Source organism: Nicrophorus vespilloides, unplaced genomic scaffold (assembly GCF_001412225.1).
Source record: "Nicrophorus vespilloides isolate i.1.1-1 unplaced genomic scaffold, Nicve_v1.0, whole genome shotgun sequence".
Classification (NCBI taxonomy): Eukaryota; Metazoa; Arthropoda; class Insecta; order Coleoptera; family Silphidae; genus Nicrophorus; species Nicrophorus vespilloides.
Genome location: NW_017096864.1, coordinates 1 through 67,382, shown reverse-complemented (window position 1 = coordinate 67,382; position 67,382 = coordinate 1). Strand labels below are relative to the sequence as shown.

Genomic DNA, 67,382 nt, shown 5'->3' with positions numbered 1-67,382 from the left:
ATTGGTTTAAAACAAGTTTATTATAATTGGTACTCTTGGGGTCCCTTTCCAAGACAATGTAGTTTAATCGACAGATTAACTAAGACTATCAATCTGAAGGTTTTACTGAGACTATGCTCATCATTTAAACGTTTTACTGAGACTAATTCTAAATAGTTATTCTACTTACAAAGTTAATTCTTATTAATACGGGGTGGGAGTTGTGATCGGGAGCAGTGGTTTTGTTTATATTGATGATTAAGCGTTTCCATGGAAATCGGGCTGTTTATTGTCAAATCACTTGCATTTGTTTATATGAAAAAAAATAATCGATCCTACTGAATTCGGCCTGGGAGGTTTTCTTTAATACGAGTCTGTTCAAAATCTTTTGCATTTGTTTATATGAAAATGGGATCGATTTTTATAAGACAAATTCCTATGCATTTGTTTATATGAAAAAGATGATCGATTACGATTGTACATGTAACGATTTTATGTGTTTATAATAAGGACTTGAATTCGTGACTAAAGGTATAGGAGTATCGATGGGAATGTTTACGCTTGGTCCCCTTTGTTTATATTAAAGTGTATCGAACTGGAATCACGTAGAGATTCCTTTATGCTATGTTTATATAATAATGCGACTAAGATGACGCCGTGGATGCCTAGTTGTTAACCGTATGTTTATATAATAATGCGACTAAGAGACGTTTTGGATGTCTCTAGTTCGTTAATACACTATACTAATAATAACAATTACAATAATAATGGTTGGACACAACACTAGACTATTACCATTTCTCGTTGTAAGAATCTTACAAAAATTACCAACATAAAAAATTATGAAGTATTGATTGTCATAAGGAAGTTAGATAAATGAGAATATATTAGTACCATTTACTTTTCAAGAAATACTTTTTAAGTAGTTAATTTTAGTTTAAATTGAGTTGATCACCAAATTTAAATTTCAACATACATTAAATATTGAGCGGAAATACCTAGGATCAAGTTTTTTTGTAATTATATATTTAATAATAATACTTTACTGGCCAAAAATATAAAGAAAAATAAAAAAACTGGCCGAAGACATATGATTTTTGCAGTAAATGAAGTTATTATTTCATACAATTTCGTATTAAAGTTATTTGCGCAAAGACGAAGTGCGGGTGTTATGATTCGTGGAAACCTTAGGTAACATAATTGCACGGTACTCGCATTACAATAACAATTGGTAAATCGAATTTCCTCGAAGCGATCGAATCCCGATTCACTATTCGAGTGTCATCATCATCAACATCATTGAGTTGTAACAAAAACTGCTGAAAACTTTGATCAGCCGTTTTCTATCGGCGATTGCAATTTGAATTGCAATTGAATATACAAAATAAAATGAAAAATATGCGATATAAAAATGAACTGTAAATCTCAGACGCGGAAATGGGTTTCATTGTGTTAAATGCGCGCCATATGCCATACGGGGAACACATAAAGTTATTATAGGCGACGAGGTGAATAATTCTCTCCTCGAGTCTGCCAGATTTGATTTCATTTTATTATTTCAAAGATGATTTCCAAGTTAATGTATCGAATAGAAAAAGAGGGGATCTGAAAAAAGTCGATTGCCTTGTAATATAGATCGGGCGTTTCTTGTAACTAAAATGTATTCGAACGATGCGATTAATTTTAATTCATCATTATTTATGTCTGCCTCTTCTTGTGCATGTCCGCTTTACTAAAATTGCTACTAGATTAAAGTTACAGTCATTGCCTTCGCTATACGCATTTATAATTGTTCGGAGAGAAGTTTTCGTTGATAAAATGTGGAGCAATTAGCACCGTTCTTTTGGATGAATGGCTTTTTTAAACTGTATTTTATTTATTACGAAGCTCAACCTGCTCGTTGTTCTCGTGAGAACTAAGTGGCAATAAAAAATATTATAATGTTGCACAATATCGTGGAAACCGACCAAAACTAAAAAAAAAGAAAAGATATATATATATATATAAATGAACCTGTTTTCTCCGGAAAGTCAGCCAACCGTTTTTCTCGTTTCCACTGCTTTCATTAATTTGTCGTTGTTCGTTTTCTTAAAGAAGGGGACCCCTGAAAATCACCTGTGTGCGTTTTTTAAATACGTTTTCACTTTATTTCACTATCTTTTTATTCTTCGGTTGTCTTTTTTAATGAGATTGTATAGATTAGTCGGTCTGCTGGCAGTGCGTATAGAAAGAGAGTGCAGAGTAGATTGGTATCGGAGCAAAAGGAGAAGAAGAGGCAGCAATAAGGCCAAGAGCATTGCTCCTCACAGACCACTAGAGCGTATCTCCCCTCGCTACCTCATTACTCGTGACAATTGCACTCTATTTCCTATTTCACTGTGTACATCTCTGCAAACCACCTAGATCGTACCTATTCATATCAAAAGGAATTTATATCATAAATAACATATCTTTGTACGACATTAAAAAAAAAAACTACTAAATCGAGGATATATTTTCGTTAGAAAAATAAAATATTGATTATAATTTAAAAGTTTGTTTCATTCACATAGCATTGGTCCCATAGCATTGGTAACATTGAATAGGATTTACAAAGACACGGATGTAACGGATTTTAGAATTCGCCTGCACATTATCCTAGGTCTACGTTGTCAACTTTTATAAATATATATTGGTTTTAAAAATATATTCTTTTAACTAATTAATTTAAGAAAATAAAGGTATTGTAGATATCATTATTTTTTCAAAAGTTCTGTAGCTTTTAACATAATTTATATGTATTGGTTAAAATAATGGATTAATGACCGAAGCCTTTCTGCCAATTGTTCTAATTAATAATAAAATTACACTCACAATAGTTGTAACAATTTATACATATATTTTCTGTTCAACATGTCAGTGAATTAATTTATTTGAAATAAAATTAATTTTAATTTTATAAAAAAACATATAATTATTCTCTTAAGCGGAATAGTTGGCAATTGCTATTAATAAAAACTAATTATTAACAGAGTGTTATACAACTGGGTATCAATCTTATAGGTGATTGAGTGTTTTGATTCATTATGCATTATTCAAATAGAAAGGCTTGACATTAATATTTTTTAAATTTTTATTTCTGTCTTTATTTTGCATTTGAAACTTATATTAGCGAACGTTTATGTGGCTAAAATTATTGAAATAATTATTTAATATAAGATTAATGAGAAGCAGACGTCAAATATATAAAACTATTTATGCATTAATAATATCTGCAGCTGCCAATCTTTTTTGTTTTCTTATTATCTATAAACTAGATTAAATTTAATTTAATAAAAACTTCACAATAAATGAATAACGTAATCAGTGAATTTCTGTTAAAAATTAAATATATTTGACGGGAAATAAATTAGGTTCAAGATCCAAAAAGTCTCGATTAACGTTACTTCTGATAAATAACTTTTAATATACCGAAGTCTTCAATTTTTGTTGCAGGGATTACTAAGAACATTAAGACAAAATTAATGAAGTTCTTATTGAAAAAATGTTAACAACCAAATATTTCAAAAGGTTTGTAAATTACATTGAAATTAATGCAATTAACAAAGATGATTTTTTGATTAAGGTACATTATCTTTATTGATAAAATTCTTATTAAATTATGCAATGATACATGTTATAAATGTGACATTTTATAGGACACATCATGGGGTTTCTAAATTATGCGCTGCGGCGTCACGGGACGCCTTGCTGTATTACAGTTATGATAAAATTCACCCTGAGATAGTTCAATGTTTTGACTTGGGGCGCCGCAGAAAAAAAATGATATATTAATGGCGCCGCAAACAGAAAAAGTTTGGGAACCCCCGGGATAGATTCGCCAAGAATGAGCGTTGTGTAAGATTAAGTCGTAGTTTAAGTTAGAAGAACATTACGAAGCACTACATATTGTCCTTGTCGTTGAAAATTAGCATATTAATTGACACTAGAAAATGCGTTGAAAAAATTTAACAACTGAAAAGCTTTCATCATTTTTAAAGCGTTAAAGTACCTCAAACTATATTCTGTTATTCACTTCAAATGAAAAAAAATAAATATAATTGAATTTTCCAATAGTTTCTTTTCTAAGCAATTAGAATCAGTGTTTCAATAAGAGTACACGTTTTTGTGCGTGTGGTGAACCAAAAGAGAACAGAGGCAGGAGAGCGCATTCACTTGTTGCTTCCCAGTTCTTCATCGTTTTTTTTTTGTATTGTTGTCATTATTGTGATTTTGTTATGTCACTGAGCATGAAGCATGAACAAAAAGAGCGGAGCACATAGAGGCACCATCGAGTGAACACGAGGTTTCTTTCTAATTAGCCCCACGCACCAGTAGCTTATAGCTCTGAGAAAAGAAAGAAACGAACAACAAAGATACAGCGAACAAGAGCATGAACTCTCCGTAATAATAATGGCAAGAAAGTTGCACGCAGAGGAATTTGCGACTAAATTGAATGTTAATATATGCATATCTAGCATATCTTTATTAATTATTTTTTTTAAAACATGCAAGGTAAAATATTAATTATGCAAATTATGAACAAGAGAGCCAACAAATGATTCAGAAGTTCATCGTTGTTTATATAACAGTGAACACTTATATAAGATAACAGAATGCCGTATTTTAGTGTAATTCGATAATATGTAAAATTAATATATGCCTATTATCATTTTTGAACTAACTTCTTGATTAAATATTTTAAGAAATGTAATGAGATTATATTAATTACTACTATTTTCAAGTTTTTATATTTACTTATTTTATTTTTAATTATAAAAATGAATGTATCTGTAATTGCAATTAATTAAAATCAATATTAGTAATATAAATCAGAAGGTGCATTATCATAATTTTAATAATTTTTTGCATACATAAAAGCCTATATCAATGTATAATGTAAAAGTATTATCCTGGAAATGGCCGCAAAGAAATAATAATTTGACAAATATAAATATGACGAATTTTATGTTCATTTACTTATATTTTATAAAAGAATGTATACGAAAATCGGCTGGTTATCATTATTATCTTTATCTACTTAATAATATTTATTGGCCCATTTAGGACCAAATGACATTTTTCTTAATAATAATAATAATTTATTGGCCAAACATCGATACATAAGATGAAGAGAAAAATATAACGAGCATTTCGCTTAAGGAACAAAATAAATTGTAAGAAAAATTATCCAAAATGGAACGCATTATCATATATAACATTAGTTTACATGGGGAAAATTGTTTCAGTATACGAGTAAAGTCCGGAAATTTTGGTACGGATTATGCTCGTTAAGCGAGGTTCCACTGTACAGCAGTGAGCGGAATGAATTCCCATGGAAAATCTTCCTACAAAAAAACATAAATTTAACTAAAAAAATAATTCAATAACAGGAATACCTGTATTGTGTAAAAAGTAATTTCTAGTATGTGTCGTTAACTGTATGTTTTTGAATCAATCTTTAGTTAATATCTTGCTACAAGTGTTTTTGTAACAATGTTAAGAAGTTTTTATATGGCAACAATTGCCAATGGAGCAAATGAAGATGCCGTGTGTAATATTGGTTAACGAAATTTAGGGCTGGTGAGTTAAACTGTTGTTGATTGATGACGATCAGATTTAAACGGTAATTAAAGATAACCTAAGTTGTACGACAAGTAAGATAATCAACGTATCTCAAAAGACATGGTAAAAAAATTGCATCATGATTAGAGTGAACAAAATTCTATCATACGGAGATGAAATGAAAATGTTCCATTTTTAGAATAGGAGATGAAACGTGGATTGTATAATTACTAATGTAATGTTGTTTATTTATGCTTTTCTCTCTATTTCATTGCCTATACTTGTTTATTTTAATTAACACTTATAAAAAATAAGAAATCTTCATAAATCAAAATATTTAATGAGAATATTTAAAACGTCTAATGTTAATCAAGCATCACTAATAAGTTTTTCTAAATCTTACACAGAAAAAATCAATATATCAAATGTCAAGTATGCATATCAAATGTAAATTATTTGTAACATCAAAGAAACAATACTATCATGATTTTGAAATAAAATAGATATGAAAAACTACATTTTAAAATTAATATTACATTTTTTCATCAAATCAAATTTATAATGTTAATTCATATAGTATAGTGCAGGGGTAGCCAACTTTCGTGTACATAAGATGTACCTTTTATTTTAAAAATATGTCGCGTTCAACATATTGTCATAGGCTTAGTCTAAGTGGGGGGATGTTGTGTGAAATACATGCTATGTTAATATATTTACCTACATAAAAAAAAAACATAATTATTTAGTATAGACCTCACGATCGACCAAAATTGGCATCGCAATCGATCGACTTGTTGGCTGCCCCTGGTATAGTGGATATTTTTATAAATGAATATTGAATAATTTTAAATATTTTATGCATTAAAAATAATGTTAATCACTAACAACAAAAAACAAACAATCATTTATCAATTCTAAAATTAACTGTCAAAAAGGTATCCCACTTGTTTACACTGTGAATTGACCATTTCCTCTTGACTTTCTCCAATTCTTTTACTTCTCTATCAATTTTGTCATTGCTATCCCTTAAATTAATAATTATATTTATAGTTAATACCATTATTACTCGAGTAGCGTAAGAGCGCGAGGCGTTGTTGATTTTTCGGTGATGTCGATTAAAATGTCATTACCGGTGGATTCAGAAAGGAGGATAAAAAGATTAAAATAAAACTGAAATCATGGGAGAGAGGAAGAGGTTCAGTGTTTTTCACCCATTCTCGTTTAAAAACTTCCTCGATACGGTACTAGCTAGATAATGTGACTTTCATTGTGTTTTGTTGCTTCGTATTTCGTTTCGCGTTGTTTGTTTTCGTTTCTTTCGATCATTCTCTCCTCTTCTTCCAACGACCACAGAAGACAAACCTAACTGATTCGTTTCTTTGGTTTCCTATTTCATGTTTTATATTTTATTTTCAAAATGTATTATTTTCAGTAAATAATTAATTGCAATAATTAAATTTGTGATTCTGGATAATAATATGTTATCATTATATGAAAAATATACAACTTAATCAATTAATATAAAGAAGAACTAAATACCAAAATAAACCATACAATTAATATTTTGGTGTATAGTAAATCCATACTGATAGAAGCTGCAGTATGCGAGGTATTAATCTATATCTAATAAATATAAATATTTTCACTAACATAATATATAATTTGTTATTTTTATAATTTAATGAAGAAACTATTTATATTCTTCCTCGATACGATAGTAGCTAGATAATGTGACTTTCAGTGTGTTACTTCGTATTTAATTTCGCATTGTCTGTTTTCTTTTCTTTCGATAATTCACTATACGAAATAAGTATATATGATAATAATATGATCACTTAGCAGTATTAGTAACTGTTAGGATTTCGTCGCAACTAGCCAAACACATTCAAAAGCATTAATGTAGTTTATCGTCTTTATTTTACTAAAGTGACATTTTAATTATGGGTACGCAACAACTCGGCGACTGACAATAATAATAATAATTTTTTAGCCATATAATAGAACATAAAATAAATTTGATGTATATAAAAAATAAAATGAAAATAATTATAAAAATTCCATAATAAAACAAAATATCTAAAGATTCTTCATATTTGAGTTTATTTTTAATTTTTTATAGAAAATTGAATTTTGTTTTTTATATATATCAAATATATGTTATGTTCTATTATTTGGCTCTTAAATTATTGTTATTATCATAAGCGAATATGTTAAAATTTTATTTTAAAGTGTCAATCGCCGAGTTATACAGAGAGACAAATAAAACATTATTGATTAGTATTCAAAGAACTATTGCACCAAACGTTTAATTAAGTAAACTTATTTACTTATATTCTGTCAATGTCGTAAATAGACAGTAACTTCATATATATTAATAAACATCAAACAATTCTAGAGTTGATTTGTATGTAGTAATGTAAAGTGATTCTTGCAAAGGTTCCTTTAAAAATTATACAGTTGACGAATACGAGATCCCTCATTTCTATAGTATTAAAAACTTGTCTTCAGTTAGAGTGTCAATTGTGAAGGAAGAAATCAATATATTAAGTATATACAACAATAAATAGTTCTAAACTTTAACAAGTGTACAAATATTATAAGTTGACTTTTTAAATAAAAGGTTGGCGTTTGGAAACGTGATTTTATTATTTTCATGTAACAAACTAAGAATGGTAATGTGGTAATGGTATTTCATGGCGGAGGTTTTTAAATATACATTAGATGTGGAGCCCGAGATGATTATTGCATTGTATTGGAAGTTATTTTCTCATGATTGTGTTGGGAGTTAACAGCAATAGCAGCAGCAACAGCAGGAGAGGAAGAGGCAAGCGAGGATGATGGGAGATGTATCTGGTGCAAATCCCATCATTGTTGTAGTATGCAAGGGAACGACATACGGCAGATATGGATTTGAGTAATTGGCTCGGATAAAATAAATAGAGATGCTTTGAATGAACGGTTTGAGCAGTCGATGATTGCGATTGTATTTATTGATTGTTTTTGTTTTGGATCTGGAGAGAAAGTGTTTGTATTACCAAATTTGAGTTATGGGTATATGGGTATGGGTTTGGGTTTGTAGTGACTGTGTAGTGGCCGGAGTGGCGAGTGTTATTAGTCATCAAGCACAGGTGCAACGTCCGCTCGTTTGAACAACAGGTGAGGGAAGGGGAGTTGCCGTTCGTTCTACCTGTTGTGGTGTGCCGACCATCAGCTCGAAGTTAGTCAGTTCTCGAGTGTCTTTCAGTGCAGTCCATCGTCCAGCGAAACAAAAAAAGTATATTCAATATATATATACAGACACACACACCGCACTCCAATACCAACAAAAAGAACTCGTCCATTTAAACCTCAGTACCGGATGATTCGCTCACCTGCGAATGGCACTGGAAGAATTCACGGGTTCCACATTTACTAATCCCGTGGTCTTTGAGTGCCATCCCCAGAGTCGAGTCCAGAACCACACATCCGATTGCCGCTGGTGACGTCGCAGAAACAAATCAAATCATAAGAAATAGAGAGACAGAGAGGAGAAAACATTCAGAATTTTTCCAATCGTCTTAACTGAGTGAGTGATCAGGAGGACTAAAAGCATGGATGGAGGAGGACCATAGCAAACAGTAATGTAACCAATAGAAACATAATCCCAAGGTAGTAATATTTGCCAGCTACTCCAGAGTGGTGTGCTGAATTGTTCCTTCGGTTCGTCGAACGTAACTGTACAAACACATTCACACTTACAAAACAGAAAGCCATCTAGCACTAACTCCTTTTACCAACTCTCCGTTGTACATTCTCTTCTAACCCGAACCGGGTGCCAGCGTGCACGAACAATGCGAAAATTAGAAACGCGCCTTTGACCACTCTTTTTCCCAATATTATATACTATTATTATTATTGTTGTTGATATGTTCATTATTATCATTGTTCATGTGTATGTGTTGTTGTTGCCTATCTTCCCCACCGACAATAACAATTACCAAACACGCGATTGCCAACCTTCAAACGCCTTTCAGTTTTGAAACAAAAGGGTACCCAGCTCAAGGTAAACCCAAAAATAACTAGGTTCAGGTGATAAAGCAATGCTGCTGCTATTTCGTATCTTTTTCCTGTTCATTGTGTGCGTGTCCGTGGCGAACGTAGATTTCCTCGCGCGTTTCACGGCTGATCATCCAACCGGTGTGTATCATAGATCTGGCTAAGTTTTGCCGGTCCTTTGTTCGACAAAGGCAGTGGCGGCAGCGACGGAGGCGGTGGCAGTGGCAGCAGCGGCAACGGCGGCGGTCAAATGTGCACTCGTGCGCGTCAATAGAACACCGCGCTCTTCGTCACATTCCATCCGCGACAAAGCAGCGCAACAGCTATAGCCACGGAAAAATAGCATTAAATATCAGCAGAAAAACAACATTGAATTATTATATAACATTCAGGAACTGGAGACGAGAATAGATGGAATGGGAAAAAATGCTTATAGTACACGGACTTCAATTATTACAATTACATAATAAATATATTTTTTTCGTTCTTACCGCTTCGTACTTGCGTTACATTCTAATTATTAATTTAGGATAGAGAGGAAAAAAAAAATCGTTTAGAAAGTTTCGAATTAAAACGTGACATGCAATTTTTTTCTGAAATTACACTGATCGCAAGAGATAGATGGCGACGTAAAGGAGAGGCAATTTAGATTCATGGATTAATTGAATCCTCCGCACGGGAATCGATCCTCGTGTCCGTGTGTACGTATACATCTATATATGTATGTATGACACCACCGCACCTGCGATGCATACCACCCGTATACAGGGTGTGTTCTAAAATGTCAAATGACAATAACAGCTGCCGAGGGGCAGATCATTGATTACCCACTTGTCACTCAATGCAGCCAGTCTGCACAACGTCTAATTCATTCTTTAGGTTTCCATATTAACAACATTCCAATTAATTGTATCCTCTAACATGCTTTAGTTTAGTAGGAGTCGGGTCAATTTATTATTACAAATATTACATTTTTTAAATTGCTTAATTCTTTGTTAATATCTTAATTATCAATAACACATTAATATTGCCGTCCTTCGTACACTTCTTAATTATTTTACAGAAATTTAATATAGTATTTTAATGGATCGCCGATGATACCGTTTGTCATACTGTATTATAATAATAAGATGACTTGCTAGATTAATAAGTATAAGTAATATTGTTGAAATATATTCTCAAAATATATAGCTACAACACAGTTTTATAAATTTAATAAAGTAATTAACTATTTACATTCACTAACTGATTTACATTTGAAATTATTTCACTATAAAATAATATATACTACATATTTATTTTAAGTTTTAATTTGATTCCAATATCCTTTTAATACAATTGACTACATTATATATTCAATACGTTTGCTAATAAAAGTATTGAATATAAAATAGATCTAATTTTGTATATTATACAATGAATGAATTTTGATACATTATTGAATAATAAATATGCACCGATTTGGTCTAACCTATAATTGTATCAATTAAATATCTACTAATTAAGCCAGCTCTAATTAAAAAAATAAACTCAACATGAGCTGAGTATCTGTAAAATCAACCATCAACGAACCGAAAATATGTAATTATTTCCCCATTTATTGATCAATCTGGATGCTAGAAAAGGCGTATATCCATAGAAATAATCAAATCGGAGGCATTAATTTAAATAATTACATCCACTTCCGCCGAAACCAAATTTTAAATGCCGAAACATGATAATCTGCTATTTTATTACGATAACATTTCCGTTTCCACCTGTGATTCTTTGTGTACATTGTTGCCAGTTTGACGTAGTATGACGTAGTTATAATGTTATAATTGGGGTAACTTCTTGCTTCGAATTATATTCGTGCGAATAAAAGAGAATAAGTGCTGATCTCAATCGCACATTAGGTAAACATGCAACGAATAAATAAATAACACTGATTATGAAAGAATGAATTAATATGTGTATATATATATATAACAGTTTAAATGTCATACCTCTATTATGATAACCGAAATTGCTTTTGCTAGGTTGCCGTTCGAGTGTATTTTGTTGTATTTTTTCGTCCTGTAAATATATATATATAATCTGTTTTGTAATATAGAACGAGTTCTGATTGATGTTCTTGGCATTGGAGTGTAATGTTCCGCTTGGGTCAGCATGTCCGGGAAGTCATGACCGGTTCCGCATGGTTGCGGCGCTCAGTTCGCTCTCACTTCAACTCATACAGGTACCAAAGTAAGTATATCAAAGCAGGTACAGGTCGCACACAGGTACGCCACTGACCGTATCATCATGTCATTACGGTCACATACCAAACATCTCTATTATTATCATCATCAATTCACAATTTCATACATTTATTGCGCTCTCCGATCCATAATCGGACAAAAATTCCACTTTATTTGTTTCCAATTCACAAACAAATATATTATAATATACATACATACACATATATTGTAACCCTAAATGTATTTTGTATGATTAATGAAATGAATTCTATTATATTAGGTTTTCCTTTGCTTCAATGCTGGCAATATTATCAAGATTGTCCTGAGGTAGTGCGATGTAATGGCATTCTTCTTCCCTACGGACGACCATCTCGGATTTGTGGACCTCTCCACCCATCTGTGCTAGCATCGTTTCACTCCAGCGATACGGAACTGCTTTTGTCTTCACGGCAAAACAGGAAATCGATCGTAAACATTGTCAATTTCAATCAAATTGTACTTACCTGACAGTATACACTCTCGAAGTATTTCTTTTTCCTGGACCCTAGCTTAACAATCACCGTCTCTGAATATTTGATTGGGATTGCCTTTGATTGGAAATAGCACTTAGATATATAACTACAAACAGAACATTAATAGTTTAAATATGACAAGTATTATCTGTTATCATAGTAAAGAATTTTTTTCTAAATGTTTACTGCCTTTTTTTTTCTAGGATTATTTCGTAGAAAAAAAAATGAGGGTGGTTTACGTCTTTTTACACAAGCGGTAACAAACTTTCAAATAACATTGATCTTAAGCAATGTAAAAAAAAGTAAAGTTTTCAAATTTAGAGTTTTTATTTCCTTTATTTAAAAATACGAATGTAAATATTAATTAAGTCTAACGAAGCTAATTGTAATTAATAATTTTCTAACTATGGATATTATAATTAACCAAATAGACATATAATCTTCTATGGATCGGCGAAAATGAGAGAAATATTTCTCGGACCGGTTAACGTTTAAGATAATAAATAAAAAGCAATGTAGACAGTATTATTAAATTGATTCAATAATTTTATAACAATAAATTATAAAAAAAATCATTTTTCGAAAAATTGGACCTAAATCACATTCGAAAAAGAAATTGAAGTATACTGGTTTAAACTTCTAGCACTAACAAGTGACAGAAGCAAAGTTTTCCAAAACGATAATTTCATGCATATTCAATCTAAACATAAAGAAGATTTTACTACATTTTTTCAGACGATAGGTCGTACTGAAAATAACCAAAATTGGTGAAAACAATATAAGAATATTCGTAATATCATTTATCATTATTATAATAATTATAAGTAGATTTGACTACGCATTTAGCTCTTGAAATAAAATCTATGCAATATGTTTAGGAATTGAAAATAATATTTTCTAAATTAAAATATGGACAGAATCAAGAAATATGAAGTATGAAGTTTTTATTATTAATAAGATTTAGACAATATTATTTTTGTTTTGTGAATATGTTAGTTAAAATTTATTATTTCCTTCTTTAATCTGTCTGACTAATTGCGGCAAACTTAATTTGGATTATCATATTTTTTTAAATTATTATGATTCATTTATATCATATTATATTGTAAATATCCGTAAAATAAAATTAAAAGAATTTTGTTGTACCCGTATCCAATATTTATTTTCTGATATTTCCATATATTTTTTATCTAGACGAATTTATATTTTTAGTATCGAAAATGTTATTGTTTTTGATATTGATTGCTTTGCGATATTTCATATTTTACAATGCAATTTTTTTCTAATAACGTAAAATGAATTAAATAATTATTCAATATAAATATTATACTTTTCTTCAAGCAATGATCAAATAAAGTGGTTAATTGTTAAAATGATATTATCTAATGTCTGATGTCGTGATTTTTCAATACATTTACTATTTTATTATTCTGAAGTGAAATTGTTAAAACTCGTAAACTATTTATAAAGTAGAGACTTCGACTATGCATTATTTATTTCATGAATCATCGTTTAGTGTATGTATTTATAAATATTAGCAACAATTTTTGCTTACGTTTTGGATCCGATCGGAAGAACGGAATTTCCATTTTGATCTTGCCCCATAGTTCCACCGGCAAAATTCCTCCTAAAATTAAGAATAATCAAACTTTGTCATACAATAATGAGAGATCTATAAACATGTACACTCGGACAGGCCTATCGATAGTCTCGATAGAAAAATTCTCCGAGATTTTACGAATTTTCGCTGGTAAATATTTTTCGCACATTTTGCAAAACAGAAATGATTGACTAAGGGTATAATACTAAATTTTAATAAGATATGAAGACACTTACTCGTTTTTTTTACTTTTTTGTATGTATGTATTATGAATTTTTTTTGATACCGTTAGTTTGTCGAAGAGTAGACAAAGGCGCGCATTCAAAAACTGTACGTGCTGTGAGTTAGTGCTTCGTAGCTTCGTACTCAGACGCGTCGAACGTTCGCTTCATTAGCAATTCCACAAGTAAACGATTCGTAATGAAATGAACTCATATGAGTAATCTTATCAATAGGAGGAAGGTCATATAATAATCTTGCATACATAATGTTTACATTTTAAATAATATTTAATATTTAAGTTGTATGCAATACAACACACTCATACAAGTTTATTTTCCTTGTGTGAAGTACGAACAGTTGCATACTACAATATGTTATAATGTAATTTATTATAATAATATCCATGCTTCCCCCCCTGACCAAAGTAACGTAAGCCAGTGTAACGAAATCTCAAATTAATAAAGACAATGGCTGGCGAAATTGTGCAAGACGCGCAAGCCAAGTGAAGTGTGGAGAAAAAAAGAAGAAGATATTAATATCATTTTATATTATCAGCATATATGTATGTGGTCTAGATTATATTGTGGTAAATTCAATTCGACTGAAATGAAAACACACTTTGCATTCACAATTTATTGTCTTAAAAGAAATATCTAATACTTACTCAGTAGTGTCTATGTAGTCTCAGTAGTGTCATTCGTAGCATCACACAAGTATTAGAAAGTATAAATAATCTATTTAATAACAGCCATTCATAAAGTTATTTTTATTGATAATATTTAAATGTAACAGTTTAGAAATATTGAATGTAATAGTTTTTATATATCATAGATAAATTGAAATTCTAATGCTACCTGGAAGTTTCACTTATTTAAAACAAACACAGAGGAGACTGGTTATAAAGCCTACAAGGCGTTTGGTCGACCTTTTCTTAAGCATAAACTTATTTGACCGACCATCAAAAATACAACCACAAGGACATCTGAAGAAATCGTAATATTATTCTACGTTCCTGTGACTAACCTCGACTTTACATATCTTAGCTAACACGTCTATATTTTAGTTTACTAATCTTTCATTGAAAATTGTGAATCAGCGGATATATGTAAAACATTTATTATAATTTAAAAAAAATACTCAAAAAAATATATATAACATTATATATTAACGGAATCTTTGCGGAGGTCTGTTTTATATTGTTGTTAATAAACAAAAAGCGTATATAGTTTGTTTATATGCTTTTGCATAAACAAAGATGACAAAAAATCGAAGATCTAAAGATAATCAAGGTCTAAAGATAAAATATACATAATATATACACAAGTTTGGAAAATGATGTAGCAGGCGAACAATCCATTATTTCTATTCTCATCACTCGTTGTGCGAAATGTCGCTCGTTAAAAGAGTATTTTTTGTTACAATTTGTTGTGTTTGTTAAGCGAAATTATCGTTATGCGAGGTTCTACTGTATTATAACCAGAAAAGTTTACGGTTATGTTACAAGTAAATGTTAATCGTTCCAGATTCGATTTCGGTTCGTCAAAAAATCAGTTCAGTTCCGGTTCAGTTACGGTCAAAATTAAAATTTAAAATCAAAAAAATATAATAGTTAAAGTTAAAATCGAGTTGACCATCAAATACACCGGTATAAATATTAGCACCGGCATACTACCATCAAAGTTTTTTTAATCGCAAAACAAAAATTTGAAAAACTTCCGAATGATACTGTTATGTATAACCGTTATTGTTTATATTATGTTAGCCCTTATTATTTTATACATGTTTATTTATGTAAGTCATTAAGACTTAGAACAAATACCACTTAAGAAGATCCCATAACTAATCATTGTGTAACGACTATTCTTAATCACCATTGTTAGTCAACATGTTGTGCACAAACTCAAAGGTCCAATCAATAATGACCTTTAATATGTACATCTGCCTAATGACTTAATTAGTTAGGTACTATCTTCCCTTACCAAATATTGTACTCCCACTATGTTAATTCCCTACTATAAAATAGGATGTTTATGTTATACCAAGTCAGTTTGAGAGTAAGTCTTAGAAGGGCAACCCAAGCTACGAGTTATTAGCTGGAAGCTAGTTTAAGAACTTATATTTACAGTGTTAAAATATATTAATTGTGTTCATTGACTTTTGTCTAAGCCTTTCACTAAAACCCTCTACAGACTCCACAACTACAGAAATATAAGAAGATCCACTGTGTCCAAATTCCATCCCCGGGATATGACAATACCGAATTCAGACGAAAATTCTTCTTTTGTATCTACCGTCATATTTTTTATACCTACTGTTTTGTGATTAAAATGAAATGTCTGGAAGTATGATAATATCTACATGGAGCATACATGAAAACGATTAATGAAAAAACAATTAACCGAAACTATCCGTTATTAAAATTTCGTTCCGGTTTCAGTTTCGGTTTTTTAATAATTAATTTAATTTTAATTTTCGGTTACAGTTGAAAATTCTGGTTTCGCATTTTATCTATTGACGATCGACCGTGTGTAAAGTTTTTACAATGTTATAAAATAAAAATGATTTATTTCTTAAAATAATATTGGTTTTAATTTGGATCTATATATTTCTGTCTGAGTGTACAATTTTTATTCTTAACAAGTAAATTTAATATTTAATATTTATTTAATAATATTTAATATTTCTTTGAAATAGTTACTTCGAAAGCTTAACTAAGACTATATCTTAGGATTTTATGAGACTATGCTCGTTATATTAACGTTTTACTGAGACTAATTCTAAATACTTATATTACTTACGATGTTAATTCTTATTAATACAGGGTGGGAGTTGTGATCGGGAGTAGGGTTTGATTATATTGATGACTAAGCGTTCCCACGGGAATCGGCTTCGGTGGTTTTGTTTATTATAAGACCGGGACAAATTGCTATGCATTTGTTTATATGAAAAAGTGAATATCGAGGAAAAGTGCTGGTGAGTAGAATCTGGAGTTGATGTTGTTGATTAGCTGGGTGGACAGGTTCAGTATAGCGTATTGAGTTGAGGTGTGTTTGGTGAAGCCATATTGATGTTGTGGAATGATGTGGTGTGATTGAGGATCCTTTTGTGTATTAGATTTTCAAGCAGTTATTTCCAAGACCGGCAGTAAAGAGATGGGTCGGTATGATTCCGGTGAAGTAAGATCTTTTCCTGGTTTGGGGATCATGAGGATGTTGACACGCTTCCAGTCACCAGGAAAGTATCAAACAGGGACCAGAACTTGGATTCATTTCTGTGGTCGAGGGAGCTGGTGACCTCAGTCCAGGACCTCTCACGATGTTCAGAGACCCTCCTTCTGACCAGCGCAGCAAGACGATTGAACTCAGTACGTAGTGTAGGATCACCATTCCTTTTAATATTTCTGTTGTGGGAGACGAGGAGGGCGATGCGTGGAGATTATTACAGGAACATTATTTTCGATGGAGTCGTTGCTGGTGTTATTAAGTTTGGATACAGCTAGGTCAACGTCTTCTGTGGAACGTAGTATTCCGAGAGGGGTTGTAGTGTTATCACTGATATGGGAGGCGAAGTCTGCCCAGTTACCATGCCTCCAATCTCGAATTCGTTTGACAAGCAGCGGGTCTGGTAGAGCGGCAGCGATGGCGACTACTGGAAGGTGGTTGCTTGCCACTGGTGTACCAACGATAGCCTCTGGTTCGAGGTCCTCCGTGACGATGATGTGGGATTTGGGCATCGGATCCGGATTAAGGCGCATTCGATGAGGACTCTGGTCAGACTTACACCGTTTGTGTTTGATCGCGTGTCTTCAAAGTCGCTTTGTTTATATTAAAGTGTATCGAACTGGAATCACGGTAGAGATTCCTTTATGCTAATGTTTATGTTTATATAATAATGCGACTTTAATGCCTTGCCTTGGATGTCTCTAGTTCGTTAATACACTATATTAATAATAACAATTACAATAATAATGGTTGGACACAACAATATATACAAGTCTCTTTTTGTGTTGTTTGTTTTTATTCTGTTTTAAAATCCTCGATTAGTGCGGTTTCAAACAGTGCATGATGTTGGCTGAACTGATTATCCAGTGTTTTAGGTTATCTTTACATTGTAGACAAGATATATATTTCTAAAACTAGCAATACTATAATTGCAACACTCGCATGATGATACTAATTTCGTTTTTTGGCATGGTATGAGAATCCAGCAGCAACATCTAAATCACTGCAGGAAAATTTAGACAAGCTACAGAAAATATTTAGGCATGTGTTTCGACTGAATGCTTACCTGGAAAGACCACATTCAGGCAAAAAGGAAACAATTATAAATAAGAATTACTATTAGTTATTAGGACAACGCTTGTAATTATCAGTGGACAATAAACTAGCCAGCAAATCGAAAATATACATTATTAAATATATATTATTTTTTTTGGCTATTGCTTTACAGCAGCAAAATAACTAATTTGTTTAAGCGTATTAAACCACTAGATATAGCATATACATTTAATTAAATGTTTATTAATGTTAATGGTCATATTAGCAATGTCGTGTATATCGATATTCGCATATCGAGCAAAATAAATTGTAACAAAAATACTCGCATAACTAGTGACGATGAGAAGAGAAGTCCCGAATTGTGCGCCTGCTACATTGTTTTCCAAACGTGTATTCAGACATATGTGTGATTTTATTTTTGTGAAAAAAACCCTTGCAAAATATTCCGGAAGAAAAAGCCGCTAGAAGACAGCCATAAGAGAATAAGAAAAAAAGAATTAAAAATAAATAGATATATATCATATATATGAAAAAAATAATTGAAACAATTCAAATTCGCATTTCAGGTTGTTTTATTCAGTGTCCGAAAAATTGATTTAATATAATTTGTATATAATAACTGAATTACTATAATCTTAAAATATTTTGCCATTGGAACAAATTTCTTTCGGTCAAAATTCTTTTGAACAATTTTCCTGAAACCGTTTACTCTGCGATAGAAGAAAAGATGAATATGATTCACGCTACTTAATAATGTATGGAGCTAATTTGTTTCAAGTTTTCAAATATTATATGAGAGATATTTGAATGGAATTGCATGTACTAATTTCATACATTTTATAAGCATATTTATAAATAATTTATATGCTGTAAATGTATCAATTTTCCATTTTCTATCGTATTTACCATTAGTTTATAACATGTCATGCACGTTCGTGTTTCTGGTGAGAGCAGAACTAATTGTAACATATGTTATGTTCCACGTAGGGTTCTATCCACCCTCGTTGCAACTGTTCCCTTTTCTTTAGTGAGTGCGTGGGGGTGTTAATATTGGAGGGGTAACATTAAAATGCTATTATCACACATTTAAGATACACTTGATACCGCAAAATAAATAACCTTTTTGTATACATTTAGGTTTCGCAAATTTTGTGCATTCTTATATATTTTTTATAATATTTTTTGTACAATTTAATATTATAAAAAAAATGTATTCAATATTTTATTTTACTTGATCAACATTTGAATATGTTCAGGAAAATTACATTCTTAAACACATATATCTAATACATATCAGAAACAATTTGATTATAAACGATAAATCTTGAAAATAATAGATACCAAATTAAATATTTTTTGTTTAAATGAAAATTGAAAAATATAATAATTTTCTTAGCATTTGTTTATTTCTGCTTTTTGTAAATTATTTTTTAAGATATGTGTGAAAAACGTTGGTAGAACATGATATAAGGATGTATTTATTGGCTCTCCTTTCACATATTTGTGAAATTTGATTACAAATGAGAATTATATTTTTTTGACAACTTAGGAAATGTAAAGAAGCGGTGACAGTTCCCAGTATCAAACTATTATTTCGTAATAAGAAGTCAACTAATAAGAAATCAACATTTGTTGATTATAATGAACTGACACAGAATTAAGAGATTATATAAGAACTAAAGGCTGTAAACAGTTAATAGATATTTGCACAAATTACAAAAGCAATTATTACGTCCTATTACTAGCACCAAAATTTTTTTAATTAAAGTTTTCTCAACATTTAATTTACATTATATTTTAATTAAAAAAATTTGATAAGAACATAGTTACTAGACTAACATTAATTATTTTGTATATTATAGTATTTAGTAAATTTAACAGTTTTCATGCATATTAATTTAAAAATATTAATGAAAAATATATAAAACAATATCACCATTATTTAACGATATTAGATCGATAAAATCACATTAAAAATCCTTATATAATATAAAAATTAATCCTTTTTTACCAAGTAATTTTGAGATTTTAGATAATACATATTTCACTGAAGGAACGAAGATTGATAAGGCTAAATAAACATATTATTTACTTTTAATTCATAAACGATCGTCTTCTTCTTTAGTCAGTAGCACCTCTGTTATGTATGCTGCTACAATATTCCAGCTCTGCACTCTTCAGCATTTTGATGACAAAATTTTCCGGCTCTAGCAAGATTCCCAATTTTGCCTCTACCTCGTGTTTCCTTCTAAGCTATCTGTAACACTTGTGGTATTAGACGTCGAGTCCAGGATCCTTTCTCCGACCTGTGCCATTTTTCTTGCCATTTGGGTCTCTCTGCCTGGATAATCTAAAAGAATTAAAAAAAAACATTATTTTGGCAAATAAATTAGTTTATGGTTTGAGGCTCGAATATATTTATTTCTTCTAAATTACAGGACCAGTAGAGTTAGTAGATTCTGCAAGTCTCCACGGATGCAGAGATTTTCTGCATATAACAAGTGTATAAACCGTAATTTGTCTGAAATAACTATAAACGAATATTCTACATGCAATATTTGTTTATTTGTTCATTTTTCGGTAATTTTTTTACTATACACTTCTTTTTTACATTCTTAACTCAATACGAGTGTAGAATATCACTTTTATGATATAGTAAAATCTGTTAAATTAGATCTCTATATTATAATCTAGATAATTCAGACGTTCAAAAATATTAGCCAAATCTTCAAGTGTTCAAATTTGCAATAAGTTTGGAAGAGCTGAGATGTATAGCTTAAGGAGTCTAATTAAAAACTTTTCTCGCAATGATCTATAATAATATTGTTTATTGCAAAGTTACAATACAAGTAAAAAATATATTATCAGTAAACATAATTTAAAAAATAATCAATAATACGAACATTGCAATGAACTAATAATCATACGCGAAGAGAAAAATAGAATACACCCAACCAACACCCAGTGATGATCCTAAATCATACACACCTCCATAAAAAACGCAGCACTCCTCAGAGAGCCCAAAAACAACAATTGTTTTCATATTAAATATAATGGAATGTAAACCCATCGCCTTTTGCGATTTGGAATATCATAGAGAACCCATTTTGTGTCTATCTTACAGATATATATTTAAAGTAACAAGTAATTAAAAAAATATGCATAAAATACTGCTGCAGTGATTTTCAAACGGTGTGCCATTCAAAGACAATTATTTTCCCAATACATAATATTGGTGGACGCGATTTTTTATTTTTTTTATCATTACATTATTCTTATATTCGATACAAATTTCGAAAGAAATTACCGCCGAGTTACTACTGAAATTTGAAATAAAAACATTTATTTTTTAACTGGTTTTATTTCCGTTTTCTTTAAACGTAAATACTAAGTTGGGCCCATTTCGTGGTTTCGATGTACAGTGGAACCGCGCTTATCGAGCGCATAACGAGCATCACAAATTGTAAAACCTCCCATAACGAGCTTTTCGCCGAACAAGCAAAATAAATTGTACGAAAAATGACTCTCAATATGGAACGCATTATCGTATATTACATTAGTGTATATAATTGTTTCACTATACGAGTAACAATCCGGAAATTCTGGAACAGATTATGCTCGTTAAGCGAGGTTCCCCTGAATATGAAATATTTAAAAAAATCGCGAGTGACATTTCGCATAGCGAGTGACGAAGAGAATTCCCGGATTTTGCACGTGCCACATCATATTCCAAACTTGTGTTCGGACATATTGATTATAATTTTTTTCAAAGTTTAACAACCCTTGCAAAAATGTCCCCGAAAAAAAAAGGCCGCAAGATGACTGTCTCATAAGAGGATAAAAAAAGAATTAGGTATTTATAATAAATATAATAATTAACTAATTATTACGATTTTCTTCACATTGAATTCCACGTTAGTTCATTATTCAATAGAAAAAAATGATTCATGCTCCTTAACAATATAAATATATATATAATTTTCTTTTAATAAACATTATACATATTTTCTCTTCAGGAACGAGAGTTTTGGATTACCCGTAAAATTCTGGAAAAAATTATACTCGTTACGCGAGGTACTATAAATATTTGTCACAACCTCTTGATACTATTGAGGAATATGTGAATTAGCTGAATGATAAGAAATAAACTGCCATTGTTGATATTGTGAATTAAAAGAAAATATCAGTTCGATGTGTGTTTACCGCACGCGGTCTAGATTCTCTGCGCACGGAGGGTGTTTGTGTCCCTGTCGATAATACGGCTCGGGGGTGGTTGGTTTCCGGAATTAAAATCGATGACAGCTAGCTATTGGTTGTCTGGAGGGTCGTTGCGACATCGTCGAGGGCGGAGCCGACACAATTACAAACGCCCCCAACTGAAAATCATCATCAGCCTTTCACTGCAGCCGTATTATCTCAGTATTATCGAATCAGACAAACGGGTCGCGTGCCTCTCGTTACCACACACGTGCACCCCCGACACGTGTATGCAACACACCGAAGAACAACAAAATCAAAGGTTGCACGTGTCTCACAATGTTCTAATCCGGACCGAAGATGTTTAGCATGGAAAATATCGATTTGGATATTGTCAACAGGCAGTTCTTTTTCGAGACAGGATCGTTTCTGGGTAACAGCAACGGAAATAGTGGAGGAGGATCAACGACAGGATCTACGAACAGTGGTGATTTGTTCTTGTACGATGAGAATAGCAGCGATTCAATAGGCTCCAGCTATTCCTACAACAGTGATCAAGAAAACAGCTCCAGTTCCAAAGAGTAAGTGATGAATGTGCGACGAAAAGCAACGTAAATTAATCGTATTTGGTAGTAATCGAATTCACAGATATCGGAGACGTAACAAATGCCCTCAACAACAAATTCAGCAGCGGCAAGCGGCAAACTTGAGGGAGAGGAAGAGGATGCAGAGCATTAACGACGCATTCGAAGGGTTAAGAGCACACATTCCGACGCTTCCGTACGAGAAGCGACTTTCAAAAGTGGACACCTTGAAATTGGCCATCGGCTACATTAACTTCCTCAGCGAACTAGTGAGAAGTGATCGGAACTCAAATACGGACTGCTTTAACGGGATCAATCGAAATCTGCAGAGGGATGAACCCAAGAAGATCATACTCAGAGGTACGTTCTCGAACTCGAATTTCTTCTTCCCTATTATTTCAGCTGCAATTGGAAAAAAATCCAACAAACCAAGGGGTTGCTTCAAATAAACACGTGCTAATAACTTCTAATGGGGGGCCAACACACAATTTGCCCTTGCTCTTCCTACTTTAAGCAGGTGCTCACTTTATTGTTATTATTTACTTTCAACCCCCATTCAATATAAAATATAGAAATCATAGTTCCCCTTCCGCTCTCAATATTCTCTCTCTCAATACAAACAAAACAGTAGTAGTTCTTTATCGATATTTAATAATTTATATACCAGAAAAATATTTTCTTAATACATTACATTAAATTACTTATTACATTACAAATTTTAAATTCATACAATAATATTTATAAAAACTCTATATTTTGATACAGTTATTTCGGTTTAAGTAAAATAATACATAACGGTTGATAACCTTGGTAAACAGAATATATATTGTATATATATTTTCATGTTTTTAATATAATTATATTTTTAATATACACAAAACATAGATATTGATAAAAAGGAGAAATATGAATTGCTCGCTTAAAAAGATGTATAATTTCCATAATTTCAAACACTTAATTAAAAATCAATACAAGTTTGACTTACAAAGATAATTATACCATGCAAAGATAATTATTTTCAATGAAACCCAATACATAATATTGGTGGACGCGATTTTTTTAATTTTTTTATCATTACATTATTCTTATATTCGATACAAATTTCGAAACAAATTACCGCCGAGTTACTACTGAAATTTTAAATAAAAAAAAATATTTTTTAACTGGTTTATATCCGTTTTCTTTAAACGTAAATACTAAGTTGGTCCTATTTCGTGGTTTCGACATACAGTGGAACCTTGCTTAAAGATTAATTCGCATAACAAGCATCACAAATTGTAAAAAATACATTGTACAATAGAACCTCGCTTAACGAGCACCTCCCATAACGAGCTTTTCGTCGAACGAGCAAAATAAATTGTAAGAAAAATGACTCTCAAAACGGAACGCATTATCGTATATTACATTAGTGTATATAGGGAAAATTGTTTCACAATACGAGTAACAATCTGAAACAGATTATGCTCGTTAAGCGAGTTTCCACTGTATATGATATATTAAAAAAAATCGCGAGTGACATTTCGCATAGCGAGTGACGAGGAGAATTCCCGGATTTTGCAACTGCCACATCATATTCCAAACTTGTGTTCAGACATATTGATTATAATTTTTTTTTCAAAGTTTATCAACCCTTGCAAAAATGTTCCCGAAAAAAAGCCGTAAAATGACTGTCTCATAAGAGGATAAAATAAGAGAAGAATTAGGTTTTTATCATAAATATAATAATTAACTAATTATTTCGATTTTCTTCACATTGAATTCAACGTTAGTTTATTTTGTAATAGAAGAAAATGATTCATGCTCCTTAACAATTTATATATATATATATATATATATATATATAATTTTCTTTTAATAAATATTATACATATTTCTGGATTTCTCTTCAGGAACGCATTATCATATTTGACATTAATATATATGGGAAAAAAATATATCGCTTAACGAGGGTTTTGCGTTACCCGAAAAATTCTGGAAAAAATTATACTCGTTACGCGAGGTACTATAAATATTTGTCACAATCTCCTGATACTATTGAGGAATATGTGAATTAGCTGAATATTAAGAAATGAACTGCCATTGTTGATATTATGAATTATAAGAAAATATCAGTTCGATGTGTCTATATTTTGATACAATTATCTCGGTTTAAGTAAAATAATACATAACGGTTGATAACCTTGGTAAACAGAATATTGTATATATATTTTCATGTTTTTAATATAATTATATTTTTATTATACACAAAACATAGATATTGATAAAAAGGAGAAATATGAATTGCTCGCTTAAAAAGATGTATAATTTCCATAATTTCAAACAATTAATTAAAAATCAATACAAGTTTGACTTTATTTAGTGAAATAAAAAAAATAGCCAACATATTACAATAATATAAATTGCGATATATAAGAACTAAAACATATTATTCGTTTATTTTAATAGGAAAAAAAATATGAATAAAGCAAATTATACGTTTTAATTATAATTGAGATAATTAACTTACATAGTAAATGTATCAATTTATTAAGTAATTTCAATAAATAGTTAATTATGTTTATTAGTAAATTAAAATTTAATTATTATTTATTTAAAAATTTGTAATGTCCTTATTCTCGGCCAAAGTGCCATCTATTTATTTAGTAATTTGCTTCTTGTCAATTTCAAGTACGATGATATTTAAATGTAGTATTGAAATGTCATTTCTTTTTCTGTTGTATACTTGATGGAGTATATCGAAACGCGTAATACCCATATTATCTGGGCTCGTAATCGCCGTTATCTCAGTGGTATATTACAAAAAGCTCTTCATTATGCTGGGGCAATAAACAGCAATATAATGCATTTAATGATCGGCGTGAAGTGGGTGCAGATAGCGCGTACACAATGTAATAATAGACACCGCATTTAAGATTGATTACACACTGGGCATATGTAAAGGGTCCTAAGGGGCAGGCGTTCGTTCGAGTGGTAGATTTCATCCCCTGTCCATGACCATGTCCCTCTGTTCCTGTCGCATTCGTTATGCAATGCAGCTGGAGCCGATCCGGTATGTTATGCGTGTCATTCCCAATCTCAATCAAATATTCATTTTGCAGGAAGCGGAGGAAGCTACACGGCACATTCACTCTCGTGGTCCAGGGACAAGGAACCCAATCCGAATGGAATAATGTTTGCCAAAGTTTGGACTCCCGAGGATCCGAGGTCCGGCAAGAACTGTTCAGGAAGTCAACCCAGCAATTCACCATCTGTCACATTCACCTTGCAAGATTAAATTCCGTACCAGTGATAAACGCTATATAACAAGTCTAGTCGACGCCGAACTCTTTTCATTTGTCAATTATTCTAGTCAAATTTATTTATTGTATGTATACTGTAAGTGTTAATTGTCGCAGATAACCATTAAGGTTATAACGAGTTTCAGCAATGATATCGGTACTTAAATTTACAAATAAATAATGCCGAAGTAACAATTTGCTGTCAAATTAGTTCGGAGTAAAAGTGTAAATACATTTATAATTATTTATTTATTATTGCTATTATTTTTTGGTGCATTATTTGATTAACTTTGAATATGTGATATTTTCTTTAATAAATTTGTTGAATCTTTGTACATAAATTCTAATAAATACAATAAAATTATAATACATTTAGTGGACAAAGCAAATGAAAAATTGTACATTATTACTCAGTGTAAATAATGTATAGCTTGAGGGGATTTGGGTTGGGATGAGGACTTTGAGCGTGGGTGGTGGGATGCGTGCAAGTGTTCGCATTCCCACGCATCCCGTGCCGACGTCTGAAAATACAGCGTCGCGACGTGGCGTCGGTTGTATGCGAAGGGCGCATCCCATTGGTTGCACTTGTTCAGGTTCCCAGCGAATATCCGCGTCGGATATCGAACCGAAAATGTACGCCATGCGACGTAGAAACAACAAAATTGAATATTTCTCTCATTACGAATAAACTTGAATAACCTTTTAACAATTTTTTTTTCTTCATCACCATTTCACCAAGGTCACCTTTCTGGAAAATTATCTCATCTGTTTTTTCACTTTGCAAAAAAGCTTTTCATTTGTTTACTTTTAGTTTCATAGATATTTATAAAATTAGTTATACTACTAAGCGAGAGGTCGGCAACTTTTTTGTAGAGAATAGCCTTTTTTAAGATTATCTTTGTTGAACACATATTTAGGGAACCATGAGTAACTGGACTGACCGACCGATAGTACAAATAGATTTTTTTTAGAACAAAAATACCCCTATAATAAGTGTTCATCAAATTCTTTCTAAAAATTACGATTCTTTTTGGTGAAACTTCCATTTTTTTGCTACGACTTATGTTAGTGATTTTCAACCGTACTTCGTAATTTCTATCTATACTATCGCCTATCATTTATTTCGTTTTAAGACATTGAATTTATATAAATAATTACATCTGGTCAACTGTTAGATCGATCTTGGTACGACCAGCATCCTATAATTAATTACACTAAATATAAATATAACGCAAAAAATCAATACAAAATTTAGAAGTGTGTTAATTCATATTGTAGTTTTAGCAAAATTCATAAATAATACTTTTATTACTTTTTTTGCCACAACACTCATTTGACGTAGAGCCCAAGAATGAACGATGGCTTTTTTGTTTATAATTTACATTTATTTTGTTTTATCTTACAACAAGCAAAAAAATACAAAATAAAAATATAAATTGACAAACTCATATTGTAGTTCTTCGTAAATCCACGTTAATATTCTTTTATATTTTGTTATTAGAACTTTTTTCAAAATTCTTAAATAAAAATATCATGCAAAATCTTAAGTATTAACAAAAATTTGACTGATGGATTCTTAATTTCTAAAGCCAATGTTTTTCTTCACGAAAAATTGTTGTTGATATGAGATTGATAACGTTTTAATCAAATGCATGAAAACATAGTCCGGCTTCACTATAGTACATTTTGTACTCATCTTCTATTATTTTTTTATTTTACATTTCCGGATATTATATACATACATATTTCCGGATTTTTACTCGTATAGTGAAACACGTTTTTCCATATAAACTAAAATTACGATAATGCGTTACTTGTCAGAAAAAAAATGTATAACTTGGTACACAAGTTTTAAAAATGATGTAGAAGGCGCGCAATCCGGGACTTCTCTTCTCATCGTCACTCGTTATGCGAAACGTCGCTCGTTAAGCGAGTCATTTTTCTTACAATTAATTTTGCTTGTTAAGCGAAATGCTCATTATGCTGTACATTAATAACATAACAACGGGCATAAAGACTTATGGTCAATAGCCCTTTGTATCAGTTGACGTTTTTGGAAATTATATATATTTATTTTGTTCTTTTTATTTGTGTATATGTTTTTTTTTGTACGACTGATGCAATAAACATTATTATTAACATAACAAATATGTATTGTACAAAACAATATATATACAAAGAGTTTTAGACCTCACTCATTGCCTCTATTTATTAATTATTATAGCAGTATTTTTCAAACTTTTTGGCAGCACACTTTAATAGTTTCAGGTTTCGAATAGCCTTTACGAACGAAATAACTTCTATAACAGAAAATATTTCTTGAGTATTTTCTTATATTTATAATATATTCATTAAAATTGTACACGTATTATAGATAATAAAATAAAATAGCAGACAATGGTTGTAGACGCGAGCTTTAGCGATTTTCGATATAAATCTACATCCCTCCCAGTTGCATGCACTTGTTTTAAAATAATCCCTCGGCGACCCCTCGGTTCGAATAAGTAAATAAACCGAAATTGAAAAGGAATTGTTATCTGGACGATGATATCGTCCTTTATTACTCAAGCGAGTGTATCCCCGAAATACGATTAAACTTTATATTTTTCCAACTACATTATAATATCATTTAGTTGTTGTTTGCATTATATGAAGTGAAAGGGAAGCAGGAGAGGACTGCAAGCGATGAACGAGTTTTAGTTTTATTTAAATCCCCCTCTTCAAACCTAGGCGTGAAAACTTGAATGGGGCTTATTTAATGCAACCCTAAATCCGCCCGAAGGGATGATGAGAGGGCCGCACACACTTCCCCTCCGGATTCTCTATTAATTTATATAAACTACAGATAAATTGGGGCACACAGCTGGACGCCGCACCGCAAACATACAAATAAATTAAAAAAAAAACTTTAATAATTACTTAATCATTTCTCTTCATAATTAATAGGCAATTGAGGATCGATATAAAAATAAAATCTTTAATACTATATTATTTAAATGACAAATACGGTATATTACCAATGTGCATGCCTATATATTTGCAGTTGAATTCCATATTCGGAGAAGAATATTTGTGGCGTCCACCCAATACTATTATAATGGTTATTGTTAATAGAGAAAAAAAATACAAACTATGTATTTTGATACATTCGGAATTTAAAAATAAATAACAACATCGAAATGACAATAATAACATTAATTAAGAATTAAATTTGTATCAATTTATAATACATTGTTTTGAATATCTTTTCAATTTTGCAATTGTCGCACAAAATTTTAAGTTTAGTGGTCCGCGAAGTCCAAAAGGTTGGTGACCGCTGCTTTAATGTGTTAACTTGAATTTCACAATCATCAATTAAATATTATTAACTAAAAACTTTTGAAGATTGCGACATTTTTTAACTAGGAGAATTATTTAATCGATCTCAAAAAGAAATGAAGTTAAATGCACCTGATTGTACATTGCAAAATGTCAGTGTTACCCATAATTTATTTCAGATAAATTAATCTGCTTTTACTAAATCTATTGTCTGAAAATGGTATAGTTTTAATTCTCAGAATGACTGAAACTTTGCAAATATCTTACATGTAAATCTGAAATATTCAATCTAAGCACTCAGTTAATTTACATAATTCGTTTTATTTTACTCGGAATGTTGATCCCTGTTGACTTTCATTGGAAATCGACAAATGTTACTTGATTATGTAACAATACATATTTAATTATATCTTAGTGGTCAAATAGTTTGTATCGATGTTAGCTGTTGCCAAGAAGCTACACACTCTTCTGAATTTTTCGAATCTATTTCTTACATTAGCCCTATATATTTTCATTCTCCTTCGGCTGGATTATCTGTATAATTGTTTTGTTTCAAAAGTTGCTATCTTCACGTAACATTATAGTTTTCTTAACTGAATTTGAAGTTGTTCCCTTTTCGCTTGTATGTGATGTTTCTAGGTCAATCTACGTTTTACTCAGCTGCACTCCCAAATATTTATATATGTTAGCCTCCCGTTATTTTCCCTTGAGGACAGCAAATTTCTAAATTGGAGTTTCACGCATAGTTTCTCGAACACATTTTATATAGCTTACCTATCTTAGATATTAATATCATTTGGATATTTTTTCATTGATAATATGCAGATATTAAAAGTCAAAATCACACTTTTCATTTCAAAAAATTTTGTATTAATTGAAATTATACAAATAAACTCACATATAATAAGTCTCGTTGCCACCGATATTGTCTAAGGGTTATTACAAGCGTAGAGTGAGAGTTGGTAACCCAAATGACCCCTCAGTTTCGTTTATTAATAATTCACCGCCGATAAATATAGTTTCGTTTCCGGTGCAAAGGTGGACTCGAGGGTGAGCGGTTGCAGTTCGCCCTTAAATTATTAATCGCACCCACCGGACAGTCATTCAAGGGCGCACTTTATGACTAACATAAATCATGAGGAACCATGAACATTTTACAATGCACGGTGAGTGCATTAATTTTCTTTTTTCCATCGTTAAGTATATTTATCGCGACTTCCAGCTGTGCTTCAAATAAATTAAAAAAATAATATTTTATTAGAAAAGTGTTAAATAGATTATAAAAAAAAATATAATAAGTAAATAAAAAACGTAAACACATTAAAATTATTAAAATCCAATCTCAAGATGATCTGTATAAATCTTATTTTACCGGTGGAAATCTAAATCCCGACAACCAAAATCCTGACTGTGTTAAAATCCCGACTATATCAAAATCCCGACTGTTTCAAAATTCCGACAGTATCTTTTATTTTTAAAATTTCTACAATAACATTTTTAAATTATACTATATTTTTATACTTGAAAATAAAATAATATTTTTATTCAAAAAATAAACAAATCTCATCTTTAAGGACGGTTGATGAAGAATTGATCATTTATAACAATGTTGAAGGAAAAATATCCTGAGATAAGCGAAATAAATCCACCAAACTGTTTTTCTTTTATTTAGTTATTTAGAAAATTTACTTAATGGTAAAAAGTTTAACTCATTAGTTGACGTCAAAAAACAACACATGTAAATGTAGATTTATACAATAATCATAATTAATAGCGCAATATTCCACATCGATTAATAAAGATCTGTAATGTATAAAATAATATATTTTAACATGCATAGGTACTTTGTAGGTATACTTTGTAAGCAGAGAATAGAACCGAAATTAATTTCGTTCCGGTTTACGGTTACTATCCAAGTAAATGTTTTTCGTTCCAGATTCGATTTCGGTTCGTCTAAAAACTTCGGTTCAAGTTGAAGTTAAAATTTAAAATCGAAAAAAAAACAATTTAAATTGGTTAGTTAAAATTTAAAATCGAGTCCAATATTAAATTTTGATTTAATTTTATTTACCAAATTCCCTTACTATTGTTTTCAATTATAAAATTGAAAATACAAAAAAAATAAACCTTAATTAGTGACTATTTCAACACATGTACTTTGTAATGTTTCTTCTGACATGTTTACAGTAATATCCTTTTTAATCACTTCATTTGAGTGTGTTCTGTTAGTTGGGCAAGACTTGTGCTTGCCCTTTCTTCTTCAAATTTTCTTTTTTTAGTCGGTGATTGATTGGTGGTGATTGAGGCTTTATTTATATTGATGATTAAGCGTTCCTACGAATTCGGCCTTGATGGTTTTGTTTATTATATATTTTTTTATTTAAAAAAAATCGGAGTATTTAAAGAGACTTCATCGATGTCTCTATACATTGTTAGTTTATATAGTCTATTCTCAATATACCGACCAAAACACTAGCACCGGCACACTATCATCAAAGAGCGTACATGAAAGAAAACTATTATGAATTAATTTAATGAAAAAAAAAATTGAACCGAAATTAACCGTAATAAAAATTTCGTTCTTTTGCAATTTTACAGTTACGGTATAGTTAAAAATTCCGGTTAATTTCGGTTTACGGTTCGACTCTCTGTAAGACAAGAAATCCAATACACAGTAAAATTAATATAGACTGGTTCTATTTGCTGATTATCTTGTACTACGTTAAATATACGGAATTGGAAACAATTGGAGTATTTCCTACTACCTCCAAACTTCGAACACCAAGCAAGTTTAGAAATTCGAAAGAAAAACTTGAAAATATATGTACTATACATTCTAGGAAATTTTCTAGAAATAAATCAAAACAGATATCATTGAAATACAAGGAAAATTAATAAAAACATCTCGTATATTTGTTTACTACAAATTTATATTACAAAAAAGATAAGAAACTTAAGTGATCGTCTGCATATTTTACACTGCATTCAACGTGAAAAACACACCATTCGCCTTTAAAGGAATTTATCTCAAAAGAAAGAAATAAGTATTATAAACATATATTAAACATAATTTCATTATATTTTTTTTTTTCATTTTCAGTTCATTTATTTATTATAAAAGTACAAAAAATCCCAAAAATATATATATTTATTTATACTATATACTTTTGTCTTGTTTTTAATCTGTGTGATTTTTTGCCATCTGGTGTTACCATTTTATATTAGCTAAACCTATGAGACTATTTTATTTACATGTTTGCAGTATTGTTTTTTTTATTGTTTTGTAATATAAAAAGGTGTTGTTATATATTTTTAATTTTCTTACTTTTTTATTTAATAATTCTTAACCGCATTTTGTTTAAATAAAAATGATTAAAGAAGTGAAATAGCACCTTAAATTTAATATAGATTTTTTTTGTTTCTAAAGAATCTTAAATTACTTATGAAATAACGAAATAATGAAAATAAACGAAAAAAAGAAATAGTGATTTGAAAGGAAATGCTTTTGTTATTTACAATAGAATAAAATAGTTATGGCTCCTGCATTTACTGGCTAAAACTAAGTTTAGTTTGGTTAAATCGAACACATACTGCATATTCAATTAACATTATATTGTTTTTTCTCTTTAAATTAATTAACAGTTCAATTGTGCTAAACGTAATAATTATATAATAAAAACGATTCAATCAAACTGTTAACATTTCAATAAGCTATTTAATATGAACAGAATCTAAAAATTCCCTGAGATCAAAAACCTATACACTATTTTTTCTTTAATTATTTTATTCGCATGTTGAGAAGACATGGTGCCTTCTCCCTTTCATTTATCTCATTTCTTTCACATATTCACAAATATACAATTTTCCTTATAAACAAAATAAAAATTTGTACTAAAGAAAAAAAACATAAGAAACTTTACATTGTCATTAACAAATTAAGAAATAATTAGTTCAATTGTATCTATTTTTTAATATTTTTTGTACTCCAATCAAACATAAATTTAAAACAGCAAATTAACTTAAAATTACATTAAATTACGCTCAATATTTTAATTTGGTTTTTAAAAAATATCACCATATAGATGTACGAAATGTTCTTCGTATTAAAAATCACCCAGCATATATCATCAATACTTAACGAGTTTCATTGCAACAAAATAATGAATGGTATTGATAATATTGCCAAAGAAATGATTATATGAAGGCCTAAATACAACTTAAATAAAATTACAAAACTAAATTATTTACATAGGATATTTAACACAACTTTGTCCTTACTTGCATTATCTTATTTATCAAGTCTTAAATTTGTTTGTACTGTTTTTCTCATTTTCATACATATTTCTCTTGAATTTTAAATAATAGGACTAGTATGTTCTCTCAACGTTATTTGGCAAAGCGCGGGCGCACTTTTTCGATGCTGAGAACCAGATCCTCTTCCTCCACCATTTCCAAATAGTTTCAGCTTGGTGGCCTGTTTGTTGCGTTAGTGCTACTGGTGCTTCCGTTTCCATTATTGCTACTGGTGTTATGGTGATTACTGTTTTGTGGTTGCTCAGATTCCCTTCTTATGACAATCTGCAATATAGTTCATACAAATGTTTTCTTAACACGCACACATACACTATTAATGTTATGCACTGAAGTCCTCTATTACTGATTGATGAAAGGTAAGGGTTTATTCATCTGTACATCTAAATGTGAAACGAAAAAATGAAAAGAAAAAAAAACTTTGGTAAATAAGAAAATAAAATATAAATAAATAATATTTTAAAACAGAGCCAAATGAAAGCAACAGAAGTAGTTAAAACAGAAAGAAAAGCAACAAGCGTAAATTAAACACATGGAAGAACGTGGTTAATTTGTACCTGTTGCTGTTGATTGTTCGAATTGGGAGCGGCAGCCTGAGAGTAGTGAGAGTAGGCGGAGCCTGCTCCGCCGCCTCGTGAGGCGGCTCGAACGGTCGTGTCCGACGTCGAGCCTTGTCGTATGTTGTTGTAATTTGAAGATTGTCTATAAACAATCTCAGCATTGTTTTAATATATATATAAAAAAGATAATTAGCATAGGTTAGTTTACCTGATGTTTGGAGTCGAAGATTGCGACTGCGAACTTCCCGCAGGACTTCGATGGGGATGGGGCGGATAACCCTGATCTGAAATTCCGTTTTCCATGGGGCCACTACCATAACTACCGCCGGAGTTCCGTCCTCGCGAGGTGTCGGCGTGGGTAGAGGCCACTGCAGGGTGTATGTTATTCACGGTATGCGGATGAGATGTTTGTGGGGCGGCAGGTGGTCCGGTCAGTGGTATGGCGAGACGCGCGTTGACGGCCAGCAGATGATCCCTACGCTGTAATAGGGAACTGACATGCTCTTCCAACCTTAAATTTTCAGCTCTTAATTGATGTAAACAAGAAAGTAAGGAAGCAATATCAAAATGTTGAGCTTGTTCCATTAGGAATTGGGACCCTTGTTCCCACTGGCGCTCTAAAAGTTGGTCTAAAGTTTGTGGAATAGCGCCACCATTACCACTGAGCATCGACGATAACCCGCTGCCGCCGCTTGCGGTGCTCGATCCACCTGTACTACTCGACCTCGCCTAAAGCAAAAATTACAAAACGGTTTTTTACATGTAAAACAATAAACTTACATTCGCAATGACCCTGTGGTGAAGTTGCGGACCGATCAAATTTGAATTGTTGTTCTCGCTGGAGTAAATTGAGTGCGCCTCCAGTTCCGAGTTGAGGTGATCCGTCATTTTCTGAGCCATATTCGAGTTCAGGTTCAGTTGATTACCTAACATATGGGGTGCATTAACGCCGTTTTGGAATAATTTTATATTATCTTTAGTATCTTTACTGCTAGAGCCGGAGACTGAAGCAGGCGCACTCTTCCGTCCCTTCTTCCGGCCCACGCTCGGCGGCGCACCCAAACTTTCCGAGCTCGGCGAACTCGGCGGGGATTCTTTAATCTGCGTCGGCAGTTGCTGCGGCTGCTGGGCCGGAGGTTGCTGTTGCTGCTGTTGCAAAGTCCCCGCAAAACTCGTCGGCGCCGACGTCGTTGCCACTGCTGCTGCCGCTGAGGAAAGCATCGCTGCTGCTGCCTGTGTCGGTGGTGGTGGCGGAGGCGGCGTGTTGTGCTGACTTCTACTCGACCTCTTCGTTAAAGAAGACGCCGGCAAACCGCTTAAAGAATTAACAACACCGTTTGAACTTTTCTTCTTAGCCCGCGTATGTTTTTCTATTTTATCGGTCGATTGTGACCTTCAATGAAAAAAAATATCAGTAATGTAAACTTTACACGATAAATGGTCTAACTTACCGCGATCTTTTAATGGGCACGTCAACACTTTGATTGGCCATAACGTCTTCAAGTTCTACCTGAAGAACCGGCGGAGTTGTTAAACTCGATTGTTTTTCAAATGAAATTTTCAGAGGACCACCGCTCATATCAGACGTGATCATATTTTCTTCTGTTGCTGGATTAGAAACGTCGCTGGTTACTAGACTTGTTCTAGTATTGGTTGAAATATCTTCTGGTGGATTGGCAGTTGATGGTATGGACGTTGGTTTAATTGGTTGTGATTGATTACTGTGAGATCTAGGACTCAGTTGCGTATTTTGCAATGGAACTGACACCACAACAGAATTAATGGACTGATGGGTGGTTGTGGATTGAATAATTGATTGCTGATATTGGTTAGTGGCTACAGCTGGGGATGTGGCAGAAATGGTATCTGTTGTAGGTGTGAGGACTGTTGGCGGTGAAACAACGGTGGCAGTACTAGACGGTAGTGATGAGGCGGAATGTGGTGAACTTGATTCAGTTTTCGCCTAGAATTCATTAATTTAAATGCTGATGCGGATTAACAAAATATTGTTTATCTTAATTCAATTACCTTTTTAGCCTTGTCTTCACCTACTTCTTTTTTAATGGCAGTGTTATCAGCTATTGCACTATTGCTGGCTTCATTCACAATATTTGGGGTTGGGGTTCTAGAATTTGCTTTGCGTTTCTTGCTTTTAGAATCCTTACTAGTTTCAATATGTGTTTGTATGTCTATTTCCAATTTCTTTGTAACTTCATTTGCAGTATTGTCAGTTGCACTTACACTATCATCACTTATAACACTTTTGGCACTATTAATGCTGTTATTACTGTTCTTAATATTAGAATTGTTTTTGCTTGCAGCTTTATCAGAATTCCCTTTTTGATTTGCTACAGACTTTTGGTAGTAACCAGCACTCACTGATGATTTTACATTTGCATTGCTCACTTTCGAACTAACAGTCTTACTGTTTGAAGATGAGGACGATTTACGTTTTCCCAATGAAGTACTATTACTGCCTAATTTTGAATCTTGCTCTTTCTCAGAACTAGAATCCGATTGAGGATTCTCTGAAGACACGGGCTTGTATGGCGGAATAGTCTTCACATTCCCTCCTTTTTTCTATAAGAAGAAATTCAATTATTCTCTCTTGTCTTTGTCGAGAACATTTAATAGTTTACCAATTTTCCGTAATGGTGTTGGCAATATCCGCAATATTTCACGTTGTCAAGAAAGTTTCCAGCTTCCTCGCATAAGAGCCCTAAGCTCTGGGCACAAGTGACATGGAACTGTTGTTTACAGCCGGATTTGTTACACTGCATGCAGGCACCGATGCTAGCATTAGACGGCTTCCCGTTTTCTTCGCAAATATAACAGACTTTAGTGAATCTCTCCTGGGGTATCAACTGCAATTGAATCGGTTCCATAGTAGTTACATTCCCAAACCGGACCTCCGGGATATACAAAGCACAAACGACGTGAGCCCATCCTGAGTTGTCCGTTCGCTTCAGAGCACCGTATTTGCTCGGACACAATTCGCATTTCTAAAAAGAACACCACAAACAGTAGAAACAAAACTATATACTTTTTATTTCATTATCGCCGGGGAGGGCAAAAATAAGACTCACTACTTTCACGGATCTCTCCTGACTCTCGCATTTACGGCAATACCATGGACCAGTCGGCACAGTCACTATACCATAACAAGCTGTAAAAAAGTGCCAGGAGTTAGTAGTATTTTTCTCTTCCCTTCCCTCTTTCCTTCATGAAATATGACAATACGCGCAAGTTCTTATGTGGAAGGGATCACGTGCGAAACTAAGGTATAAGAAAGGAAAATGGTTGAAGAATGGACCAAATCTGCAACCCAGGTGCGCAAAGATCAGAGGGGAAAACTAGAGGTAGTTTATTTTAGTAGCAATATAAAAAGGAGGGTCATTAAAATACTTTTTACCTGTGAGCCATAGTGGCACTTCATTTTACTGAACGGTGAACAAAACACGATTTTCAATTTTATACAGAGTATACAACAAATTTTACCAAAAAACAAGTATTCAGAGAAAAAAATACGGAAAAAATATATGTAAACAGTTACAAATACTTAAACCATATACTAATAAAAACATTTATATTTTTTTTATTAGTTTATGATTTTATATATTATTTTATTATAGGTACACATATATTTTATTATTATTTTTAGTGACACTATTTCACTTCCACATTTCTGAACAAATGATTTAAACTTCTTAGAAGAAAAGACTCAATATACAAATCTCAAAATTTAAACAAAATACTTATTATTTTTTATCATTAACACGCAACGTGATTTTATAATTACAAGTTAGAAATTCTCATATATATCTTTCTAATTTTAAGAAAGCTGGTATTAAGTCACATCATTTATAAACGCGCACAATCTTATTGAAAATATTTTATTTAAAATTTATATAGGGAATTAGTTTAGCGCAATTTAGTGACGTATTAATTAATAATAATTAATTCATACGTTGAAACAAAAAAATGTTTTAAAAGTTATCTTAACAAAAGTTAACATTATATAAATTGAATTTAAAACTTTTCTAGACTAAAAAATACTGGAATAGTGTCAACAGAATATAAAACTAATTTGTTATTCATTCATTATTCACATTTTAATTTATTAATTTTTAAAATTAAAATAAAATTTTCTTTTGTTGATTGATTTTAGTTTTCAATTGATAGATTCTTATAAAAGCTATGAAAATTGCTAACCTTAAATTGGTGCAACATAACCCAAGAAGTATTATATATGTATTCATCCAATAGGAAAAAGAAGCGTTGACATGGAAATGCGATAAACGATAAAGTGCCAATTACCTTGGTGCACTGCAACTGTGCAAGATTGTCCATCGCAATATACTAAGGGGTTTTCGGGCCAGCCTCTGTCATCAGAACACACGCAACAGCCTCCTACCATCTCCTTCATAATGCGGCCAAACGACGGTTTGCTAAACTAGCGAGCTGCGTTTTCCCCAAAAGTTGATCATAAAAAGGTTCACCGGCAGCCGCCTCCGAAGCCGTGCCGATGACATCTTATTTCTGTTGCAGCCTCCTCTGGCTTCCACTGCCACCAAAACTATCAAGAGGTGCACGACTTCATGCTACCCCACGGCAAGCGCGAAGCGCTCATAACCTCGGCCAACTGCAACAAACCACAGATCGAGAATGATAAAAGAGGTATAACAATCGCTGGAACCATTCTGTTTTCCGGTCTCGTTTATTTGTGTTCAATTCTTTTGGCAATGTTATTGTTGGTGAGCGTCGTTTTGTTTTGATTCGCACCACACACACTCGTACACATGCACACGCACATACTCGCACGCATATCCATACATATATACATACACTCACTCAAACACGTACTGAACTGCACACATCACTGTTCATTCCAGAACCAAAATTACCTGAAACTTAGCATTCGTCCATCCGGCGACGTCCTCCGATGCAGAACAAAAAAAAATCCGGCACAAAACTCCCGAATTCCCTCCAATTTCCCCCATAAAAACACATTCATAATCTAAATGGAAACCATTTTGTTTTTCTTCTAATATTTTGCTCCTCGCTGAGCGTCACTTGCGCATGCTCTCCTCACCATATGCAACCATATTTTCAATAACAATACTGTCGTCATCTTACGTCATGTATTATTATCAATGATAGCTCTTAGACATTGTACAAAATATCATCTTATTCTAAATAAACGTTGATTTTTTAAAATATGTTGTATTATATTTCGGTATTTACGGTCTCGATAATATGTATATTATTGAGCGCTTTTTCCCTCTTAATTACTAATTAATTATAAATTTTAGAAATACATATTTATTTTATAAAATAATGATAAGATTTCAGAAAACAAGAGTAAATTTTATTCGGTCTCACCATCGCTATTTAAAACAAACAACCTTTTCTTTTTTATTGTCATTAACTCATCTTCATCGCTTGGAATATTTAGAAGTTCTACTTCATTATTAATGTAATTTTTTCCGGATGATTTTTTATTTATAAAACCGCGTCAATTCAGGGACGCCTGTACCTATTTTTATTAGTTTTTTTTTTTTTCAAATATTCGAATCTAGAGCTACTACATTGTTTGCTATGTTTAGCTCTTTTTGCACAATATGAATGTAGAATGCAGATCGGATGCAAAGATATATATCTTTTTATTGACAATATTATTGTTTACATGTTTCCATTTCCACTAGGTTATAAAAGAAGCGTAAAAACAACGTCAAACATAGGGCGGCCGTAGCCGTGTGGCTATGGTCGCCTGTGTTGGAGTTCACCCCTGAGCAGTGGAGCAGAGCGGACGTGTTTCTCTCACCCCCGAGCTAAACATACTTAAGTGCCCGGTCTCAACCGAACGCACAATTTAAAAAAGGTTATCACGTACTCATGGATGTGAAATAGTTTTCTAAGTGAAAAACAATTAAATTGCAGACTACCGTTCAAATGTCTCAAATGTGCTGGAGCGCACGAAACGCACACGTGCACCAAATCCCGCGATATACTCGCAACATGTGCAAACTGCGGGGGACCACACCCGGCCAACAATATGGAATGTCCAAAATGCATTGCCAAAATGTATCTGCAGACAACGATTCGTGGAAGAACGTCGGCGACCGGAACAGGCCACAAAAGGATGGCATACAAAGAAGGGTTTTTCACAGCTTTTCCCTCTAATATAGAAATAGTTGTATATATAACCATAGTTTAAAATTTTTAATCTTAAGTATCCTAAACACTTCAAATGTAAATAATTGCTTCAGCAATTATCTTTATTGCATTATTAAAAGTGTAAGATATATAAACTGATGCAAACCCATAACAATTATGTTGAAAGATTTGTAATAAGATAAATGCTTGTACCCTTGCAAATTTGTAAAAGGGTCAATAATTATGTTTGTGAATAAATTTATTTTTGAATTTGCCTGTATCACGAAAATCTGATACGAAAGGTCACTGGTTCAATTCCGAAAAATCAACAAAAATTTGTGGTGGCTCTTAAACCTGAAAGGGGTAGATATAGGACCAGAGAGATTTATATCAACGTCAAACATCTTACAATAGAATGAATATAATAAACCAATAATATTATTGGAAAAATAAAGCCATTTACTTTAATATTAAACTTCGTTTAATTTTTTTATATATCTTTAATGATCTAAATAATTCAATATTATGCTTTTTAATAATTATAATCTGCTCTCAAATCTTCAATATTATCTTGCTATTCTTGTTCCCTTCTCTTAATCCGTGATTCTCTGACACATTTAGTATCATTCAGTAAAGTGGACACAACTGTATAATTCAAATCAGTTTGCAAACTCCTTTCTAAACTATTTATCACAATATTTGGTAAGGACAAACTTCAAATTGCTGGGTATAATTTCAATTAAATTTTCCTTAAAATGTGCCTGCTCTTCAGTTCCCAAATAAATATATTCTACAAGGGTTCTTAATTATTTAAAGACCATTTGTGAGTCAAAGGTTTGGTATGTTTTCCTGTGATTAAGTAATTATTTCCCAATAGGCGCATGGACTTCTTTGGAACACTGCCCCCATTCTTCTATACTTGCAATTACTGTAATCCCAGAAGCAACAAGAAACTTGTTGAGAGAGTTGTTAATAATTCCTTGGCCATTGTTCTAAAACATCTATATGACTATAATAATTGGTATGTTGGCAGGTTGTGAATGTATAATAAAAGTGAAAAAAAAAATTGGTAAGAAGTCCAGTATATTAACTGATACCACGTTGCTATATTTCATGCTATATACCAGGGGTTGCCAAACTGCGGCTCTTCAAGAATCTTGTGGCTAGTTGACAACAAAACACAAATATTATATATATTTTATATTATGATTGAGATTTTTTTAAAATTATACCAAAAAGTTTAGGTGCGGCTCTTGCTGCAAAAAGACTGGCCATCCCTGCTCTATACCATGCCATCTTAAAAATGTGTCGCAATCGACTTGTTTTTATAGCCTAATTGTGAGAGGGGCAATGACATCCAAGAAAATATTGAGATCGGTTGTTACATCCATAAAAATATGTGCGAGGTGACTGACCGATTGTAACGACGTAACCTACGTAAGAAATAACATAATTATTTAGTATAGACATCGCGATCGATTTGTTGGACACCCCTGCTATATACAATGAGGCGACTAGTGGCGGCTAAATATTGAAGAAAATCCGAATTAACGTTGTATTTTGTAAGATAAATGTTACATGAAATTGTAGTATTGAAAAAGAAAATTGTTTTTAAATATTTATTATTTTTACATATTTATCTTGTCCTCACCTCAATCAAATAAATTTTATTTACATTTCGTTCACAAAATAAAATTTCTTATTCTACTCTATATAAAAAATATTTTTTTTTTAAATAATAAAAATAAAATTGTTTAAGTTCTCTGCAGAATCAAGTTCACTGATATATTTTTATAATTGTTATTTTTGTGAAATAATAACTTAAATAATATTAGCAAATTCACATCTCTTCATCTTTATGTATATACCTATTTATATACATATATAAATTATATGTGTGTGTTATATATTTATATGTATATATATATATATATATATATTTAATGGACCATGCTGGGATTAGGCGATCCCAAATTGTCGATATCTCTTTGGGCCCTTGAAATTTTACTCTTGTCCTTGGGAGTTTCTTGTTCTCCCGTTTCCATTGCAAACATCTTCATCTTCTCTTTGAATGTGAGTTTTTCAGGTATGGGTGCTGGAGTCTTCAATTGGGCCTGCTCTGCCAAACGACGTGTTCTTGGATCTTTATACACTTCCTGAGCCCCAATAACACCGGGCGTCGCTGTACTTAAACTGGACATATTTTCATTAGGCATCGTCGGTGATGCCAACATTGATTCGGCTTGCTGTATGAACAGCTAAAAAAGAAGAACTAGTATTAATACAAATATAAAAAATAAACATTTCTATTTACGTTTGGATCTTCTCTGCGTTCCTCCAAGTCTAAAGTATCTGGTGGTGATTGTTGTTGGAACGGTTGTGGCTGCTGCACTTGTTGGTGTTGTATCTGCTGCTGCTGTATTTGTTGATGCGTCATCTGCTGGGACGGATCATTAAATGAAACCCGCTTAGTTCCTTCTTTGTTTCTCATCGACATTACAGCATAGCTGCATCCACGTTCAGGCGGGGGCGGCGCTTCAGCAATTTCTTTTTGTAAGACAACACCTCCCTTTAATATAGATAATGGCGGTGCCTCCATTTTGCCTACCGAATGAGAAATTGTCGGTGATCCCTTTTCCGTATCTTCATCATCATTTTCAGATGTCTCTTGGGCCCTTCTTTGGAATTCTCTTTCGAACTGAAGAACGCGCAGCTGTTCCTCCTGTTGTACAGTTCGTTGAGATATTGAACTCAGGTCTTTGATCTGCTGCTCTTGCCATTGTCTGCTCAATTCTCTTCTATATTGTTCTTGTCGCTCCTGTTCTTCTCTTATCCACGGATCCCGAGCTTGCTTGGTATTAGGAATACTTTGATTCGGCATGTAGCTCAATTTTGGAGGCTCTTGCGCACTTGCTAAGTATAATGGATGAGTTGTAGTAGGCGGTAGTTCAGGTGGTTGCTCGTCTGCTTTTTTCAGAGGCTTTGGTGCTACAGGTGGATATTTTGGATAGTTATTGTAGATGGCCGGTGAACTGCTATAATTTATGTGTAGATTTTGTAAACTTTTCGTGCTTTGTGCCAAATGATTCTCCGTATTATGGTGTTTATTCACTAACTGCTGGCGCCTTCTAACCTCTTCTCCCATTTCCGCGAGTTTCGCCTGTCCTCTGAAATTATTATTCACAACTTTTTCAGGTTCGCCCACCCATTCAGGCATTCTAATATTTCCGCTACTGGCGTAACGGATTCCATCTTCAGGAACAACATTCTTATAATAATCCTCTTGATTTCTTTTGAAACCTTGATCATTCGGGTAATGGGCATAATCCTGTTGTACCACAGGCTGCTGTTTCATGTGATGATAATTCATTTCACTATTACGTGGAATGTAGTTCGGTATATTTCCATAATGTTTGTTGTTCATCTCCTCTTGTTCATGTTGTTGGTAAGCTTGTGGTGGGTATTGACTTACATTCGGATAAGAATTTGATCCGTCGTTATGTATTCTTTGCGGATTTATTTGGTTCTTTAGGTTTGGCACAGATTGATGCAAAGCCCGAGAGTTGGTTGTCGTATTTGAATAACAGGCAGAAATTGGCCTTTGGTGTTGCTGCTGCTGCTGATGTTGTTGCTGTTGCTGCTGTTGATGTTGCTGCTGTTGAATTGTATTGGATTGAAGAGAATTCTGAGAACTTCTTAATACAGAAGATCTAATAAATGAAACCAATTAAAATATAAATAAAACTTTTATATATATGTTTATGCTATATTACCTGTCATCTAATTGTTGCGGAATTTTGTTTCTATAAACACTGAGATTTTGATAGAAACTAGAATCTTGTTGATGATGCAAATTGTGCGTCGATCTGCTTCTGACTCCCTGCGGCCCAGGAGGAGCTTGAGCGGCGGACGTTGTGTTGATACTATTGTTAGAAGAAGTTCGGCTATAACCCGGATTGAATATATCGTGAGCTATTGGTCTAGATTCCATTCCAGGTGATAAATGATGTAAAGCAGGAACCGATTTCGAGGACAAAATCGTCCTCTCCATGTCAATTTTTGATGGCAAGTCTCTTTCGGACATCCGTCTAGGACCTACAGAAGAACAAACATTTTAGAAAAAAATATAGAAAATAAAAATGAAATCCATATAATGTATAAATCATAAGTGGTGCGTATATAAACAAAAAATTGCAAAAAAGAAATTTGCAAAATAAAATCTCACGGCCAACTTGTGTCACATGTCCTGCATCCTTCCAATAAAAATATTTTGTAAATATCGGACAATCGTCTGTTGCTAGGCAACAGCACTTCCTCACAGTAAAATTTGGTCCAAAATGGTTATTGTTATTATTATAACCTAATTCATCGGTGCTACTATAAATTGGTGCAGTGGTAGAATCGTTGGTCCCTAAGGTAGATTCATAGTTGAATATGCAATTTGAAAATTTACATTTGTGCATAAAATCGTCTTCGATTTTTTTCTTGTTAACATTTTCTTCAGAAAAAGATTTATTCAATTCATCTGTGTGCTCTAAACTAACGTCCAGATTAGGCATCGAGTAATACATTTCTTTGGAGGCGTCGAAACTCTGCGCATCCCAATCACAAAGAAGTTTAATTATCTCCAATCTTTCATTTTCAGTTAGTTTGACTGTTTCCTCACTTCGTGATCTACTCTCCTTTTTGTTTTTCTCATTCAACTCTGGATAACTACGCACAATCGATAGATTCGATTGGGTTGGATGTAGTTCTTTGCCTGAAGGTGATCTCCAACATCTGTCTTTACACTCATTTTTGCTTAAATCAATATTGGAGTTGTAGGTAAGGCTGCTGAGAGTCGACGTGGAACTAGATATATCTTGAAGAGATTTAGAAAATGGTTGTATTTTCAATAAGTTTGATGTTTGTTCTTCATCCAGCGAAAAGCTCTTTGGTAAATGTGGTTTGTCTTCAGAGTAATCTGTCACTTCAAGTGTGAACTGCGGTGGAATCGTTATATGATTCACATCTTGAATTTCAATGCGCGGAATTTCCGCTAAACGTTTGACCTCGCTTCTGTATAAACTATCATCGGAATTGAAAAACACGAAGTTCTTCGGCGGTGGCGAGATGTTTTGCCGCAAATAAAGCGAGGATGCGCGATCCAAAGCAGCTTGCAACAGAAACATTTTGTGTGGAACGAGCGGTAAAACTAGCGCCTAAACGAATATGTCATTACTAAATAAATTTACCTCTATGTGGAGTCGGACTGGGCTGTTGTAACAATGTTGCTAATCCGTGATAGACAGCCCCACCTTTAGCAACTTCTAAAGTCACTATACTTCTTGTTCGAACCAAAAACTCGGCTGCCTTTTCTTGCGTTATACCCAACAAAGAGTGACCATCGACAGAGAGTAGTTGATCGCCGGCTGCCAGTCTTCCATCTCTATCGGCTGCACCACCGGGCACCACGGATTTTATGTAAATACCTAAACGCTCTTGGCCTGCCCCTTTCGCGGCTACTATTGATAGTCCCATACCACCTCCAGCTTTATGCAACTTTATTATTTGAACCTAAAACAGAAACATTAATATTGTAATCACAAAAGCAAATATATATTCGATTACAACCTCAGGTTGAGATGAGCTCATCGCGGATGCGGGTCTTTGAGGTGACATGTAGACAGTCCAGTGGCCAGAGCTAGTCGGTTGGGCAGCTAAGCGGCACAAACCTGATGCTTGCAGTGGTAGCAAAAAGTCAGCAAGTCCAGTAGGAACACCTTGAACGACATCGCAACTAAAACCATCTTCCGGCAATAACAACTGAAGAGGCGGAGCAGGATCCTCATGTAATCTCACTTCCTTGCCTTCCGCTCTCGCCAACTCGTCAGCAACTCCTTCAGATGCTCTGGCTGCTTGTTCTAACAACTGCGGAGAAGCAATTTGTTCGCCATTTTCGCCTGTAAATTATATATGTTATAAAGAAAATTTCATTAAAAAAAGTACTTACATTTATATTGGGTCAACAAAGCTCGCAACTGTAAAGAATTTAATTTGAAGTATGTTGAAGATATTTTAGCTAAATCATCGGCAGTCATTTTTGGTCCCTGTAGAAGATGGACACATTGCACGATTTTAGCCAAATGGCATTCGGCTGCCAATTCAAGACCCTGAGATTCAGCCCAAATTTGCAGATTCCTTAGTCTGTTAAACAGGGTAGATCCGAAATTGCGAGTACACAAATGAGGATTATTAACGACAATTGAAAGCGATTTCGCCGCAATCCAGTGGAATAGTTGAGAGAACAGTTGAATTGTTAATGCAGCATTCACCCGACATTTACGCAGCAGGTTCATTGCCATACTCAAAACGTTGATCATTCCGCTTGGATGATCATCCGGAATGATGGACATGAAGTTAGGCATTATAGTGTTGAGGTCATCTGTGAAACAAGCGACCAAATTCTTGAAAGAGAGTTGCACTGAATCAGCGAGGATGTCCTGAGACTGCAGCGAAAACGCGCTAACGTGCCGATCGGACTTCAGGAAGTGAAGCAATTCGCTTGCGTTCGCCAACCAGAAGGCTTGAGAACTATTTTCGGTGCTTCGATCCTGCACTGTATGCCTTACGAGCATTGCGGCATGTTGGAGAAGAAGTGTTAGTTTATGAGCCCGTTCGGTGGGCGTCAACTCTGGACGGTAATGAGTGGAGGCCCGGTACCTCGCGCAAAGATACAATGTATAAGCAGGAGCTAATCGGAATGTGGGCGTGTTGACGTCCAAATGGGTGATCACTCTTGCTAGGAATTGTTCTTGTGGTTCCTCGGGGAATTCAAGAACTGCCGGAAGGATTGGATCCTGTCCCCGTGAATACCTTTCAATTCCGCTGAAAATTCATTGAATTAGCATTTGAAAATGATCTACAAAATTTGGCACATCGAAAGCTGAAGCAGTATATAAGTAAAAACAAACTACCTGGTGCTGTTTTCGCGATTAGCTGGAGCCTCGTAATTTGACTTATCGTCTCTGGAACCGCTTGCTGTGGAAATTGTTTCCACATTGCCTTCTAAATCGAAAGTAGTTTCGAAATTGTCGCGACTATCAGTGGGGCTCATAGCGTGCGGGGACCTTAATTTGTATAGGGATCAAGCAACATACAACATCAATAAGCAAAACGAATATTAAATACACAATTTTTGGAAATTAATAAAATGACAAACAAAAAATACTAAATGCTAATAAGAACTGCCTCTTGCATGTGCATTTTGAGTAAACAATGGTCTGAGTTCGAAATAATTACCGTTCGTATCTTGAATTATCGCCAACAGAAGTCCTGCGCGGCGTATTTTCTTCCTGACTAGGATCCATGAACCTATAAGTATTGCTATTTCCGAATTTGATCAAGTTGCCATGATTTAAGATTGTGGTCTGATGAATTCGCTGGCCGTTGACGTATGTATGGGCGTCCGCATGGCATGGAGTTAGGGATGTCAAACCATCGGTGTTCGCAATGACACAATGTCTGGGCTGTATATGTGGTCCATACAATTGCAAAGCAATCCCATTCGCTGAACCCACCTGAAATGAAAGTTTTAAAACTGGACATTAAGACCATAAAGACAATTTACCTCCATGACTTCATTCATCAATCGCAACGTTCTGGAGGTGTCTCCGGGATGTGGAGGTGAGCCGTCTGGGCCTAGCTCAACTAACAGTGGTATACTCTCGATCCTCTGGTCCCTTATGTTTATGTTGTTGGTCCCCATTGCGCCCGGTTTCTTCTTTCGTTTACGCGGGGCACAATCCGCTGGTCTCCGTCTCACGTGAAACATTATGGAACCTTCGCAGAGTGAAGGACATTTAATTTAAAAAGACAGATAAAAAGTAAACAAATTGTATGGAAAGCGCAGAAGCACTACGGACTCAAATTACGTGGGCGGGAAAGAGTCCCAAAGGGACAAAATCATTATTTTCTTACTTTTATTTTTGTTTTCGAAATGCCTGCACCACAAATATAATTAATTATTTGTTGACCTTTCATTATCAAGTGTAATTACAAGAGTGAAGAATGTCATGATGATCTATATTGTTTAAGTTCTAAATAATATATCATGAATGAAAGGCTGATTTTTAATTAAATTTATTTTCAATGTTGTTATATTGTTAAATTGAAATATATTTGGTTCATTAATTGAAATGCCTAATAAATACTTCCTCGCGTAGTTTCTTAATTAAACACCTTAATTAATAATTCTTAATTTAAAATAAATATTACACGTTGATGCCAAAATCATCAAATATTTATGAAATATGTACTTATTGCGATTCGCTATTATTTACCTAACAGGATTTCGCATTTTCCACCACTTCTTAGTCTCTTCAAAGACCGAAAGCCCAGCATTTTCGAGCGCGCAGATACTAGGTTTTCACTATGAACTGTTTGAAAGGCTATTTTTCCTACGAAATATTTAATAAACCGCAATGCGCGTACGTCACTGGCCCGGTGTTTCGATATATTGAACAGATGATGGAAATTTCACTTTTTTATGACTAAAATATGTTTGTGTGTGTATGTATGATGTGGTGTTTGGAAAAGCTGGAACACGAGAGCATGCTCATTCCCACGGCACGGACAAACTGGACGTAAATAATACACATAACATATATATCGAGGACCTCGCGGCTTTAGACGAAGACCGATCGATTATCTAACAAATAATCCAATGGGAAAACGCCAAAACCAGACAGAGATGGGACGAATACACAAACAGCACAGCATTTACATTCATAATGTAATGAAACAATTGCAGATAATATAATTGATTTATATAATATTCTATATTTATAAGATTTGACCCAATTTACCAACATATTATGTATATTCCTTGTTTCGCAACGAACTTGTGCGTTATACAGACATAGTTTACCAGTTTATTAGTTATATTTTTCTATTCCATAGTTATATTTAGAAATTTCTGTTATAATTACCATATTTATAGAATTGGAAATATGTAGTCATAATACGTTTTGCTGGACTCAAAATGTTGTTTTTTAACTTTTTTTTTTAATTTAATTCTACTCAATATTTATGGCTAAATATAAATATAATACTGGCTTATAATGTTTTACAGTTAACCAAAGTTGTAACAACTCGGAAATTACAGAATATCACTTAAATAAAACATAGACAATGTAATCGAAATGCATTAAATGTCTCATATCAAGTAATTTGTAGTCGATAACCAACATGAAGATAAAAATCTCAAAAAAAATATCTTACAAATACATTACATTTAGTAATTAAACTTCCCACACATACATTATTAAAATACTATCGAAAGAATATCACGTGAAAGAATTCTTGTTATTATTCATTAGGATAAACTAAATTATGTAAGTAAATAAAGTTGATATTGTTAGTAATATGAAAGTTTATGTTAATAATAAGCACTATTTATATTTTAATTTAAATAGATACCCTAAAATGTACCATACATGCGACCTAAATACACCAAGCTAAGAAAACATTATGTGAACTAATTTAGAACCCTATCGTATAGCAGCACATCGTAATGATGCCACCGTTCAATATTAATAGAACGGATATTTCCTCTTTATATTTGTTGCGTAATTTCAATTATCGTCTTCCCGGCATGCATTTTTAATAGGTTTAGTTTCGTTGTTACAGTGCACATGTATGCACCAATCATTTGTTTGTATATGTTTTTAACTCGTCATGGAAACGGTGCGAGGATGCATTAATAATATCGAAACTGGTGCCAAGAAAATTTGCAGCGACTAAGGGAGGCACTGCGTCGAACTTAAATGGAAATCTATACTGGCGTTATTAGATTAACAACACTTATTAAGCCCGAAGGGGGTTGGACGGATTACGTAATCGGGTTTTGTTAGTTTGTTGTTTTTTTGTGTTCTTTGTGTGGTTTCTTTGTAAACCTTTTTTGAATACCTAATCGAGCGCTACATCAAAAGCAGCAAAAATTACGCTTATTTTCTATTTTCGGTGACACGGAAAACGCAGAAGTTTGCCTCAAAGACCTTGAAACACTTATCGATTTCTCCCCCGGCCGAGTTTCTATCCATTGCTGTGTATATGTGTGTTGTATACGTACACGCCAATGCATATTGTTGCCCAAAAAGTCTCATCGTAAAAGAGTAAATTGGTTGTGAACAATACGTACGTCTGATACCCCAGTCCAACATTTCAATGTTCCATCTGCGTTCTTCGAATGATGCCCAACTTATCCCCGATCCCTCTGCAGGAGGAAATCATCGGATGAAATCCGCATCGACTGTATACATCGCACATACTATTATACTTCAATTCGTTCTCATTGCCGAAAATTACATTTCCATTTTTCATCACTTTCGTTTATTTATTTTGTTGGTTGCAGCTTGTCTCTAGAGCTTTGCTCAAATTGATTTCTCCCAAATGGAAGTCGGATGGCACCCCAGTTTTTGTGTGATTGCCAGACAGAGAGCATGAAATATATCAGTCAATCTATGAACCAAACGCATGCGCCTCCTGAATCTTATTATTATTAGTGGCGAAAATCACAAACGATTTGTTGATGCAGACAATTCCAATGGATATATAAATTACAAAATATAATTAAATCAAAGAGTCAAACCGAAACCGAACCGAAATTAACCGGAATTTTTAACTGAACCGTAACGGTAACTGGAACGAAAAATTGCTCAATTGAGAAACCTATACCGGAAATTTTAATTACGGTTAAATTATTATTTTTTTTCATTAAATTAATTCATAATCTGTATGATCTTTGATGGTAGTGTGACATTAAAACAAACTCAAATGAAAGTGATTAAAAAGGTTTATTTCTTTTGAATTTTCAATTTTATAATTGAAAACAATAGTAAAGAAATTTTGTAAATAAAATTAAATCAAAATTTGAATTTGGACTTGATTTTAAATTTCAACCGGAACTGAATAGAAAGTTTTCGACGAACCAAAATCGAATCTGGAACGATATTTACTTGGAACGTAACCGTAAACCGAAACGAAATTAATTTCGGTTCAACTCTCTGAATTAAAAGCACCATCCATTTCCAGATTTAGTTTGTATCTTGAGTAGAGCCACAGAAAATTTCAAGTAATCCGTTCTGGGCAATTCCTAATTTGCAAACTACGTAAAAAAATAACCTTCACTTCAAATAAATATGTAAATAATGCAGTTTGCCATCACGCAAGACAATAATATTATTGATTTGCAAATAGTATAATAAGTAGTATTCTAAATTAGTAGCAAAAACAAATGAATTTTACATGCATCCTCGCATTTCAGATTTTAATCGCTTCAAACAAATGGATTAACAATGCAATTATAATTAGATTTATGTATTTCTGTTCTACAATACAGACTATCGATATTGAGGCAATTGTCAATCGTGAACTAATTAAGTGAATGTTATGATAGAATACCATATATATACAAACAATGTACAACAACATTACATACATTTCTAAAATAAAACAAGATCACCTACGAATTCGTTTCTGTTTACGTTCTTTGCAGTAATTTCAACTTACAGGCGTGTGTTGTGGCAGAAATGGAATACGAACAAAGTACATACATGAATTAATAAAAAAACAACTCGTGTTCAGTGAGCATTGTTTTTTAGAAATTAGTGACAATTATATTTGATTCTAATATTAGTATAAGTTAATGCTGGATTATAACTTGAATTATAAAGTTGAAACAAATATAATTTAAATTGAAAATAAGATGAGAATACAGTGGAATCTCGCTTAACGAGCAAAATGAATTGTAAGAAAAATGACTCGCTTAACGAGCGACGTTTCGCATAACAAGTGACGATGATAAGTCCCGAATTTCACGCCTGCTACATCATTTTTCAAACTTGTGTACACTTGTGTACATTATGTGTATTTTTGAATATGTTTAACTATACGAGTATTTCAATATACGAGTAAAAATCCGGAAATTTTGGAAGGGATTAAACTCGTTAAGCGAGGTTCTACTGTACTACTTTTAAATATATTCAAACATAGTTGACGGACCACGTCCATTTATATTTAAATAAAACTTACCACGTTTATGGTAAGTATTTTTTATATAGATAATAATATGTATTACAACAATAAAAATACGTCTTTCTATAGATATTATTATTAATAATATTTTAAATATTATAAATATCAACATTTTAATGAGACTAGTATTATTAATGAGGAAATAAAATTAAATAAAAGCTGTATTCAAAATATTATTTGTGTTCGATGGGTAGCCTATACCATAATGCATTTGTATTCTATCAAGGATGAAAACCAGTTTAGAGTCCGAGAGAAACCGTTATATTATACATAACATTGAATCGTACATTGTATTTTATCTATAAACAGAACTCAATACATATAGCATTGGACCGAACATTTTTAACCCTAACAAAAAATACAAATATTCCCAACCACCAAAAGTCCTCGTGTATATTATACATTCAACACAACATCTAATCAAATATTCGAAAGTGGGACGATAGTAATTAATACGTTATATTATAGAAATATATATTATAACGTATACTGTAGTGCAATTACAATAGATAAAGTATCTAGCAAGAGATTCAATGTTTATCGGACACGGAGATTTTTAAAATATTAATTATATTACCACCACAGAATTGTACGATCTACTGGAGTCTCAAAACTAAACACATTCACTCAATGCAGAGAAGTGAAAGACGACGAGGGCCTGTTTTTGTTGGATACAGAGAAAACGCATAATACCAATAGCATTATTTAAAGAAAAATAAATCATTAAAATAATAATAAAAGTCATTCAATAATTTATAAATGTATTTTGTAAGTATGAACCTAAGTATTTACCATTTAAATTTAATTATATTTCTTTTTAAAATGAAGTAATGTGTTTGCATGTGTAGCCAAAGTTATTAAAACTAAAAAGATGTAATTTGTCCATTAATCGTGTTAATAAGTAAATTATATTAGGACAGAAAGTCCTATGGTAAGTAGCCCTTTGGAGCAGATCAATTTGGTTTTAATTTTCTTATTATGTTATTTTTGTGAGTTGTTAGTATGGTGATTTGTTGCAATACATGTTATTATTATATAAATTATAAATGTATCCCATCTTCATAGCATGTCTCATGTTTCTATGTAAAATATAGCTAGTTTCAAACTAATAGCATTTAATAGGTATTCCGTAACCGCCGGTTGATTTAATCTCTTTTTCCATTCCCTTATCAGCAATTATTTTAATATATTCCATAGATTAATACTGTTCAATATCTTGTAATTTGGGAAACATCGTCTACGTAATTTTAATAAACCCGCTGTTGATCAATCAAGACAAACGCACACACGTGTTTGTGTATGTGTAAAGGAGTTAGTATGAATTTTCAGAATTAATTTGAATCCGATCGTATGATAAATATATAGACTTACTAGTGTTGGGCGAGTTCATGAGTATCGATAGAGGACACTCGTCGTCGTCGAGAACGTATTCGATGTCAGTGCCACCTGGCTGCTGAGTTACCTGAACTAGGCACCAATGCAAGGGATCTAGATGATTCATACCGTACTTATCTAACATTTCCCGAACCACGGATCCAGCGCAATCTCTCACTGATAATAGCAATGTTTTATAAGGCACATCTTTGCATAATGCTTCCCCGTATATTTTCAAAGTTCCTCCTAGAAACAGGGAAAAAGGAAACGGACGGGTGTTAGCAGTCGCTTTAAATTTATAACGTATTCGGAAATAGACTATACCAGTATCGGGCCCGCCATCTTTCGACCGGAACTGTTGCAACTTTTTCTCGAGCTTCTGTTGCCGCCGTCGTCGCATAACGGCTTCCGGGTTAGAAATCGACCTCGTGAATGACGTTTCCGGCAACTCTACAAATTCAAATAATTGAAAAAGGATATTTACAGGAACCAGAAACAACGTTCGTTCTTACCTGTGTATAGTTTTTCGGCAACCCCGTCGTCGTTTTCCGCGTTCTCCTTCTTGAGACGCGACAGCTTTTCCTGCTTCTTCAACTGTTTCTTCTCCCTCTTGGAGAGTTTCCGCCGGAAGCTTGAGTTACCCTCGGATAGGCCGACTGCGCTGGACTGGAACACAAACGGAGAGTTTCGTTTTAAATTAGACGTTAATTGCGTAATCGCGCAATTCGTGCAATTACCGTTTTGTCATCGACGTTCTTGAGCAAGAATCTGCCCTCGCGGTCGTCGACATGCCAATTGAGCTGCACCAGTAGGGGTTTTTCGTCTGGAGACATCTTTCGCTCTGGGTAATGTTCGTGCAACTCGAAGAGTGCGTACGATGGTACTGAAAGCATCCTCATATCTGGCCTGAACTTCTCTATCAGAGTTCCGATCACATCTTCAACGGTCGCATCCGATGCAACTCTGATGCACTTCGTCGCCACTTTCTGTCCAGAATCTTGGAAGTAAAATCGCATCACGCCATGAAATTCTAAATCCTTGGGACAGAGAACAAAACGACAAATATTTTATAAATGTGTGTCAGACCAATTTTCCCAACGCAAATATAATGCGAATGAAGAAACTTTCACGTTTGTACGATGAGATTTTCTCTCTAAATGGAAGCGACGGAGGAACAAAAAATAACTAAAATGCACGCGAATGCAGGTCACGGTTCGCTAAACGTCCACAATATATAAATAACAAACGTACAGCAACTATTCTAGAGCTCCGTTTCAGCAGCCACTCGGCCGTGTTTCCTTTCCTTCCTTCCACGACTACGAGCAAACCCATTTCCAACCATGCAACCGACAACAAAACGGTTGACGGACGGAAGACAAGAAAAAGACAATTTCGCATAACCCAATTTATAAACTATTCTAATTAGACATGCACATAAACAATACAAAACTATTAGAACGCGATCAAACAAAAAAATATACATATTTTATCTCAAAACATTTAAAAATCAAAGCTATTTTGTAATGCATTTTTATTATATTTAATATTTTTATTAAGTTTTAATTTTTCACATAAAGTATTTAATTTTTAATTAAATTGCTTAAGTAACTGTTTTCTTGTAAACCGATAAACAAAAAGAAACAAATTAATTATGATATATTTATAGAAAAGTACATAACTAAATGAATATATAATAAATTGCGCGTGGCATTAAAACTTATTACTGTGGCATATAGTTTTAATTTTATTAGTGTATCTATTTGTGTAGAGATGGTAAAGGGTACCGACGGCAAACATTGGTTAACTGTAGCATAAGTACCCTATGAATGCCATCGGTCATTTTAAGATAAAAATATTTATCAAAAAGTATGAATACTACTGACTTTACGGTTCGTTAAGAAAGACTCAGCAAAGTAGAAATGCATTGAATTTAAGAAAAAAGTGGCATATGAATTTGCAAGTCTAGTTTTTTAAGTGAACGTATTATATTGCATACGTGTTTTTTATTAATATCTCCTTCCATCGACATAATTTGATGTGCTACATTTTGATAGAAGTAAACTTTCTATATTTTTACTTAAATATCTGAAAAATATTTGTTTTACATTAAATTACAAATAGCAGTATTTGTACAATAATATGTACTTCAATATGTAATTTGCTTATATTTAATAATTTAAAAATAATTTTGATACGCCTACACTTCTAAATGTACTATATATTAAAAATATTAACGATAATAAATATAGAGAGATAAGACGTCAGTCTTTAATATTAAATAAAAAGCGCTCACATTAAATAGTATGTTAGGTGATTTTTTTTTTTTAATTAATATACTTTGTTATAAATTTCTATAGACAATAAGCAATTATCAATATTAAAAAAAACATATCAGATACAAAATAAATAAAAAATATTTAAATGTATTCGGCAGTCAACGTAATTTAATTAAGATTCTTATATTGGTAGTTTGCAAAAAATATTATTCGACTATTAGATAATAATAACACAATTCATATCTAAATTTTAAAGATTTACTTGATGTCGATAATATTTATTCCATTATTGACCTTTAAAAATATTATTGTTATTATCCGTTATTTAAATTATCATAAATGAATAGATGCAAATAATATTATATAGACCCATTTAAGGTGTCAATAGAGCAAAATATGCCCACAAATGATCTATAAATAACTAGAAAACGTAAATGCGCTTGTTTGCTCAAAGTAAATAAAAAATAAATTGAATGAAAATTATTATAATTCGTAATGGCGAAGAAGCTTTACTTTGCATTAGTGATTAGTATTGTATATAAGAACTAATTCAAGTGATATATAAAAAATATAATATAAACTAAATATTGAATTTTACATTTATAAAAAATAATCGGATTAGTGCCATTTGTGGTACGAACTGGTACTAACATAAGGTATACCACGTGTTTTACTCAAGGTAAAAAAGGAATTCTATATAAAACATTACTAACCTAAGATAAAAAGCGTTAGATATTGTCCATTTTAAAATTAAACATACTTATATTTCATCTAAGTTGAATATTAACGTTAGAATTTAAGTAAATTACAAATTATTTAAACATTTTGTTTTCGATTAACACCTGTTGTATGATTTGTATGATAAAACGTCCTATTATTAATGATTTCATAAATACTAAATTGCTCGGTTTAAATATTACCAATGAACAAACAACAACAAATAAATAAGTACACAAATATGATGAGATAAAACTAGTTTTGAACTAGTAACAGACATGTAGCATTGCGTGACGTACCTCGTTTGGTTCTGATAATTCGAAGATGTCCAGTCGATTCGCATTCCACTGTGCAATGACATTCCTCAGAGCTTCCCTTTCCGGCGCCCTGTGGTCAACGACGCCAGACGATTGCATCTTCTTAACGACTGCAAAAAAGAAGAGGGAAACATTATTCTCACAATACACCTAACATTCTTTGTAGGGGAAAAAAGGCCGGCAGCAACAATCGATTCGGGAAGAATGAAAAGTAAAAAAGAAGGTAATTTGTGGGATTATCGTCTCGCTTTCTGGTGGTCGTCTGCGGTGCTCGAACGCGAGGGCGGAGCCGGCAATGACATAATCCAGATTTTTATTGTCGGGTCCCAAGAACGTAAAGTGCATTCCATCGGGTTTTATCAGCACCCAAAACAGGTACAAGTCAAATAACATCCGGTATGCGACAATTCGACTATTTATACACACACATACACTGCCAAGGTGCACATAGGATCTCACAAAGCACACGCATTATTATTTTCGAAGCAGAATACCAATTGTCGTTGATCACGTTGTTGGGAGGAGGATTCATTCTTATTCAGAAAGAGACAACAATGAACGCCTAATTGTTTACTTATTCACCAATTCAATTTTAAAATATTTTAAAAATGTATATTTATATGTTTTTATACATGCTTTTTTAAAAGGAATTTTTACCTGGCGTTCTCTGGACTTTGTCTTTGGTACCTGAATGGCTCTGCGAAACCATTTTATCTCCCCTTTTCTTTTCCTCTCCGTCTTAATGTGATTTCGTTTTAATTTACTTCAATTGGATTGCAATGGCAACGCGTTGCACTTGTTCACACAATATACATTTTATTTTTCCCCATGTCTTATGGTGTCCTCTGATGCCGACTTCCTTCCGATGAATGAAAACTTTTTCTAATTGAAGTTGTTGCTGTTTGTTAATACTACCACGACGACGGAAGGGGCAGACAACAAGCACTGCACAACAATAACAGGGTGGTGTATACGAAGGACTGTTGCCTGTTAATACAGAAGGGGACCGAACTAGCTCACCCTCCAACTTATTTGAAACGACTGACCGGCGACGCTTGGGTCGGTGAAAACTCAGGACTCAGGAGTCTCGCTCGTCGTACACATTTATTCGAATACAGACACACATAACATTTTACGCACTACTCTCCCTCCCACCTTCGACCATAAAACCAAATGGCTAGGAGTTTCTTGTTTCTCCGCCCAACATCCGAGACTTAACTTTCTTCTTCATCATCATCATCCACATATCAAATTAGATGAAATCTATACAGACCGTCAATTAAACAGCACATAGTCACATACCGTGCAATCATCAGTTTTGCTTAATACAAACAAATCCATAAAATTCTACATATTAATTATAAATACTTTTAATACTTAAACACGACATACTTTAATACTACTGACACCTTGGACAAGTACTTTTAGTATAAACGTATAGTTTCCTACGCTATTGAATTTCAGAAAGGAGTCACATTCTGCAATTTTCTGAATGTATGGATAATATTAGGATTGAATTAAAACTATATTATAAAAATAGTAATTATTTCATATAGAAAAATAATTAAATTATTTCCTAAGATCAAAAAAAAAATCAAATCGCCTATTTCAACGATTTTAAATCGTTCAAATAATCACATATAAGTGAAACTACATTAATTTTATCTATTTTATTCAATTTTTTTTTTCATAACTACAATCAATTTCACATTTATAACCAACAAATAAAAACATCTGTTGAAAATCAACTTTCTCAATAAGTTATTACAGAAGTCATTCTTAATATTTTAAATTAGAAAAAACATATACATATATGAGTATAGACCAGGGGGAGGGCAAATGCAGTCCTCGTGTGCGACTTCGATCAGTGTGGATTCACTATAGTACGGTTTAAAAATTTCATAACAAAATAAATTCTAAAAACAAAGTAGTACAATATTTTTATAAATATTTTTTTTTCTTCTGTACAGCTGTATTTACTTAATTAATAGTAAATAAGATGATTGAACATTGATTTTATAAACGTAATGGTGTATAATATATTCAAAAATAACCTGTAGGGCGGGACTGAAAGTAATGAAAAATGTAATTAGCATTTATATTCAATGATCAAACATATCATGTAAATATAATTTATGCAAAGAAATTAAAACCATATATGATATTTATGTCACAGTTCGAAAACTCACGTAACGTACATGTAAATAATGAGTGAATAGAATGTTCTACAAAAAGTAATTGACCCATTAATCAAATTAAAATTTTCCAAACAACTGTCGCGTGCATTGATTATCAAATTATAATTCATAGCTTGGTAACAAAACATTAATAAAAAAAATTTAACCAATTTTTATTGTTGTTAATTACTTTTACGATTTTATGAAATGGTAAAAAATATGACATATGTGTTACTTGTAGAAGGAGAACCCTTCTCCTCCTAGCCCTGAACTGAGAGCTATCAATTTCAATTCTCCATCTGACAACGTTATTGGGCCTTAAATAAGTGCATTTTTATTGTTAGTAATAACGAGAATTATGTTGTTAAGTCACGATATAACGTTGTTTCGGTCACATGTAAATATTTTCTTGATTACTACATGTTTTATGAATACCGTAAACGCGTGTTCTGTTATCTTTGATGAATGAAGTGCAATCCAACGTGTTAATTCCATTAAGTTTGTATTGTATTATCATTATTTAAAGAAAACTCATTTTTATTATATCTAATCAAGTTTATCCGTGATTCCAATTAATGTAAATAATTTAAAATTAAACAAATGGAACGTTCAACATACATTGTTATTAATCAGTGGCGGATCGCGAAACTGGTGGAGTCAGGAGTAAAAAACTTATTTATTATTTTATTTTGAAACTAGTGAAGGAAGAGATAAGTAAACTTAGCGTTAATTATCAACACCGGCTTGATATTCACCGAAACCCCCTAGCTATGGAGCTGACTAACACAGAGAACCATCGCCGAAGATTGAAGCGTTTCAAGCCCCAAGACCTACCAAATCGTTTTTAGAATAAGTAGTTCGTGAGTGCGTATCTTGATTGTGCGTTATGTTAAGGTTGGTTACTGGACCAATCCCTTGACTTTTTTTTTATTTTAATTGTCACCAGTCCAATTCATTGTCTCATGTGAAAAATTTATTTTTCAAAAAGTAAACATATTTTTTACACATCATCAATTATTATTTATATAAATATTCTGCTGATCTTTGTTTCATAATCAAACCATTCAATTTGTCGTAATACATATGAACAAATAGTACGATTAGAGCAGTCAACCAATCTTGACTTTTTTAAATGTGTTTTAAAATAATTTCAATTAATTTTAACATTTCGAAAAGCTATCAAGCATTTAATCGTAGGTAGAGCGACTTAACAATTCGGCCATTAGTCGCCCTATTACTTTTTAATATATGTTTTTATTTCATTTTTGGTTATAATATATATGATTTAAGGTACTTGAACAAATAATGACTTTTAGTTTTTCAAATAACACTTCAAATATAAAATATTTCAACACATTCAATGACACCTCTCTTCAAGTGTGAATGCTGTAAATTGTTTAGCAGTGCATACTATTTTCGGATCTGTTAAGTTAAAATTAATTGCCAGTTGATTGACGGCCGTGTGTAAAGTGATTACACAATTTCCGAAGTGCTCGTTACAGCGACTATTTCAAATTAACATGATTTATTTAACTTTAACAAATGTGAAAATGAACTTATTTTAAACATCTATAAAATAATAATGAAAGAAGATTGTTTATGTATAATGTACTTTACCGATATTTATTTATGATTTTCAAATTCAAACATTCTGATCCTACTACAATATTAGTTATTAATTATTTTAATTAATTATGTGTTGTGCAGAAACTTAATTAAAAGTTCTAAAAATATGTACATTCTTTAATGTAAATTGCTACGTTCATTAATAAACTATACAATTTTTATTTAGAATTTGTTCACAGTAATTTAAAATTAAATACAAAGTTTTATTGTAAATAAAATAGAACATCGCGCACTTGATGTTTTACAGCTTACTTTAATGATCTTAAAATGATCATAGAAACCTGATATCAAAGTTTTAACAACACGCGTATTTACACAATACACAAGGGCAAATATTGGAAAATTCGTATGTTTTTAGAACTTATATTTAATGTAAAGTTAAGTTAAACTATTTGCTTTTAACTAGTTTATAAATCATGTTTTATTTTTTGCTTAAACAAATTTACTAACGTTATATAAAGACAAATTATAGCTTCTCTTCCGAATTTGTATTCTATCGAAACACTATTTAAGCAAAATATAACTATATAGTGATTTAAACGTATTTGTTTTGTGATATTTCACTTGTAAAGAAAAGTCAATATTAATTCTTCTTTTTAGATGCTTGATTTTATAAAGTAAACATGAAGGTGTTAAATATTTTTCTTCGATAACTCTATTTAGATATTGTAGGGTTAATTTATGTTCTGGGATGCATAGTTGTACAGCACAGTCTTGTTTAATTTTTGCGCCTTAAAACCGTCCGTCTGTCTAATCTAAATGACTGTCTGGCGTAAAAGGAAAATAAACAGAAGGGGTCGAGGAATGTCAGGAATTCGTTCGGCCAATTGGGGATTGCTGAGTGAAAAAGAGGCGCGCACGTTCTGTGCGTATTGAGTTACAGACATCAACCTCGTAAATTATATTTCCATCATTTCAGGCGTAACTGACTGAATAAAAAAAACATAAATACAGGCACACAAGGAAACCCCTCTCGTGTCATGAATCGGTACACACAAATTTAATATCCGTTTCATTTTCTTTATTTTTTCTAATCATATTTATTATTTTAGTGCGATGCACCGAGCATTGAAACAAGTGTTTTGAGTGGTACGTGATCAAATTAACAAACGCTTGGCTTGCATGAATAATAAATGGTATTCAACTGTTTCCTTCATTATGTTCCGAGTTTTAGTGTACTCACTTGTTTTTTTTAAACCATTCACGAGTCGCACTTCGACACATTCACAATAAATTCTAGGGCAAGTGTGTTATTTGTGTATTATTTTTACCAGTCAGTCGATAATCCGCGACTGCCGGTGCCTGCCATCCTCTTCAAGGGATGAACTAGACCGCCCTTTCACCCTTTAAACAAAAAAAATATCTACTCTCTTTTTTTCATTTTGAATTAGCCCTTTTCTCATTTACTCTTCAGACTAGACCAGACAACAATAAGTATGCCACTTGAGACTATAATTTATTGCCCTTAAAATATATGACCCATGATGAGGAGGCCCTGAGAGTTATTTGGGTCATTTAGTAATTCGTGAAAGTACCTTACCGAGAACGTTTAACCTCATTAAAAAGAAACAAACAGCAAATACATGTATATTCGGTCTCGAATACTTATTCTTTAAACAGACTCGCTTCAACTTTCAGTTGTCATACACACAGCATTCCGTGTGTATTTATATTTGTGAATGTATTTAAACTTTTAAAACAATTAAGTCAAATACTGGAACCACCCACAGCTATAAAACATAATAATATTTGTTAAAAAAAAAACTTGTTTTTCCTGTTATTTCAAACTAAATTAAACTGTTAGTCATCAATGACACGTTTCCGCGCATTTAATCATTTTATTAACAAAATTTAGCAACAATATAAACTTCGTTAGAAAACACTATTATCGAGTCTTCATTTCAACTTGACACAATTTAATATAAAACGTTCTAAAACTTAGTTTCACATTGAGATAAGATAATAACTACTTAATAAAAAATATAGCAGCACATTAAAATATATAATAATTGTTTATATTAGAATCAAAAAAAAAACTAACAATTATTGAAATTCGAAAAATCTATATAGAAAATGTCCTCCCTCTACCAATCTATTTTTGTAATCTTATAATAGTATGAATCATAGCAATATATCGATCAGATGTAGGCTGACGAATTTGCGATGCATGTTATATAGTATAGGGGAGTAAACATATATATAGGCAGACTATGATTAATACGAATTCGAATAGTCCAAAATTAGATTTACTTGCAGCTTCGTTGACTCAATACTCTTTGTTATAACTGCGAATGAACACCATAATTAAATTTGTATAAGTCATTTTCAGTTTGTCCTTATAGCAGTAAATTTGTATAAGCAAGCATCATTGGTTTCCATTAAAATGGAATGTAGATTGTTAGCATATGTAATGGTATATTTACATATAATTTATTCTTATTTAAAAAAAACTCAATAAATTTGTCTACATTTCACCAATCAAGAGAATTTACGCAACATTATTTTATATACTTTTAATATCAACCAATTATTTTCTCATTCAACAAGGCTTATTTGGACTGTTACTAATCTCATTATTAGAATGTCATTGATTGCTACCGCTTGTTATATAAATTACTGACTTGCTGTTACTTCAATCGTTATCTTATTCGAGACTTCTATTCAAATTATCTACTGGAATATAATGACTTATTAGTTTAATGTCAGAAAATATTCTTGATATTAAACTTATACATATACTGCATTTATTTATAATAATAAAGTAAGACTACCTGAAAAAATATTCCCAGTTCGCAAAGAAAACGTTCATCTCCCCGTCCAAGTTGTTCGTAACTTTCGTAAAGCATTGAAATTTAAATTATCAGATATGCACCACCGATTGTCAAACTATGTTCGCGGTCTGCGGTCCAATTGAAGTCTTCAGTTTCCTATATTTTGAATTTTGTTATTCAAAAATTTTTCATTTTATTATTTTTATATTTACGATTTGGGTTGGGAACCCCTGGACTTAACTATAAAATAAAACAGACTTTCCATTAATTAATGCTTCAAAAGTATTTTTTCAAAAATAGTTCAAATACTTTTTAACAAAATTTAATTTAATTGGAATTAATATTAATAACGTTTGACATTTTTCAGAACGCCATTTTTTTTGTATGATTCTTTTGTTACAATTTATATTTTATTGTCTCTGGGCGGAAAGACTTAGGTCGATAGCCCTTTGGTTACAATTGGTGACTAATAATTTTTTTTTAATTTTATTTATTATTAATAATAACAATAATATATTTATGTTTGCACAAAAATGTGAAATAAAATTTCACATGAATCATTGCTTTTTTTAAAATCAATATTTGAGACATATATTTCACGCTACTATGCGCATAAAAATAATAATAGCATTAGAACAAATCGTCGTTCCTTTGTTTTCCTTTGTAAGCTTTTTTTCTATTTAGAATCCCATTTTCTGGGCTTATCGCATTACGTGTAATTAGATTACTTTCTGTTACACAGCCATGCAAAGTTGCGGAATGTGAGCAATAATGGCAGCGGTCATCATGCAATGCGACGGCAGAGCAAAAAAATAAAGAATAACAAGCAGAAAAAGAATACAGGAAAGAAAACAAATTACTGTGAATGGACTTCATTCATGAATGGGAATAGGTTGACATCTCTCGTGCGCAGCATTCGCTTGAAACAAATTCAAGTGGATTTAATTAATAATTAACCTCCTCCTTCGCCGCGCCGCCGTGTGACAAACCTCTTTTTAAAGTCCCCCCCTTGTTGTTGTTCGTGGTCGTTCCAGTAGACCCATGTTCTCACAGCGACGAATCAAATGAATATCCCATGACTCACTTCTGTTAACTTCTGGTTTCTTTCAAAAAATCTCTCATCCAGCTGAGAATAAATATCAAATTTGGCGTATTTTTATATATTTAAAGCGTATTTATACGTAAGACGGCACAATAGCGGCTTTGCATTTGAAGCTGACAGCCCTGAAATAGTAAATACACAAATCAATCCAGTGTAACATGACAGATGCCAAGAAGGACAACTACCGCATTTTATTACACTGTTATCTTCGAGTATCGGATTTCTTGCTGTTATACAATTTGATCGTTTCCACGTTAGCCACTTGAGAAAAATATAGCTCACTCATTTGAAAACAAATTTAACATATAAAATAATTTATTAGTATTTTGCCTAATCTAACTGAATTTATAATTTCCTTAAAGGTATAAGTTTAAAAAAAGTGCGTTTAATTTTGATTATTTTCAGTTGCTTTATCTTTATTTTCTAACATATTATGATTTAATTGTATTTACATCATTATATATTTAAAATTAAAATAAATAAAATTAAGAAACAATTAATTTGCGAAAAACATTAGATAAATTAGAACATCGTAAAATCGTTTCAATATTCATCTTGTTGCATATTTGAATATTTAAACAAATATAAATAATTTTTCCATTCATTTAACTATGATTCAACACCGCTGAATCACCTTTAGTAATATATGAATTATTCTCTTCCAAGAATATAATTTTAACTCTAAGACTGTGTAGATTTTTTAAAAATTGCAGTATGAAATTATTTACTCGTTTTAGACAGCATTCTCTTAAAATCTCAAATAAAATGCGCCCTCTCAAAAAAATGAGAGGTGCGAGTATAGGCATCTGCCACTGATTTTAGTAGTTCCCATTTGAGCTTACCTCTATTGAAACTATACATTCCATCGGCAGCCTTCTAGTTCTTCATTCACACATTTACCCTCATTGATTCTTCTATTGCGACCACCACCCTATTCTGTACATTCTACATTTTTTCAATACCTTTTTCAATTCTAACAAGCCTGTCTTCTTTCCTCTGTTTGTACAAAATAATTCGCCTATTATATATTATTCAACTTTACAGTTATAAATGCAACTGTATCTGTTTACATTGATAAAAAGTCAGAAAATCTTTATATAAAAAATATATGATAATATTAGAATTTACATATCATTTTCCAAACTTGTGTTCATACATATTATGTGTGATTTTGTGCGTGCTAAGTTTAAGATTCATTGCAAATATGTCCCCGAAGAAAAAGCCGCAAGAAGACAGACATAAGACTTATGCAAATCATATTTGCATTCATTTCGCGAGATAAGAAAAGATGAATTATATTAATTTATATGGAAAAAAAATTGTTTCGTTTAACGAGTGTTTCGCGTTACGTGTAAGATGCTGAACGTATTATGCTCGTTAAGCGAGAATCCACCGTATGTATTGTATTTGAGACACAATAAATTCTCGACATATTTGTATGTTTTATAAAGTGAACTAGATCTAAATTAGTGTAGCATGTGTTATCGATTGTTAATTTATATAGTTTCTGTGATAAATAATAACAGCATGTGTCATTTTTGTTATACTTGTTTTGACGAAAATTTAAAAAAAATGCTTGCTTGAATGATTACGTCAATGAAATTCTAGTTTCATATTATTAATCAATAAAATCGATTAATTTTTAACTATTTCATAAGTTATAAAACAATGATACATTTAATATATTTTATAAAATCGACATATACTGTTCATTTGTATCCATATTAGTTAAGAAGTAGCATTTGCATATACAAATTTTCGATTATAATTAAAAAATAATTGATTACAAAAAGTGTTTGGGAATATTATACGATGTTTGGAAATAATTTTAGAAGTAAACATTGAGAAAATTTCCATAAATAAGTTCAATTTTATTGACGTAAATATATATTGGACTACAGACTATGACTATCATTTGATAGTGTTACAAATACAATTTAAGAGAATTTATTTCGAGCTAATCAAATAGCCATAATTTCTTAATTTCAGCGTGCCGCATGTGAAACATTAAATGGAACATTATATACATGAAAGAACAGATGGATGTAAGGGCCCAAAGACTTTCATCCTATTGGATACATTTTATGTATATTATGTATATGTATATATATATATA

The 67,382-nt window shown here is 32.3% G+C and overlaps 4 protein-coding genes and 1 long non-coding RNA gene across 12 annotated transcripts; 2 read left to right on the top strand and 3 right to left on the bottom strand.

Moving 5' to 3' along the window:
• Positions 1-11,935: 11,935 nt before the first annotated feature.
• Positions 11,936-14,116, bottom strand: LOC108558339. Of its 2 annotated transcripts, none has more exons than XM_017915232.1 (4): positions 14,015-14,116; positions 13,884-13,955; positions 12,320-12,434; positions 11,936-12,258 (listed from the first exon to the last, which is right to left on the bottom strand). In XM_017915232.1, the coding sequence occupies exons 1-4, from the start codon at positions 14,095-14,097 to the stop codon at positions 12,088-12,090; spliced, it is 441 nt and encodes a 146-aa protein (XP_017770721.1). In that variant the 5' UTR covers positions 14,098-14,116; the 3' UTR covers positions 11,936-12,087. The 2 variants fall into 2 exon arrangements, with proteins under 2 accessions (XP_017770721.1, XP_017770720.1); XM_017915231.1 differs by having other exon boundaries at positions 14,009-14,112.
• An 8,601-nt stretch (positions 14,117-22,717) lies between these two features.
• Positions 22,718-26,612, top strand: LOC108558335 (pancreas transcription factor 1 subunit alpha). The gene is made up of 3 exons (XM_017915221.1): positions 22,718-23,205; positions 23,258-23,568; positions 26,307-26,612. Exons 1-3 carry the CDS (start codon positions 22,985-22,987, stop codon positions 26,480-26,482), a joined length of 708 nt encoding a protein of 235 aa, XP_017770710.1. The 5' UTR covers positions 22,718-22,984; the 3' UTR covers positions 26,483-26,612.
• Positions 26,613-33,846: 7,234 nt separating this feature from the next.
• Positions 33,847-39,118, bottom strand: LOC108558337 (protein AF-10). 2 transcript variants are annotated; one of them, XM_017915230.1, is made up of 10 exons: positions 38,993-39,118; positions 37,762-37,841; positions 37,315-37,677; positions 36,704-37,255; positions 36,127-36,638; positions 35,665-36,068; positions 35,456-35,601; positions 34,884-35,404; positions 34,673-34,817; positions 33,847-34,382 (listed from the first exon to the last, which is right to left on the bottom strand). In XM_017915230.1, exons 1-10 carry the CDS (start codon positions 39,099-39,101, stop codon positions 34,266-34,268), a joined length of 2,949 nt encoding a protein of 982 aa, XP_017770719.1. In that variant the 5' UTR covers positions 39,102-39,118; the 3' UTR covers positions 33,847-34,265. The 2 variants fall into 2 exon arrangements, with proteins under 2 accessions (XP_017770719.1, XP_017770718.1); XM_017915229.1 differs by having other exon boundaries at positions 35,456-36,068.
• A 158-nt stretch (positions 39,119-39,276) lies between these two features.
• Positions 39,277-41,253, top strand: LOC108558338. The gene is made up of 3 exons (XR_001890894.1): positions 39,277-39,352; positions 40,381-40,556; positions 40,616-41,253. It is a non-coding gene; the product is annotated as an uncharacterized LOC108558338 (long non-coding RNA).
• Positions 41,254-42,707: 1,454 nt separating this feature from the next.
• LOC108558336 (afadin) lies at positions 42,708-65,055 on the bottom strand. 6 transcript variants are annotated; one of them, XM_017915224.1, is made up of 16 exons: positions 65,025-65,055; positions 57,573-57,700; positions 55,018-55,317; positions 54,793-54,946; positions 54,605-54,730; positions 54,278-54,526; positions 48,441-48,652; positions 48,113-48,390; positions 47,788-47,940; positions 46,824-47,698; positions 46,445-46,773; positions 46,066-46,387; positions 45,057-45,986; positions 44,605-44,926; positions 43,146-44,541; positions 42,708-43,089 (listed from the first exon to the last, which is right to left on the bottom strand). In XM_017915224.1, exons 1-16 carry the CDS (start codon positions 65,038-65,040, stop codon positions 42,772-42,774), a joined length of 6,108 nt encoding a protein of 2,035 aa, XP_017770713.1. In that variant the 5' UTR covers positions 65,041-65,055; the 3' UTR covers positions 42,708-42,771. The 6 variants fall into 6 exon arrangements, with proteins under 6 accessions (XP_017770713.1, XP_017770711.1, XP_017770714.1 ...); XM_017915222.1 differs by lacking the exon at positions 65,025-65,055 and adding an exon at positions 58,248-58,651; XM_017915225.1 differs by lacking the exons at positions 47,788-47,940; positions 65,025-65,055 and adding an exon at positions 58,248-58,651.
• Between the last annotated feature and the right edge of the window lie 2,327 nt (positions 65,056-67,382).

What these genes read in the sequence shown, in the direction of transcription:
- LOC108558337 (XM_017915229.1), bottom strand. Translation starts at nt 39,101, where the DNA reads ATGAAGGAGATGGTAGGAGGCTGTTGCGTGTGTTCTGATGACAGAGGC. An exon ending in ACCACAGGGTCATTGCGAAT is followed by an intron (nt 35,405 to 35,455) that starts GTAAGTTTATTG and finishes TTTTTGCTTTAG; the next exon opens with GCGAGGTCGAGTAGTACAGG. An exon ending in TCTTCGACTCCAAACATCAG is followed by an intron (nt 34,818 to 34,883) that starts GTAAACTAACCT and finishes GATTGTTTATAG; the next exon opens with ACAATCTTCAAATTACAACA.
- LOC108558335 (XM_017915221.1), top strand. Translation starts at nt 22,985, where the DNA reads ATGTTTAGCATGGAAAATATCGATTTGGATATTGTCAACAGGCAGTTC. An exon ending in AACAGCTCCAGTTCCAAAGA is followed by an intron (nt 23,206 to 23,257) that starts GTAAGTGATGAA and finishes CGTATTTGGTAG; the next exon opens with TAATCGAATTCACAGATATC. An exon ending in CAAGAAGATCATACTCAGAG is followed by an intron (nt 23,569 to 26,306) that starts GTACGTTCTCGA and finishes TTCATTTTGCAG; the next exon opens with GAAGCGGAGGAAGCTACACG.
- LOC108558339 (XM_017915231.1), bottom strand. Translation starts at nt 14,097, where the DNA reads ATGTGCGAAAAATATTTACCAGCGAAAATTCGTAAAATCTCGGAGAAT. An exon ending in CTTCCGATCGGATCCAAAAC is followed by an intron (nt 12,435 to 13,883) that starts GTAAGCAAAAAT and finishes TTCTGTTTGTAG; the next exon opens with TTATATATCTAAGTGCTATT. An exon ending in TCGAGAGTGTATACTGTCAG is followed by an intron (nt 12,259 to 12,319) that starts GTAAGTACAATT and finishes TTTGCCGTGAAG; the next exon opens with ACAAAAGCAGTTCCGTATCG.
- LOC108558336 (XM_017915222.1), bottom strand. Translation starts at nt 58,299, where the DNA reads ATGGTTTCGCAGAGCCATTCAGGTACCAAAGACAAAGTCCAGAGAACG. An exon ending in TGCCGAAAAACTATACACAG is followed by an intron (nt 54,731 to 54,792) that starts GTAAGAACGAAC and finishes TTGAATTTGTAG; the next exon opens with AGTTGCCGGAAACGTCATTC. An exon ending in TTTGTTGACCCAATATAAAT is followed by an intron (nt 46,774 to 46,823) that starts GTAAGTACTTTT and finishes TATAATTTACAG; the next exon opens with GCGAAAATGGCGAACAAATT.